The sequence below is a fragment of the Lycium ferocissimum genome, chromosome 2, assembly GCF_029784015.1.
Source record: "Lycium ferocissimum isolate CSIRO_LF1 chromosome 2, AGI_CSIRO_Lferr_CH_V1, whole genome shotgun sequence".
NCBI lineage: Eukaryota > Viridiplantae > Streptophyta > Magnoliopsida > Solanales > Solanaceae > Lycium > Lycium ferocissimum.
Genome location: NC_081343.1, coordinates 47,579,466 through 47,651,554, shown reverse-complemented (window position 1 = coordinate 47,651,554; position 72,089 = coordinate 47,579,466). Strand labels below are relative to the sequence as shown.

The window sequence follows — 72,089 nt, the reverse complement described above, 5'->3', positions numbered from 1 at the left end:
TCCTAACTTATGACATATCAGAATGTACAAATAAAAGAAAGCAACAGAGAATTCTGAAGAACAAAAGTGTCGAAATCTACAATTTTACGCATTTAGTCAACTTCTAGTATGTTTAAACTTATATAATCTATTTACATCAATAATTAGGATTCGCAGAAATTGTTGAAGTGTTTGTGACTGTAATACAAATTCAATCGTGCTATTTGTTGAGGTTTTATGCACGCCACAAGACGGCAAGACGACTTTATAAAATGTTGAATATCAAGTATTGATTCCACAAGCTTAGAGTACCATAGTTGGGTTGACTTTGACTTTATTTAACTAACCATAAATAGGTGGATGAAGATCCTTATGAAGTACAAGCCAATGCTTTTTCACCTCACTTGTTCCGCAACTTGAATTGTTACTTTATTCTTGACTTTACAAATGATTCCAGTTGCTATTATACATAGAGTTCATGATTATTCACATGCCAAACTAGCCAATGGACTTCGCCCCCCGCCCCCCATAAAAAGCCCAACATTCTTCTTAAGGTGAAATAACTCATATATACAGCTCACGCATCTAATTTGCAGCCGATATGGCCCTATCATTGGTGTATAGATAATGGATATGTAGCGTATAACTATATATAAATTGCTCAATTTTTTTGTAACTTTACATATACATCCTTATACACTATTATACATTACATATACATTCTATAAACTATATAGAATGTATAAATGATGTATATGATTTGTATAACAATGTATAGACATAGTATAACTATGTATAAACAATGTATTTCCTTGAAGACTCAAAAATTCAAATCTGACCGCCGGAAAATACACTCTAAAAGTAACAAAATTCACCATGAATATTATCCTTGCCGGCGCTACCTATAGTTACCTTAAAATCCCTCATGAATCTGATCCTCGCCGGCTTCGACATCCTCACCGCCTAATCCACAAATCAAAAATCTAAAGTTTTCAGGTGTTAACTGATACGCCTTGCAATAGCTTCTAATAACCATAGATCCCCATAAAACTTAATTTGCTGATGCCGCTGGTGAAGCGAGATTCTACGGAAGTGATGTACCGGAGGAGCACAAACTTGGTTATAGACACAGCCAAATTCTCTATACCTTATACTCTTGTTGCTTATATCTTAGTCAAACAAGTGCACTTACGTACTCTAGGAACATCCACCTACATATAACAAGCCTTGATTTTACATCCTTCTGGTTAAAATTAAGCACATCTTTGATGGTTGACTAGTAGGGTTGGCAAACGACAGCTTAAGTTAAATTTAGGCGGGTCAAAATGAGTTGAATATAAAGGGATCTTTATACAAATAGCCGATCGGATTTTTGGATTTTTCTGTTTTTTTTTTTTCATCTGGTATACATAGATTATACACTAATTTTATATGGTTATATACATATTATACATGTATCATATATCCGCCAACTATTTTAATTCAAGTGGTTGGATAAGGCTATTTGAGTTTTTGTTCGAATATAAAAGGTCATTGTTCAACCTTGTTTAAAAGTTAGTTGGGTTGAGTCAAGATGGGCTAAACAATGAGTCATAATTCAACTCGCCCAACTCTTACGTACTTTTAGTTTCTTTATTTGTTTTCTTATAATTTGTTAGTGTACACTACCATTTAAACTCAATTATATAAGACTAAATCTATACAATGCGAACATCTCTTTAAAGAAGGATTTTTTTAGAATGTCCAGCAATATATAACCATGAAATTTTCAAGCTTCAAGTTAAGAATTAACCAACTTATCTCTTATTCATAACGAAATTTCGAAATAAAGCTAACCAGTAATAGAATTCAAGCCAAAACAATAAGATCGATGCTCTGCAAATTCTTCAACCAACAGTAGTCTTAGCAGAATTAAGATTGAGTTGTCTTAAACTGTCAGTTTTGGTGGGTTAATTACGCACTAATTTGTCTTCTTTTCGTCAGGTTGTCAAGGTATTGATAGAGATAGTTGCTCGACATCAAGTTCCAGCAAATTACATATTGAAGGGAATTAAGTAATAATCTGTCCATATTTGGCTACATGTATATATGGGGACAAGCATGTGTAGTTCTATATGATGGACATGTTTACTGGTGTATTTTTTAAGAACTACAATATATATCATATGAGCTATGAGAACTTGACTTTCAAGTTTCTACTAACATGACTTTGTAACAGAACACTAAAGTCTTAACATGATTATACTTTTTTAAGTACTGTAATTTCATAAACCCTAAATACTTTCTTATCCTTTCTTTCTTCTTGTAGTTTGTAAAATCCACGTAGGATATTAAACTACCAAGTCAACATCAAAACTAGTTGCAAACACGTGCCTTCCTAATTCAGCACAAGTAACAACTCGCTTAAAACACGCCCTTTGCCGTTTTGGATACACATTTCCGTATTTGTAAGTACAAAATCCGCATGTACTTATTTAAGTTTATCAAATATTTAGGGCCAGTTCATGCCTTTGCTATAATATAGCGTTTACTTCTATTTCTCTATTGTAAAAATATTATTTTCGCTGATTTCAGCTAGGGCATGCCATTTTCATGCTTTGGGTGAAATAGTATTAGGCTTCAATGTGTTTTCCAACTTTTTTTTTTTTTTTTTTTAAGGAAGTAGCCACCAATTATTAATTAGCTCACCCTATGTTTGTCTTCCAATTTCTCTTCCGCCCCTGATTTAATAAAAAATGTTTGGATACTGAATTCAATATTCGTTAAATCCTAGCACACGGAACAGCAAAATTCTAAGTACATATATAGTAGTAGTTCGCAAATACAATAACTCATAACCACAAACAAACAAAAAACATATTCACTCAAAAAACGTCTATAGCACAATGGCTAATTTTCATTTCAAGCACATTGCCATCTTCTTCATTCTCATCTCAATTTCAGTACCTCAAGTTTTATCAGTAGTAGAGGATTGTGGAGCAGAAGAAGACAACTCTTGTGTCAACAAATCCAAAGCATTACCCTTAAAAATCATAGCCATAGTCTCCATCTTAATCACTAGCATGATCGGAGTATGTCTTCCATTGGTTACACGTTCTATCCCGGCCCTAAGCCCCGATCGAAGCCTTTTCGTGATCGTCAAGGCATTTGCAGCAGGAATTATCCTAGCCACGGGCTTCATGCACGTGTTACCAGACTCATTTGACATGTTGTCGTCGAGTTGCTTGAAGGAGAACCCGTGGCATAAGTTTCCCTTCACTGGATTTGTTGCAATGTTGTCTGCTATAATAACGTTGGCTATTGACTCTATAGCGACTAGTTTGTACAGCAAGAAAAACAAAGCTGGTGTAATTCCAGAAAGTCACGATCAAGAAACTGGAAATCATGTTCATTCGCATCATCACCATGGATCTTTTTCGACTAAAGATGGAGTTGATGGTAAAAAACTACTGCGATACAGAGTAATTGCCATGGTTAGTTTTATACTTTATTCTATTACTCCCTCGGTCCCGTTTTATTATTTGACATGTACACTTTTTTTCTTAGTATGTCCTAAAAAGAATTATACTTTTCTATGTTTATAAATCAGTTAACTTTAAACTTTCATTTTTATCATTAATGATATAATTTTTATGGCTAAAATAAATGTTATGGCATATTTAGACTATATATCTAAAAATTTATTTTTTCTCTCTTTAATTTCTTACCTAGTCAAACACATAAAAGGAGAAGAAGGTCGAAGGGAGTACTTATATATGATCAATTTGCTTCTTCTTTTTTCATTTTTTTTTTTTAAATTCAATCTTCAAATGTTAGAAGTTTGGAAGCATGTAGTCACAAATATTTTGGAGATAATTGACGAATATTTTGGAGATAATTGACGAACTTATCATAGTGGAAATTTTATAAAATGAAGGGAAGAAAGATTCGAAAACCTTTTGAATATATTTATGTTGTGATGAAGGAGACTACTAAATTAGTGGTCTCTCTGTTGCTAGGTTGTGTTGACATTGTTAGATTATTAATATGTTATTTATATATAAAAAAATCTGCTTCATCTTCGCCGTGTTTATTGACTTATTTCAACGCTGGATGGCCCTCTTTACATTTTCTAAAGTCCAATTGTCTTTTGAAAATAATATAAGATATTCACAAAATATCCAATAAAGAAAAGAAAATGTTGGATGAAGATAACTGTTTGGCTCTTGGGAAGTGAAACATGCCCACTGCCCACTAGCATGGAAAAAAAAAAAGGAATATATTTTCATTCAGTAGGTCTCTAATGTAGTAATGTGTGAGATGATTTTTGCTCAAGGATACAACGGTATGACCGATTGACCGTTGTTCTAGTACAGATCGATAAACAATTTACAGTTAATGCCTTATTCTTGAAACATTTTATGTCAAACATTTTTTTATGACTGAAGAATATTAGAAGTTTTCATTTATTGAAAAGTTATATTCAGTTCTGCTAAACCATTAGTTTTCAAATACAAAAATGTTTTTGCAGGTGTTAGAGCTCGGAATTATCGTTCACTCAATAGTGATAGGGTTATCTCTAGGTGCGTCAAGCAATACTTGCACAATTAAAGGACTCGTCGCTGCACTTTGCTTTCATCAAATGTTTGAAGGGATGGGTCTTGGTGGTTGCATCCTCCAGGCAAGTAGTGTTCATTTTATGAAAAATTTAGATACAGGGAATAAAGATTTCTTTCAAAGTACCTTATTAACAAAAGTATCGATCGACCATGAGTAAATATATTTTCTTATTACATCCATAATTTGCATTCACTAATTCTATTCTTCTTTTTTCCAGGCTGAATACAAGTTCTTAAAGAAGGCAATAATGGCATTTTTCTTCGCAGTAACAACTCCATTTGGTATAGCACTTGGGATAGCCCTGTCGAGCACTTACGAGGAAAACAGCCCACGAGCACTAATAACCGTTGGATTGCTCAATGCATCCTCTGCTGGCCTTCTGATCTATATGGCTTTAGTAGATCTTCTTGCTGCTGATTTTATGGGTGACAAGTTACAAGGCAGTGTAAAGCTACAAATCAAGTCCTTTATGGCTGTTCTTCTAGGTGCTGGTGGAATGTCTGTCATGGCCATTTGGGCCTAAATTTGTTTTCATAATTTGTTTTGAGCAATAAGTTTGTGCACACCAGCCCCCTCCCCATCCCTCTTTTTCTAGTCCCTGCTTTCCTCTACTTTTAAAATTGTAATTTGCTATCTTTTTTAATTTCGTGACTTAATTACAATGTGTCTATCTAGTGCTTTTCATAGTCAAAGTCAGGCGTTTGTTGATGACAAAATCGACATATCTTATGTAAGTCTTTCCGGTAATTGAATCTTTTCAATTTGATTCTTCCGCGAGTATATTTAGTAAGGAAAAAATATTTGCCTTTACTGCTTTTTTTTTAACTAATTTTGTCACGGTCCAACTAGTGGCAATGACCAGCACTTAGTGGTATTAGTCCCCAATCAACTTAACTCATTACATCTCTAACATTTAACTTAAGAATCCAAACTTAATTCACAACATGTTTATTAATCCATCCATCAGAACTTAGACTAATCTTCAACTTAACATAATTGCAACTGAGCAACTAAAATGTCTAATTACAAAACTGAAGAACTAACGAAGAGTATATCGAGCGACTCTAGAATCAATAAATATGCAACCATTTAGAAATAGCATAGAAAAGTGAAACATAATCAACTGGCTCCCCCAGAAAGACCTATGAGGATGAAGTCACTAAGATGCTAGCTTAACAAGAATGATCAGTCAGATCTTGGGCTCAACTTCAGCTCTGAAATCTGAAACATTAAATAAAGAGTAATCAGTTCATCGACTGAGCAAAAAGTATCACTACCCATAACTATTGCGATACTTCTAAAACATGCATGAAATCATGTAAATGCATTTTATACTCAATACTCAACTTCATATTATCATATATCATAATTCAAAATTAGTGTTGATCTAATATCTCTTAGTAACTCATTAGCTCAAATTGATTCGCTTGCTTCTTTTACGACTAAGGGAGGACATCGATCAGCTAACCCTGCTCGATCTCTATGATATTGTTCCACCTCTATCTATACAGGTTCATGTGTTTCGATCTCTCTCTCTCTCTCTGAGTTACTCTATTCTTGCTTTGTAAAATATACATCGGTGTATTTGTTAAAAGTTGAAAATCTAGTAATTTGTTCGCGACAAATTGTAGGTATGGAGAATAAACAATTGAAATCATGAAACAATGTGAGTAAAATTATTTTATTGTAATTTTGTAGGAGTGCAATTATGTGGGTCCCCTGATTCCTCCCTCCAATTTAAATTACTTGTTTCAAGGGATGAAACAAGTAATTTCTCTTACAAAGGATGATGTAGATCTCTAATCAATGTACTTGATCTTCAAAAAGAGTTAGTTGTACTTCAATCAATCGATCGTGAGGAGCGACCCTTGATGATCTCTCCTTGTTTAATTTGTTCCATCAAGGGCCAAAGTAGTGTATCTCTTAAGTAACGGATGGTGCGGATCTCCTAGGATGTGTTCGATTGTCAAGAAACGTCCAAACACTTCGGATGGATATTGAGGAAAGACTTTTTCGAACTATCTTTCTTGATAGACCTTTGAAAAAATTATGTAAATGTCTTTAAACTCTTCTTCCACCAGTAGTCCAGATCTTTAATTTGGATTGTTCAAGATCTTATGGAATTTGCCTGATGTCTTCAAACAAGATACTCCCTCCGTCTCAAAAAGATTGTCTTAGTTTGACTTGACACGAAATTTAAGAAATAAAGGAAGACTTTTGAAATGTGTGGTCCAAAACAAGCCTTAGATATTTATGTGACTATAAATCATCTCATAAATTTAAATTGTTTTTAATTATAGAAATGTGTCAATCTTTTTGGGAAAAACTAATAAGGAAAGTAAGACAATCTTTTTGGGACAGAAGGAGTAATTGTTTACACGGAAAATCGGTACAATTGAATTTGTGTTCGTGGTTAGAGACACGTGAATCAACGTAACAAAAATTATGAAATAGGAAGTAATAATTACTAAGAGAATTGAAAGCAAAGCATAGCTAGATATGTAGCCTGGGCCTTAGAGAAACTTTGAGCTAGAGTCTCCGAGTGGTGAATCACTATAACCTCAGCGAATTAAGCAAGAAAAAGCGAATGCTAAGAATAATATGAATATTTTGTATTGTTGTATAATGTTTTAGATGCCCCTTACAATAAATGAAAAGCTCTATTTATACTTGAGCTATGGGTATAAGTCTCATGAATCATGCCCCCATTAATTACCAATATTAATCTTTGTAATAAAAGGTAATTAAGAGGTGATAAAGGCTAATTAACGCAGGAAGAATCTTGGGGGTCTTCTGTAACAGTTGTGCATTGAATGACGTTTGACCGGTGAGTTGGCACGCTCCTCCGGACCCTTTGTAGTTTCAGTCTCAGGTAGCGGTTACCAAATTACTTCTCTGCAGCGTCGTACGCTTTCCCTAAACCCCTCGTTTGATGACTCGGATCTGACCCGTCGCCATCGCCCCGTGTCATCTTTTGATACGTCCACTTGGTGTCTACCGATTTTACCCTATACAGATACTCCCCCCATTTTCCGATCACTCGCTGAGATGTGACCAGAAGGTGGAAAATTTTCTCCTTCTTGCTGGAAAGTCATGTAATCATCCTCGCTTCTGCCTCATTAGAAACCTTACGGGAAAAACCCAATTGGGACTAAAATCGGGGGAAGGAAAAAATAGTGCAGGACCCAGGGATTCAAATGACAACTCCACCACTGGTTTTTCTATAATCAACGGCCGGTTGATGCTGAAAAAGTATCACCACCACAGAAAGCTTGATCTCGAGTTTTTAGTGTTCAAGAAACTTTTAATCTTTGAGTTTTGACTCTTAGGTTTTTAGTTGTACCCAAAACTTTTAAACTTCAAATATTGATTCTTGGGTTTTTAGTTATACCCGAAACTTTTATAACTTTAGGCTTATTAGTTATACCGAAATCTTAGAGGCTGGGGATGTTAATGACCAGGAATTTAAATCTTCTAGTTCTGGTAAAGTCCGAAAGTATAACATGTCCGGTTGTCTTTACGATCAGGAAATAAAGCATCCGACTTTTTAGTGGTTTAACTGGACGGCTTTATAAAAGAGGGCCCTTATGTTTTCAGTGCTTATGAAGAGGACGTCTCCTGTTCATTTGGACACAATTGTTCGAATTCATAATCCTTATTTGCTTTTAAGCGTAAGCAAATTGAAGAATGATTTCATTTCTTTTGGACATATATGAGAATGTTCAGAAGGTGCAAGTTTTGCTTCATTCCATTCCTTGAACGTACACAAGCGTTTACAACTTTGTGTATACGACAGTTTACATGAAATGAACAAAAATACATTGCAAGAGAATTATGGTCGGGCTGACATCTACTGGGTCTAGCCAAGTCCTGATTTCGGTTCCTTCTATTTTTTTCAAAGTTAATCTGGCAGCCCCCATTTCTTTTTTTATTTATTTATTCCGGAGCCAGTTCAGGCTATAATGCTTTTTTTTTTGTCATTGTTCTGGAGCCATCTTCAGATGCTTCCGGTACTTATCGTTGTGGTTTTCGTTGCTTTGTTGGAATAATCCCCAGTGTTCATAGATATTATTGTTCTTCATTTAAGTTGTTTTATGGCGATTCGCTCTGGAAAAGCTTCTGCCTTCTGTCAGTCAGTGGTCCCGACGGGTATGGCTCAAATCGGTGTCTGGAATGCCTCCGATCAAAGTTCAGTTGACCTTGATTCCGGGCTGCAGAAGATGTCAGTATATTTACCTGATCATCTTTTACGCGAATCATTGACGTATACCAACTGCGAACATCTTCCACGTTGTTTCCTGAAACTCTAGCAGATTTTCCTTGAGCCTTCGTGAAGCATCCGAACTCAGAGGGTTGAAACCCACAGTGAAAGCCTCAGTTGCCCATTCATTCAGAACTGCGAGGAGCAACATTCTTTCCTTTCATAACTGAGTGATAAAGTCACGGAGCAACTCGATCTCCCCTTGCGTTATGCGAAGATATCTGCCTTTCACTTTTACACCTTTCGGGCTCCAGCATGTGCTATAATAAACATATCTGTGATCATAGCAAATGAATCAAAGGAGTGTTCATATTAAAAAGAAAACCAAGTTAAAGGCCCTTTAGCCAATGTCTAGCCGATTTCTTGATCAAGACTGATTCAATCTTATTCGATTTCAGGTTATTTCCCTTGATAGCCATGGTGTAAGCCGTTATGTGCTCATGCGAATCGTCGTCCCGTCATACTTAGAGATGTCTGGCATTTTAAATTTTTTCGAGATCAACTCTGGGGTAGCTTCTGGTTTATAAGCTAACTGAATATACTTTTTTGCATCCGAACCATCAAGGACCGGCGGAGCCCCCGGGATTTAATCCATACGGGCTTAAAACTCCTTCGCGCTCTTTTCCGTTTCCTTAGCTCTTTTGTTAATCTTATTAGTGATGTCTTTCATAAATTGCAAGACTTGTGCCCGGAAAGGATCATCTGGGATACACTCGCTTTCAAATGCGTCTTAATTCCCGATGGTTCTACCTTCCATTCGATCTTCACTGGCTGTATTGTCTTCGATAGTTGGTGTCGGGGGTGTCCCTCCGGGCCTCTTGACTCTGGTGTTTGGGTTGCCAGAAAGTGCTGAGATAGTTTTCCTCATGAATTCAATCTCCTCCATCATTGAATGTTGTTGCTCCCTCACGATCTGCATTGCTTCTTTGGGGTTTTCGTCAGCAGGCGTTGTTTCCTCTGTATAACCTACCGAATTAGACTGTTTTCGGGGGTAGTTGCTCCATCGTTGTTCCCGGTAGTGAGATAAGTTTGGTCATCAGAAGCGTTTGTCATATCTGCAAAAATTGAATCTAACAATAAGATCTAACGAGAATTATTGTTATTACCAAAGTCACAATGATACCACAATTGTTTTGGCCCCACGGTGGGCACCAAACTGTTTACACGAAAAATCGGTACAGTTGAATTTGTGTTCGTGGTCAAGAAAACGTGGATCAATGTAACCAAAATTATGAAATAGCAAGCAATAATTAACAAGATAATTGAAAGTAAAGCATAGCTAGATATATAGCGTGGGCCTTGGAGAAGCTTTGATCTAGAGTCGCCGAGCGGTGAATCACTATAAGCTCAGCGAATTAAGCAAGAAAAAGCGAATGCTAAGAATAATACTCCCTCTGGATAAAAAAAAAGTGTCCATTTAGCCTTTTTTTCTTGGATCAAAAAGAGCGTCCACTTATCAAATCAAGAAAGAATTAACTTTGTTTTTCCAAATTTGCCCCTATTAAGTGTTATATGATCAAATTCTAAGGCCTATTTAATTAGGGGTAGTTTAGTCAAGTTACCTATTTTTGTTTAGGAGTTAGTATTTTCTTAAGGGGTGTGTATATGGCTAAATGGACACTTTTTTTTATCTAGAGGGAGTATGAATATTTTGTATTCTTTGTATAATGTTTTAGATGCCCCTTACAATGAAATGAAAAGCTCTATTTATACTTGAGTTATGGGATACGTACAAGTTCCATGAATCATGCCCCCTTAATAACCAATATTAATGCTACAATAAAAGGTAATTACGAGATGATAAAGGCTAATTAAGGCCGGAAGAATCTTGGGGGTCTTCTGTAACGGTTGTGCATTGAATGACGTTTAAACCGGTGAGTTGGCGCGCTCCTCCAGACCCTTTGTAGTTTTAGTCTCCGGTAGCGTTACCAAGTTACTTCTCCGAAGCGTCATATGCTTTCCCCGAACCCCTCGGTTGCTAACTCGGATCTGACCTATTGCCATCGACACGTGTCATTTTTTGATACGTCCACTTGGTGTCTATGGATTTTACCTTATAGAATAATGAACACCGTTTGGCGAGAAGTAACCTCTGTATAACCTTAACATGGGGCTTTTGATTTTTGTATCACATGAATGAACGTATTTGGTAGAAGTCTAATTTTGTCCAATAGATGTAGTTGGTTTTAACTTAATAAAGTCAAAATAGTTAATCCAAAGTTGTTGACACACTCGATCCAATTTATCTTGAATTAAGGATTCAATGTAAGTTTTCTACGGACTGATCTAATAGAAGTTTAATGTTTGTCTACGAATACGATAAAAGACACAAAAAGAAGATTAAAAATAAGAGCAAAGTCTTAAAGGTAAAATGTTTTTCTCAAGTTTACAAGATATGATCAGTTTCTTACATCTTGTGCCTTGTACAGTGTACTGAATTAGTATGTCCAACTCTAGCCTTGGATTGGATTACTAGCGCGCTAGTCTGACTGAGCCGATTATTCTTTCAAATATAGATATGTAGATACATATCTTTGATAGTTGAACAGGTATGGATAGATCTAGTTGTATCAACTGTACTGAGTCTGGTGATGTCCATCTATCTATTGAGTCTCTAGCTGAATTGTAAAGTGACGGTCACGGTACTCTAAATTGAGTTTTCCGTTTGTCTAAATGTTTGGCCTTTCCTCCTTAGTCAAGAAGCTTTGCTAGCCTATTGCGTGTGTTGAAGATAACAAGGTTTCTTATTCTATTTTAGTTGAATCAAGTACAAAGATGAAAAAGGTGGGAGGGGAGGGGGGGGGGGGGGGAATCCCTAAGTTTGAATGAGATTGAAAAATTGAGAAACTGTTCAAGTGTGTGTGAAGTGGAACAAAATAATGGGCCAAGTCAAACGTGTGAAGTGGAACAAAGTAATGGGCCAACAACTCAGAATTCTGAACTTGAGGAATTGGGGCCCAAAATGTCACATGCTTATCTAGGCCCAAGCTAAATCAACAAGCATCCAACATAAAATGTGTTGGATGATTTTCAGCCTTTAGATTAAATTTCCATATAGCTATACATAGATAAATTAGAAGATTCTATTGTTGTTAAGGTTAGTTACAATAGGAACCAATAGGAAAATAGCAAGTGTAAAGATTTGTTATTTCTTTCTCTACATAGTTTTGTATAAATAGATGCACAGTAAATACATAAGATCATCCGGGAAATTTTATATTCTTGTGTTTTTATTCTTATCAACATGGTATCAGAGCAAAATTGATTTTCAAATCTGTCTTTCTTTCTTTTTAACTTTTCTGCTTTTTTATCTTGTTATCTCAAAATGGTTGTTTCATCTGAAACATTTCCTGCTATTGTTGTTGCATCTTCTACCATAGACAGCAACAGTCCATACTTTCTTCATCCTTTAGACTCACCAGGCATGTCCTTGGTAAACTGCATGTCCTTGGTGAACTCAATGTTTGAAGGGAAAGGATATGGCGGATGGAAAAGGACAGTTCTGATTGCTCTATCAGATAAGAATAACCTTAGCTTCATTGATGGTAGCAACAAATCTCCTACTGTCACCAGCACTGAGTTTAAACTCTAGCACAGGTCTTGGTTGCTCAATTCCCTGTCCAAAGATATTTCAAACAATGTCATTTACTCAAAATCTGCTGATGAATTCTAGAATGACCTTGAGGCTAGGTTTGGTCAACTCAATGGTGCTAAATTGTACCACCTACAAAAAGAAATGAGTGATTTAGTTCAAGGTTCAAACAATGTTGCAACTTACTACACAAAAATAAAAGTTGTATAGGATGAATTGGAAACTTTGTACGCTAAGACTATGTGCTCATGTGCTTGTGAATGTGGAGGAAAAGACAAGATTGTCAAATCTATGCAAGATGAAAGGTTGATTCATATCCTTATGGGGATCGAATGACACCCTGTCAACGTAAAAGTAAACATCATCATGATGAGTCCTCTCCTTTTATTTGTAAACATATACTTCTAATACAAGATGAAAAACAAAAGGAGGTATCAATTCACTCTAATTTCTCTAATAATTCCTCATCTTTCTTGGCTGCTGGTGGTAACAACCCAAGTGGACAGTACTCAGGACTTAAGTCTCAAAACTCTGACCTTAAGGGAAACAAAAACAATGTGATTTATTCCTTTTGCAAGAAAGTGGGACACACAGTTGATAGGTGCTATAGGGTGATTGGTTTTCCAGCTGATTTCAAATTCACAAAAACCAAAGGATACCAGAGGAATGTTAAGAGCAATTTTGCTCAGCCTACTACAGAGGGTGGTTACACTAGCTATATCACTAGTGAGAATCTGAATCAATTGAGTCCAGAGCAGTTTACTCAACTGGTTCTATTGCTAAATCAGGCTAAAGTGAACCAACCAGGATCTTCAAACTCATATGCTAATGCCAATGCTGCACTTCTTGTGGTAATGTGGTAAAAAAATCCATTTTTGTTTGATTTCTATCAATTCCAAACCTTGGATTTTTAGATTCAGGGGCAACTCAACATATGTGTTTTGACTGCAGAATTCTTACTAATCTTAGAGCTTTACCTTTTCCTTTCAATGTCAATCTTCCTAATGGATTCAAAGTCAAATCTACTCATCCAGTAAGTGTTTGTTTATTTCCTAAACTTAGCATTCATAATGTACTCTATGTGCCTTTCTTCAGACTTAATCTTTTAGCTATTCATAAAATGTGCACTCGGTTACAATGTCTAATCACTTTTTCTTCCACTCAATGTGTTTTGCAGGCCCCTTCAGTGAAGAGGGCTCTGGTCAAGCTGCCATGGTCTTTATCACATGTTCCGTTTCGGTTCCAAGCCTAAGAGTTTCTTCAAGACAAATGAAGTTTCATTTTCGGCTTTCTAGCTTTCCTAGTTGTAATTATTCGTTTCGCTTCAATTAAAGAGAATTCTAATGTAAAATTATGGCATGTAAGGTTTGGGCATATGACTTTTTTATCAATGAAGAATCTCAGTTCCTTTCCTTTTAAATCTATTTCTAATTGCAAATGTGATATCTGCCCTCTAGCAAGACAGTCTAGATTACCCTTTCCTTTAAGCACTCTAAAAACCAAAGCAATCTTTGAACTAATTCACATAGACACTTGGGGTCCCTATAATAAAACAACTTATAATGGATACAATACTTTTTAACCACTGTGGATGATTTTAGCAGAGTTACTTGGACCTACCTTCTTAGTTATAAAAAAAAATGTTATCACTATGTTAAAACGATTTTAAGCATGGTAGAAAGACAATTCAACAGAAAAGTAAAGCAAATAAGATCAAATAAAGCATTAGAGTTGGGAAAGGGAACCATTGTCTCTGAATTTCTTGTCACCCAAGGTATATTGCACCAAACTTCTTGTGTAGCAACCCCACAATAAAATGGGGTTATGGAAAGAAAACACAGACACCTACTAGAAACATCAAGGGCCTTACTTTTTCAGTCAAATTTGCCTATCATATATTGGGGTGAGTATCTTTTAACTGCCACTTTATTAATCAACAGACATCCCTCTAGAGTTCTAAAAGGAAAAACACCTTATGAGACTATTTTTCAACAACCTCCTGATTACCAGTACCTAAAATGTTTTGGTTGCCTTTATTTTGGTTCAACTTTAGCTCAAAACATATCAAAATTTGCACCTAGAGCAATTCCTTGTGTTTTTATAGGTTACCCATATGGTCAAAAGGGTTACAAACTTATGGATGTTAAGACTAAGAGATTTTTTTGTCTCAAGGGATCTAATTTTTCATGAAGATACTTATCCTTTCAAATTCAAGTCTGTTTCTAGTCACGTGCCTATATTTTCTTCTCTTAGTCCTTCTTCCAACACTAACCCTGTTACTGATGTTGTATTAGAACACACTACTCTTCCTACAACTCTTCCTCATACTCCTGCCTCTTCTATTCTACCAGATATCACTCCTCTTGCCTCACCTAAAATGGATGATGGAATCCTGCACTCAACAACCCTCACCCCCTATGGAATCCTGCACTCAACAACTTCACCCCTACTCCTCCTAGAAGAAGCACTAGATAACACAAAGAACCTTTCTACTTTTCTGTTTATATTTGCAACAATGTTTATCTCACTAAGCTTACTTCTTTTTGTTTTACTTCCCCTGTCTCTCCTATTGTCTATCCTTTTGCAGCACTATCCTTTGACAATCATCTAGTTTTCAATTCAATTTCTAACATTGTAGAGCCTACTAGTTTTCTTCAAGCTTCATTACACCGAGGTTGGCAGTAAGCTATAGCAATGAAATTGAAGCACTTGAACTCAACCAAACCTGGGAAGTTGTGGAATTGCCTAAAGGACAAAAAACTTTACCTTGTAAGTGGGTGTACAAGGTAAAACACAAATCAGATAGAAGTGTTAAAAGATTAAAGGCTAGACTAGTGGTAAGGGGTGAGATTCAAAGAAAAGGGATTGATTTCACAGATGCCTTCTCTCCAGTGGTTAAGATGACCACTCAGGAATTTTCTAGCTATTGTAGTCAAGAAAACATAGAATCTTTTTAGTTAGATTTAAATAATGCCTTTTTACATGGAGATCTCAATGAAGTGGTCATATGAAATTTCAAACAGTATGAATGCACCTAGTTCTAATCATGTTTGCAGGTTTAGAAAATCCTTATATAGATTAAGACAAACCTCAAGACAATGGTGCTTTGGTTTTTAAAGGTTTCGTGGCATCTTTGAACGATTATTCTGTATTTATCAACAAATCAGGTCATCTCATTGCCATTGTGGAATTTTATGTGGATGATATTATTCTAACCGGGAATGATGCATCAAGAATCCAACAATTGAAATAGTTTCTTGATGCAGAGTTTAAAGTAAAAGATCTTGGGGATCTACACTATTTTCTTGGTATTGAGATGATTAGGGAAGATCATGATCTTATTTTTACACAGAGGAAATTTACCATGAAATTACTCTCTGAATTTTGTGTTTCTCATCTACTATTGGTTTCTTCTCCCCAGGATCCTTGTCAAAACTCTCAGCTGATCTGGAGAGTTAATTAATGATTCTACTACTTACAGAAGATTAACTGGGAAACTTAACTATCCCACACATGCTAGACCTGATTTGTCCTATGCAGTGCAACATCTAAGTCAATACATGCAACACCCTTGCATGCCTCATTTCACTGCAGCTTTGAGGGTGATTCGATACTTAAGAAACGACCGAAGACAAGGATTGTTTCTATCTGCTGACCCTACTTTCTCTATTACAGCATTTTGTGATGCCGATTGGGGTGCTTGCCTACAAAGCACGTGGAACTGGATTGTCATTTCGTCAGACAACAATATCTTCCTGGTTTGATTTCATTCTCTTTTGTACCGCTTCTTCTCAGCTCACCGATCTTTTTACTAAACCTTTTTCCAGCGTTTCTCATCAATCCTTGCTCGGCAAGTTGGGTCTCAGTTCCATCCCCACTAATATGGGAAAATTGGGGGGGGAGGGGGGGGTGTTGTTGAAGATAGCAAGGTTTCTTCTTCCATTTTAGTTGAATCAATACGGAGATGAAGAAGAGGGGGCAATCCCTAAGTTTGAACGAGATTGAGAAATTGGGAAAGTGTTCAAGTGTGTGTGAAGTGGAACAAAATACTGGGCCAAGTCAGACGTGTGAGCGGAACAAAGTAATGGGCCAACAACTCAGAATTCTGAACTTAAGGATTTAGGGCTCAAAATGTCACATGCTCACCCAGGCCCAAGCTAAATCAACAAGCATCCAACACAAAATGTGTTGGATGATTTTCAGCCTTTAGATTACATTTCCAACAACTGTACATAGATAAATTAGAAGATTCTATAGCTGTTAGAGTTAGTTATAATAGGAACCAATAGAAAAATAGCAAGTGTAATGATTTATTATTCCTTTCTCTACATAATGTTGTATAAATAGATGCACAGTAAATGAATGAGATCATCCGGCAAATTTTACATTCTTGTGTTTTTATTCTTTGCTTTCCAACAGCGTAGTAAAGAAACAAAGTATGAGAGATCAGTAAAGACAAAACTCCTTTTCGTTGGGAAATTCCGGAAGACAAGTCAGTTCACTTTCGCAAAATACTTACTTAAAATAGAGCGATTTTGCTTTCAATGAACGTATGACTGACTATGAAAAACTCCAAATAGACACATACAGTAATTTAGGAACAAGACGACATACTTTACACAATATTTTGCTACTAAAAACCAGTCACGAAACTGAAAAGGATACAAAATTACAATTTTAAAACTGGGGAATTCACAAACTTATTTTTGTAAACAAATTAAGAAAAACAAAACTAGGCCCATTTGGCCATGACAGACATTCCACCAGCACCTAGAAGAACAGCCATATAGGACTTGATTTGTAGCTTTACACTGCCTTGCAACTTCTCACCCATAAAATCAACAGCAAGAAGATCTACCAAAGCCATATAGATCAGAAGGCCAGCAGATGATGCATTGAGCAATCCAACGGTTATTAGTGCACGTGGGCTGTTTTCTTCGTAAGTGCTTGATAGGGCTATCCCAAGCGCTATACCAAATGGGGTTGTTACGGCGAAGAAAAATGCCATTATTGTCTTCTTCAAGAAATTGTACTCAGCCTGAAATAAAAGAAGAGTAGAATTAGTGAATGCAAACTATATATGAATTATATTTCTTTTAACAATATAATGTAATAAGAAAATCTATTTACTAAGGATCGATTTTTTGTTAATATGGTACTTTAAATGAAATTTCTTCATAAAATAAATACTTGCCTGGAGAATGCAACCGCCGAGGCCCATTCCTTCAAACATCTGATGAAAGCAAAGAGCAGCAACCAGTCCTTTAATTGTGCAAGTATTGTTTGAAGCACCTAGTGAAATTCCTATCACAATAGAGTGAACAATGATACCGAGCTCTAACACCTGCCAAAATGTTTCCGTTATTTTTTATTTTATGAGTTTGCATGACTAAGTATAATTTATCAATATCTTATAGTACTTGATTTAGAATAAAAAAGAAATTAAAACAATTATAACTGATAATGCCCTTGTATTTATTTTTAAGGTTTTGAAACGGACGGTGCATCACACTTGCCCATAGACTTTTCCAAGTCCTTCCAACTATGAAGCAAGCAGAAAGAAAAATAAGTACTTTCTTCAATGAAGGTATATTAAAAAACTCCACGCTCATTAGTTAATCTCATACAGTAATAATTTTTAAGTTCAATAATTGAAACCGATTAACGATCAAGAACTAATAAACTCAGTCAAAGGGACAAAATATATAAACAAATAGATAAGTTGCTTGTAAACAATCTTTTTTTTTTTTTTTTGGTTGCTTGTAAACTGAGTAATCAAGAAGACCAGATTCCGATTTGCATCACTATCCAGGCAAGTACACCAAATAATAGTGATTGTTTGACTTTCACCTCATTGTATTGTTTCTTTTCTAAAAAATAATGCATGCATGCAAGATCATTTATTGTACGGATATATATCAATAACTCAAGACAACTCACCCACCCCATTTTATCTGACATACATCTTTAATTTAGTTTCCTATCATTTTCTCCAAAATATTTGTGAGTGCTTAATTACTGGCAAACTTCTACCACGTTAATGTTATTTAAAAAAAATTAACCTATATACACCGACATCATACACAATCTTTAACTTGTTATAATAAGTAGTCTGCATTATTGCCAAGTTACTAGTAATTAATTTCACCTTTAATGGACAATTACATAAAGCTATCATTTAGTGTAAGTTATCAGTGGATTGAAGTAAACATTTCATAAAGGAAATGAATGACCAAAGTCACCACTAATAAAAAGATAAAATTAACTAACCATGGCAATCACTCTGTATCGGAGTAGTTTTGTCGCATCAACTCCATCTTTAGTCATAAAGGATCCATGATGATGAAGCGAATGAACATGGGAATGTCCAGCATTTACCACACCCATTTCGTGATCACCTCCTTGAGCCTGACCATTTTCTGGATTAACTACACCAGCTTTATGTTTCTTGCTATACAAACTAGTAGCTATAGAGTCAATAGCCAACGTTACTATAGCAGACAACATAGCAACAAATCCTGTGAAGGGGAACTTGTGCCACGGGTTCTCTTTTAAGCAACTGGACGACAACATGTCGAATGAGTCCGGCAGAACGTGCATGAAACCTGTGGCTAGAATAATTCCGGCTGCAAATGCCTTGACGATCACGAAAAGGCTTCTTTCCGGGCTTAGGGCTGGGATAGAACGTGTGACCAATGGAAGACACACTCCGATCATGCTTGTGATTAAGATGGAGATTATGGCTATGATTTTTAAGGGTAATGCTTTAGATTTGTTGACACAAGAGTTGTCTTCTTCTGCTCCACAATCCTCTACTACTGATAAAACTTGAGGTGTGAAAATTGACATGAGAATGAAGAAGATGGCTATGTGCTTGAAATTATAATTAGTCATTGTGCTATAGAGGTTTTTGAGTGAATTTTTCTTTTGTTTGTTTGGGGTGATGAGTTATGGTATCTGGGAGCTACTTATATATACTTAGAGATTCTTTGATATAGTGTTTTAACCAGGAATAAAAAAAGCTACTAGTATTAGTTTTAATTAATTATTAGGAAGCAAATCACATTGAATCCAATATTAAATTAGATGGATAACGGGTTGAAAGAGTTGCTATAAGAGTGATCACATTGAGAAGAGAAGAAAAATCACATTGAAGCCTAACGCAAGTGCAGCCAGATCATGTGGTGGCATGAGCGGTTCATGCCTAATTAGTTGGTGGAAATCAGCGGGAAGGACATTTTTTACAATAGAAAATTATAAAGTAAACTCTACTAAATAAGTACAAGTGGTTAAACAGTACGTATAAGTGGCTATTATATTTGTGTATGTACCAGACAAAAGATGTGGTTTTGATCAGTGAATTGAGTTATTAGCTTTGATGCATTAGAAAGTCAGGTGTTGGGAACGAGTTTGAAGTTGACTGTGTAGTTTACTTGTGCTGCGTAGAATTTAGAAAATACACATTTCATGTTTTAAAAGAAAATGGGAATGAAGGAAAGAATGATGAAAAACATACGATCATTTTAAGGCAATTATGATAAATTAAAATACAAAAAGCTGCTTATTTGAACAATCAGTAACAGTTTTCATAATCTAAGCCAGAAAGGCTCTTAAACAGATCTTTTTGTGAGGGATGAAGTAGTAATTCCTAAAATCCTGCATTTTAATTTCTTTCCTTGGTAAGTTGTAATGTTTGAGTCAAACAGTTATAAAATTAGATATGAATTTATAGCAATTGGAAATAAACATATAGTGTACAAATTTATGGTGTATGTGTGAAGTAATAAGGGGTAAAAGAGACTTTTGATCAGGCTAAAAAAATAGAATCGTTGTACAATCCTGCCATTTGGATTGTTAATCAAGTGGCTAAAGCGAATATCAACCTAATAAGCGTTGTGATCCGGCTAATGAGCTGAAAACCAGTAATGAAATTCTAAATAGATCGAACAAGTCCAATATTATTCATTATTAGACCAAATAGCAGATTTTACTACTGGAATGCAGATGTACTGTTCAGAACAGCTAATCATTGATGATATTTAAAAACAGACGGCATAAATTTTATTTATTAATTTAAAATCTTTGGTATGACAGAAAAAACAAAAAAAAACTTAGGAGTAATTTTTATACCTCTTGACAGCAGAGTGGAATAATTCTCTCAATTAAAAAAGAAAGAATGGAATAATGACAAGTCGTCTTTGAGATATAGTCTAATTAATTAGACCATACAGTTTAATTGTTTACGTACCAATACCATTTAGCTTTCTCTTAGTAAAATGGAGAAAGCCTATCACCAAAAATTAAAATTAGCCTCATGTTTGCTGGCCTAGACAGTGGACTCGAATGTATTTCATATTTAATACTTACCATTAAACGTTAAACTTCTCATTTTACACTTAATACACTTAATGAAATGATTTATATACAGATAAAAAAATTTATGACTTCTTTTAGATCACAAGTTCTATAAGTCGTTCTTTTTTTCTTAATCTTTGTGCCCAGTCAAACACATTCACCTAAATTGGAATAGAGAGAGTAGTATTTAAACTAAATAATTATCAATATAAGAATTTTTATATGATAAGATCATCTCTACCTGTTAATTTATTTTATTTTAAAAATTACAAATCTCCTTTGTTTCATTCAAACTTTCGGATAGTGTTTTGTGTCAGTCAATTTAATTAAGGTGGTTTTGCAGATTATTCATCTACATCTTTTCATTATTCATCTACATCTTCTCCTTCTCATATTTACTTACTAATTTCTTTTTCTGTGATAGAAACTTTGCTTCAATTCGTTGGGTCCTTTTCTCCGATCTACTTCCGACAAATAAACATGAATTTGAACCTAGTCTAGTATTCACGATTTTTACCAAGAAAATGACAAATTGCATAAAGGTTTTGTCCTATAGTGTTCAGATTTCTTAAAGTTTAAGTTATTGTGTTTGACTAATGTGTAATTTCATCTTTAAAAATTAAAAAATTAACGTGGGCGTAATGGTGGGACAGATGTTATTTAGCTAACACCAGTGATGAAATGATTCCAAATTAAATAAAAGTTCTAATTCCTATAACAATAAACTATTGGGGAAGCTGGTAATCAGTCACTCTCATGTGGGAGTTGGTAACACCTCTGATCTGAAACAAAAGGAAAAAAAAAACCATATGGTTGCAATTAAAAAATATTATGTGGTTGAATTAATGAAATTGTCAACTAAAAGGCTTTTGACCATTTCTCCCACAAGTTATAAACGACCCAACTATATCCAAAGCTGTACGAAATTCCTACATAGTGGCGTGGAATTTTTTTGTTTTTGGAAAATATGGCATGGAAAAATATTCTTTTTTCACTTTTTAACAATATCCAATCTTGCAAGACTCTCCGTACGTTCACGAGATGATTAGTTTTATTTAGTCTTAATGGTTCCATAGGTCCCGCTCCATGGAGTAGCTAGGTAGAGTTTTTTTTTTTTTTTTTTTGTTTCGTCATTCAGTACTCGGAACTCATTACTTTACTACATTATATAAGTGTGAATGTTGGGTTTCCTCACAAGTTTGCTTCCCCCATTGAAAGTGTGACATGTGTTCTTCAACTTTTAGGTTTGTTGTCTCAATTTTATTTTGCCCTTGATTTAATTTCATATTGCTTCATTTGCCAACTTTTGGGATGTTTTGTAAGGCCCAGTCAACAACTCCTCTTGAGCTACACAACAATAATGTGATAACTTTATTTTATCGTCTCAATTTGTGTAATACTTTTTATTTTTTGAGAGTCAATTTGATTAATTTTTTAAGTTAAATTGAGCTGAATTAACTTCATTTTTTAAAAATTAATATTTGAAAACCATATAAAAATACAATAAGTTGCAAGTGTTGTCATATCAATATGATCAACAAATACGTTTTAAAATATTGGTCAAAGTTCAAATAGTTTGAATCTTGAAAAGCGAAAAGTACCATATAAAATGAGACAACAAGAAATACGTTGCATCATATATGAGATTCTTTGGGTAGTTTAATCAAACTGAAATTGTATATTAATCTAAAATCTTATTTAATATCTTTTGAAAAAATATTAAATGTGCCATCACAGGATCATATGATAACTTTCAGTCCGAGTAATAAAAGCTAATTTTTTTTAATACATAAAATTATATCAATGTTAAAAACTAATAGATATTAGTACTAAGTTCGACTTCTTGAATACATAATTTCACGTGGTATTATGAAAAACGTGCTATTGTATTTTTATGAACAAAATGCTTATCATTGTTGCATTTAGAAAAAGTTTCAATATATTAACAAAAATAATTGAGAATAACTATTTGTATATTTATTTACAATAAACATTATGGAATTGCATTCAATACAGGTTTACTTTTTCAAGTTAAAGAAAAGAGTGTGAGGCTTATTAGCCGTTTATTTTTGTTGGACTTCCACATATTACACTATGACATAATAAATGTATATATTAAGAGTTTAAGACACATTTGACATTGCATATATTCACCGCTTGATGATTCTGTCTTATGGAATGGGTTAATTAGAAAAGAAATTTGCAAGGTTATTTGCTGACTCAAAAACTATAGACTCTAGTATTGTCATTGCTTATAACATTGTTCGAGAGGTTTTGGACTTTAGGCATTCTCATGACTAATATGTCAATTTTTTGTATGATGAGCTTGTTATCAATGATGATTTTAGGATAGCTAATTAGATTGGTGAATGTAGTTTTGCGTTATTTATTAATTATTACTTTCAGCCTAAATAGGCGTTTACATTTATTTTTTCTTCTAGGAATGTTTGAAAAAGAGAATGAACCCACATACTTTGCTTTGAGCTTCAAAGTTAGTTGAAATATAATTTCAACAAAGGTCAAAATACCCACAAAGAAAAATAAAGAAGAGAATTTATAAATAAATGATAAATTTCATTTGTAGACTCATGCTAAGTAATGCATCGTTTTATTGCACGTTTTGCACATATATATATAGAGAGACACACACACACACTCTTCTCCATTATTAACAAAGCATAATATCTTTACTTATGTGATTTTAAAAATTATGTTAGCATTTCTTGAATATCAAAATATGTTTCTATGGTTAGGCAATATATTTTGATTTAATTCAAACAAATTGAGCGAAGTTAATTCTACATATAGTAGAGCTCAATTTAAATTATTAAAGGCTATACTCTAAAGAACGTTCAGTAAAATAAAAGAAGAAAAGTTTTTGTATCATGCATTTGCATTTGTTTGAAAATAAAAAGAAACTCTAGAATAGGAAAATTGTTCTATTTTTTGTATCATTTAGTTTTAAGGATTTGCATAAACGTTGAATTATTTTTCAATAATTTAATGCAGAAAGAAATTTAATTACAAAATTTAACTCTTAATATTGGTTTGGAGACCGGGCCAAATTCCACTGGTTGACATAATAAATTTGTATTCGAGTCAGGTATGTCTACTATGAATAAATGTGCTCTATATAAAGAAATTCTTCAATTTTAGGATTTGAACTCTGAGACTTCTGATTAAAGGTGGAGAAGATAAAGGTATAGAATAACCTTTGAAATATACTTCACAAACAGTAAAATGAGAATTTCAAATATTACTTAATAATGATTAGGGGTGTTCACGGTTTGGTTAACAATCGATCCAAATAGAAAATCAAAACCAAACCGATTAAATAAATCGCTATTTACTTGGGTTAGGTTTGGTTTTGAGTTTTTAAAAACCGATAATATTTTGTTTGGTTTTGGTTTTACTAAAAGAAAATCGAAAAATAAACCGAACCGAACCGATAGATTTTATACATAGTTTTTATAATTATATGTATACACTATATTAATTTTTATAAATACTTTTAAATAATTTATATACTTTTTAAGCAAAATTTTACTTATGTCTAATAGGTTAATGTTCTTTATACTTTAAGCGTATTTTAAAAAAGAAATACATTAATTCAATCTCATTTATTTGAAGAAACAACTATATGAGATTTACCTAGATTTAATTTTTGTATTTCTTATAAACTTTATTCACATAATTAAAATCATAAATCCTAAGACATTTTCTCCATAATGCAAGAAACTATAGCTACCACAATAAAAAGGTAATAACGGATTATAAGTTGAAAAATAATAGAAAATTCTCTCATAATTGTAGGAAAAAAACATGATAGAGAGAAATACCGTTAATTGTTTCAAAAATCAAAAAACAGACCCAAACCAAACCGATGGATATTTCTTATATTTGGTTTGGTTTGGTTTTAAGAATTTTAAAAATCGAATAGATTGATTTGGTTTTAGTTTTAACCCAAAACCGACCCATAAACACCCATGATGTTTTACGACGACAGATTTGTTGACTTAGAATAGTATCACCTTTTAGAATATTATCACCTTTGTATTATAAAGCCCAGATACATATAGTAAAATCAATAGCTTTAGAATTTCTTGTTTCTTATTTATATGTCTTGGTTGTGAACTCAATTATCGTAGAAACTTACTATATGATATACTCCATACTGAATCTTAAGGTTACAAAATAGTTCTACATATTTTTTTCTTTTTGATTTTTTTCCTTTTTAATTATCGGCTTACGGAACACATATAAACAACTTATAGCCCGTTTGGATTGACTTATAAGTTGCTTATAAGTTGCTTATAAGCTGTTTTCAGCTTTTTTGAGTGTGTGGCTGGCCAGCTTAAAGTCATTTTGTGCTTAAAATAAGCTCAAAAAAATAATTGGGTCTGTTTGACTTATTTTATCTAAAAGCAAATTATAATTAAAACGACTTATAAGCCAAAAAAAATAAGTTAGACTACCCCAACTTATTTTTTTTAGCTTATAAGCTGCAAACAGCTTATAGGCATAAGCCCATCCAAACAGGCTCTTAATGTCCTACTTTCTTATTTATTTTTTATATATTTTTATAAATAAGGTCCTCCAGAAAGTGATGGCTAAAACTTGTAGTTTGTTCCTGTTCTTGGTCAATTTTGGATCTGAAGCTTCCTTGTGCATATCCCAGGCTTTTAACTAGTCTGGTTGTGATTATTTTTGGGACAACTATATATATATATATATATATATATATATATATATATATATATTAAGTAGAAATTTTTACAAAACATAACGATAGTTTTATATATACAAAACATAACATTACAAACTCTATACAAAACTTTTTTTAAAAAACTATTTTTTTTATTTTTTAAAAAAATTATTATCTTTTTTAAAAAAATTACATTTTATTTTTATCTTTTTAATTTTTTTAAAATATTGTTTATTAATTATTTTTAAAAAAAAATAACTTTTTCTTAAAACATTTTTTTCGCTCAAAAATTTATGTATCAAAGTTGTATGAAATGTGTATATCTCGCTCAAGGCTTAAAAAGTCCACTCAAAATTTAGTGTACGAAAACGGTATGAAAAATGAATGAAATGTGTATATCTCGTTCAAAGCTTAAAAAATTCACTCAAAATTGTGTGTATGAAAACAGTATGAAATTTGTATCTCGCTCAAGTCTTAAAATTTCGCTCACACATACACATTTTATACATTTTTCAAGGCTTAAAGTTTTCGCTCACAATTTTGTGTATGAAAATTATATTAAAAATTTCGCTCACACATACACATTTCATATATTTTTTATATAGCTTTCATATACAAAAATTTGAGGTAATTTTTTAAGCCGTTGAGCAAAATATATACATATATATATATAAATTAATTTTTAAAAATTATTTTTAAAAAAAATATAAAAAAAATTAGAAAAATAAAATATTATGAAAAAATATTTTAAAAAAATAATTAAAAAAACAAAAAATATTTGAGAATCCGTCATGTTTCGTAATATATCGTTATGTTTTGTAAATAAGGAAAACTATCTATATATTTTGTAATAAAAAGTCTTAAATAGGTACCTTATGTAATTTTCCCATTATTTTTCCCTAGGTCGTCACTCGTAATGTCCTAACTCCTAACTTCATTGTCTCATATGAAATTTGGGTTGTGCTACGTAACTATAATCTCGATCATGAGAAAGTTTCTCATATGTCCACGATGCATTTGGGCCAGAGAATTATGGGCCTCATAAAGTCCTCTTCGACTACTGCGATCACAAACCTCAATGAATGGCCTGCCAAAACGGGCCAAGTGCAGACATTTTTTTGCGCGGAATGTGCTTCAAAGGCACTGGTCTTTAATTTTTGTCCCTCAAATTGTTGGTCTTTAAATTTTTTCCTTCGCAAAAATTCATGAGTTCCGGGTTCGAAACTCCGTTCAGTCAAAAAAAAATTAAAAAATTAAAAAAAATCTCGATCGCGAGAAAGTTTCTCATATGTCCACGAGAATTATGGGCCTCATAAAGTCCTTTGTATGAATCGCAGAAAAGAGTTCGGACATTTTTTTGCGCGGAATGTGCTTCAAAGCCTTTGGTCTTTAATTTTTGTCCCTCAAATTGTTGGTCTTTAAATTTTTTCCTTTGCAAAAATCCATGAGTTCCGGGTTCGAAACTCCGTTCAGTCAAAAAAAAATTAAAAAATTAAAAAAAATCGCAAGCCAGAGTTTTGTATTCGCCAGGAAGAATTTTGGATCCAAACTCTGCCTTAAGGCCTAATTTTTTCCTAAATATGCCTAATTTTGCTACAAACCTCTGCCTTGCGAAATCGAACCCATAACTTCAGGTATTAGGCGAAGGGCTAAAGACCAACAATTTGAGGGGCAAAAATTAATGACCAGTGCCTTTGAAGGACAATCGTGCAAATAACCCAAGTTCAGTAGAGGCGCTGATTCATAAGGGCCAATTTGTAAGATTGCCCTTATTCAGGGTTAGTCTTTAATTTTTGCCCCTCAAATTGGAGGTCTTTAGTTTTTTCCCTACGCTAAAAATCCCTTGGTTCCAGGTTCGAACCCCCGCTTAGTCAAAAATTAAACAAGAAAAATTCGCAAGGCAAAGTTTTGCCTGCAAACTCTACCTTCAGGCAAAGTTTCAAGTTTTACCTTAAGGTAGAGGTTGTCTCAAACTCTCCTTGATCAGGCAGAGTTGTGCCTTCAAGTATAAGGCAAAACTCTACCTTAAAGGTAAAACTCTGCCTCAAGATAAAGGTTTGCATTAAGGCAATTGTTTTTTTTTTTTACTCAGTTGAAATTTTACAAAACTCTCCCTTAAGGCCTAACATGTGCCCGACTAGACCTAATTTTGCTACGAAACTTTGCCTTGCGTTTTTTTTTTTTTTTTTTTTACTAAGCCGGGGTTCGAACCCCAACTACCATGGTATTAGGCGAAGGGAAAAAAATAAAGACCAGCAATGTGAGGGCCAGAAATTAAGACCAGTGCCTTTGAAGGACAATCCGCACAAAAAAATGATTCATTGGCGCTGTAAGTATTTTGGGCCCAATTTACGTTCATTGGCCCTTATGCACCTATTTCATCTTTGGTCTTTAATTTTTGTCCATCATAATAAATAACTTTTTCGCGGGGCATAAGTTTATATTTTGGCATCATAATGTCCCACAAAACTTGTCCAGCATGATTTTTGTCCTTAAAGAACTTATGCGCCGCTAGGCATAAGTTCGATTGCTAAAGGACAAAAATTAAGACCAGCCCATTTGAAGGCCAAAAATTAAAGACTAGCTCATTTGAATGGTAAAACTTGCAATTATGGTCTAATTTTGTGTTTGTCTTTAATTTTTAGCCCTCGTAACAAACAACGTTTTTTGCGAAGCATATGTTTATATTTTCACATCAGAGTATCCCACAAGTTACGCATATGCCCTTAAAGAACATATGTCCACTTGGTATAAGTTCAATTGCTAAATGGAATAAATTAAAGACTAGCCCATTTGAAGGGCATACTAAATTAAAGGTCCTTAATCAATTGAGAATATTCAATTTTTCACATCGCTCGTATATGGGCAAGTGATACCAGCTCAAGTAAGAATTTGAGGCCCAAGTCCATAAAGAAGCCCAAGAAGTAGATGGCCCATGACAAAATATTGATATATAAGAAGAAGACAAACTGCAGATGACCATGTGTAGGAATGTTGCCTAATTTAGGCGGCTTAGGTTGTTCATAAATCTTTGGGAAAAGGACATAAAGGGCCATCCGGCCCAAACTATTCCCACCGGATGGCTCATGTTTCTCCAAACTCAAAGTGTAGCCAGCGTGATCTTTTGTGGCGACTAAAGTCGCCACTAAAGATCATTTTTTTTTCCCGTAAAAGCCACTAAAGATCAACTATGTACAGAAAACGTTTCAAAAATGTATCATATATATATAAAAAAGTATCATTGTTGTATAGAATATGTATCCCTATCGTGTATCTATAGAAAATGTATCATTATTGTGTAATTTGTGTATAATAAATGTATCACCAACGTATACTCACTAATCATATGTATTTTATCTATTAGTTATACATTGATTATACACTAACGATTCACATATTATACATATTCCATACATAAGTATAGAAATTGTATCATTGTTGTATAATTATATATAACTATATCATTCTTGTATAAAAAGTATATTATACGTCTAGACAATGTATCATACATATATACAATAAATAAACTGTATCATTCTTGTATAGAAAGTGTATATAAACTGTATCATTCTTGTATAGAAAGTGTATATAAACTGTATCATTCTTGTATAGAAAGTGTATATATAATTCATTCGTATAGAAAGTGCATATATAATATGTATATAAACTATATCATTCTTGTATAGAAAGTGTATCATACGTATAAAAAATATATCATACATATACGTATAGAAGCCATATCATTGTTGTATAGAATATGTATCACTACTTATATGTATAGAAAATGTATCATACGTATAGAAATTGTATCATTATTGTATAATATGTGTATAATTAATGTATACTTACTAATTTTATTAGTTTGTAGTTGATATATTTTAGTTTGGTAAGTTTTCGATGATGGTTACTTTAGTATATAAAATGTATCATTATTGTATAGAATATGTATCCCTACTGTATATGTATAGAAAATGTATCATAAGTATTATTATACATGTTTTGAGATATTTCTTGAAGGCTCAATCAACGTATAAATATACATGTTTTGAATTATTTTTTGAAAGTTCAATTACTGTATAAGTATACACATATTATACATGTTTTGAAGGCTCAATATGAATTTTAGCCTTTAGGGAAGACTTTTTTAATTCCCACTTAAAAAAAAAAAAAAAGGAAGAAGAAGAAGAAGTTGATCTTTAGTGGAAATAGCTCTTTTTTGGCAGACTTTTAGTGGCGACTTTTTTTTTATTTTTTTTTATTTTTTAAAAGGCGTTTGGGCTGCTGGGCCGGCCAGCGCTTGGGAATAGTTTGGGCCGGCGGGCCAGTTCACGGTATTAGGCCCAAATGTGGGATTACTTTGGCCTGTTGGCGATTGTATGTCTTTTTCCTTAAAATTTTCTCGCATCTGATATTTGCGCTAAGCTAATGATAATATTAAATCAATACGTATTTTTACTCTATATATTAATTAATCGAAGTAAAATACATTATTTTGATATAAAGGAGCTTCGATATGCTTTTAACTAGATTATCCTTTTCTTGATTAACTATATGGTTAATTGGTATATTAATCAAGTCCCCTGTGAGGAACAGCCAGCACCATGTTCATGACCATCTCTATTTGCTGCCGTGTTGTCCGGTCCATGTGTGGCATCCAATGAGATGGCCATTTCCCTTGGACTAAATAATTAACGTTAATTATTCGCTTTTGCTAATGTTAAGAAAATCCTTTTACTATTTAATATCATCAACTAGTACTATTTGTCTATTTGATGATAATTACTAGCTGTACAATACTAGCATGATGCATATCTTAAGTGCTTTGTTGTGCAGTGCACAATCTGACAAATAATAATGCTTTCTATTCAAACCAAAATACCCCTTCCACGTTTCGTGTCAAAAAATAAAATTTATGTACTTATTCCATGTCTCATGTCACTCTTATTTATGGTTTCGAGTTCTAATATATATTTATATAAATTACTTACAATATTCAGGAATTGAAGAAATCGGATGATATTATGTTAGTCATAACATTATGGTTTTTATTACCGACCTTTTCCCGTCAAACATAATAAATTTGAAGCTCCAAAATTTAATTTGAAGAAGTTGACGAAAATCAGTACATATAACCTTTACCTCTTTTATTACTTATACTTTCACTTTTATCTTCTTTCTTTCTAACATGAATAAAGAGTGAGTTGGGATTTCTAGAAAAAGATAAGGGTGCGAGCATACAAGCCTAAACTTGCCTTTGCTTTAATTAAGCTGTCACCCTTTTGGAGGGAAAAAATCCAAAACAAATAAAACTAGAAAGAAGAAATTAAAATACAAATAAAACGGACTATTGTCAGTTTGTCATAAGATGACATACTCCATGTTCATAAATAGAGTGGAGGGGTCCAATATCTCTAATCTCCACAAAACTTTGTGTGTGTTTCTTCAACATCAATAAAAGTATACAACAGTCGGATATGTAAATAATCTCAACCACTCTTCCACCACTTGCCTTTGCCTTTTGGTTTAAAACTTTAAATGCAATGTGAGGTTGAAGGGTGGAGAGTGACTTTTTCCTATCAATGCCTTTGATTTGTGTGTCTCTCTCTATATTAAATTAGTTTGGTTGATAGTCAAAACAAATACTCCCTCCATTTTAATTTATATGAACCCATTTGACTGGGCAGGATATTTAAGAAAGAAGAAAGACTTTTGAAACTTGTGGTTCAAAATAAGCCTTGAAAATTTGTGTGGCTGTAAATCATTCATAAAGTGAATTTGTTTCCAAATTAGGAAAGAGGTCATTCATTTTGACACGAATTAAAAAAAAATTAGGTTCAAACAAATTGAAACAGAGGGAGTACATTACAATGCCTACGAGTAAAGTTACGGTTCTTCTCCTTTGGACATAAAGTAAAACAGAAAACCTTAACATTTAGATTCCCCTCCCTCTCTCCACGATAGTCTTTTCTCTCTCTTATTTTTCCTTGCTTTTTTACATTTAAAGACCCTTTAAAAATCAATTACATTGAGCGACGTAATTGAACCCGGAAATTACGACCTTTTCTAGGGGTATAAATGATGATTTTAGTTGGGATGTGGTATTAGTAAACTAAGGATATATATATATATATATATATATATAATGCCTATTTAAATGGTTGGTCTTTTTATTTTTCTTGAGATTTGCAATAATTCGTGGTTAATTGATGTTGAATTTCAAAATATCCGTTATGATAAGTAATTGTCAATACTAATATCATGTTCACCCATGAAAATATGGACATGTCATGAGGAGGGAAAGAACCTAATAAAAGATGTGCAGTAGCAACAACCAATACATATATGTTGATTTCTTAAAAGGAATATTATTTCTTCAGTGGAGCCCACATAAGCAAAAAGGTAACGGTCCAAGTATCTTGGCCCATGTTTGTGCCCAAAATCTTAGATGAAAAAGAAGGGGGTGTGGCCCCAAAAATTTATAAAGAAATGGAAAGGTGTGTCACACAAAAGTTGTCCACTTTGGTGATTTATCCATATTCCCCTCATTGACTTAAGATAGAGTTTTTTTAAAAAAAAATTAAAAAAAGAATAGGATAGATGGAGGGGACAAAACCTAGCACAAAGTATGGGATACAATAAAAGAATCATTAGGGCCCAAGATGTGAAACTTAACTTTCCTTATTGCATCAGTAATGGTTAGGGCACATATCTACTCTTCCATCAACTTTTAATTTGAAGTTGCTTCCTTTGTGCTGTTGCAGCACATATGATATACGCCCTTTATAAAGCGGGGCCTATATTCTATATGTGGGGCTCACAAATACAGCCATTTGATAGGGAAATTTAAAGATCATTTTGAAGGGTACCAGGATGAATGCAATATTTCCATTCTTAATTAAAAGTCTCAACTATAACCGTTGAGAAGAAGAAATTTGTGGTAGGAAGTTGTCTTGGGCTCAATAAGCTCTATGCTATTCGCATTTGAATTAATTGATTAAGTTAATTTCAAATATTATATGATTCTTTTAATAAAAAGGAGAATTTGGGGGTGTGGGGTGGAAAAGGAGGATGCCATGCCATGCGCGCACACGTCTAAAATAATGACACTTCCGCATTGTGTTTCCTTTAAATGGGAATTTTGATGACTTTCTCATAGGCATCCTTTTTGGTGGATTCGGACGAATGGGTAAAATTATGGAGTGGAACAAAAGCTAGGTAAAGGGGATTTGTTTATTTCCCTTAGTTGAACCATCAAAACCAATAAAGATGATGACTTGTTGGAAAGCAAAGACTTGGAAAGAGAAAAAGAGGAACAATCCAAACTATTCTTTCTATGGCTTTTGTGACAGATGGTTGGTGCATACATCAATTTCTCCCACTATTCCATGTGCTAAGCTCACAAGATTTCTTGAAACACATTATGTGTGGGGTTTCCAAAGTGCACTGCATACATCACTTTCGCTAGTACTTACTAATAAAGTTGTGATAGTCTTTTTATTTTTTGAGATGTCTTATATGATAGTAAGCTTTGTACACCATCATAGTTAGGTCATCTCATTGTTTCACTTTAAATACTTATGCTTAGATAGGATTGACACGATTATGCTTAGATATTCACCATTAAGGTAGTGACATTGATAGGATTCATCCAACCTTAATAAGATCTTTCGGGTTCTAGCCCTAACAATAGAAAAAATCTTATTAGGGAGCACTTTCCTATTAATGGGCCTCATATAATGCAAATCCGGATTAATGGAAATAAAAAGATGAATATCAAACGCTAAATGGGAAACAAAAAATATGCTTAGCTTTTCCATAATGTAAAACCTTAAATTCATATCCAATCTAAAAATAATTCAACTAACCAACCTGTAAGTGCGGGTACACTTTTTCCTCGTTGGATTGAGAAGGATGGGATAGCATTTAATATAGTGTCTTGCATTGTAAGTCTAGTGGGCATCTGATACTCTCATTAAGCACTTAATACTTTTACTATGTGGAAATATTGATGGTACATAAAGAAAGGCCAACATGATCTGCTTATATTATTAAAACACTTGAGAATTCACGGCTGCAAGGGAACTATAATAATGTACTTTTTCCCTAGAAATAGCGCACGATTTAGAAATAGATAATTGCTTGAAAGTGACAAACATAAAGTTACTCACCACCTTACTTTATTATTACTTTCTAAATAATTTTATCCGCAATTTCTAGGTTTAGTTATTATCTCACTTTGTATGCTTTTAACCTAGCTAGCCAGCACTTTTACTTGATGAGTAAATGTTGCAGCCATTATTGACTACACCAGATCGAAGGAAATCTTCGAGAGCAACAAGCACTAGGACCCTCATTTTGGTTATTGGACACAATCATTGAAACGTCTGGAAAAAAATATCCTCATGTTTCACTTCTGTTACAGTGTAAATGTTTATACCATGAGCCACTCTTCTTATATAAATGAAATTAATACGCTTTTCTTTCGTAGTAGTTAGAACTGTGTGATAATATCATATAAAATTTTATATAAATAGCATAATATTGTTTAATTTAACTAATTAGTATATTCTTAATACAGCTCTCTCACGTGCGGTACCTTTTTTTTTTTTTTTTTTCATAGATGAACCACGTGATTTATATGGCCTAATTTTGGATCGTGAAATGGATGATATTCATCCAGGGGCGGATGATGTAATGGACGTGGGTTCCCGGGAACCCACACCCGATAGCCCGAACCCTGTATTTATATTGGGAATACATTAATTATATAACAAATTGCTAGTTGGGAACCCATTACTAAAAGAAGTTGTTGGCTCCATACAACAACGAAGGAACCTTGATTCAGCGCTCATGTTCTTGACGTAGGATTAATTCCCCTTGGAGTCTTTTTGTCCGAATTTGCATATTAGTTCATTTATTAGGAACCCACAAGCTTAAAATCCTGGATCCGCCTCTGTATTCATCCATGTAAAAAATATCTATTTATAACTATAGGATGACAAATATGAGTCCCAATGACTTTCTTATCATGCTTTTGGATTATTTTTCTGCTAGTTTGAAAGTTCCCTAAATATATCGGCTAAATATGTTCGCTGGTGGCCGAGATTTAATTGAATTTCCTTCGTTGAAAGATTATACTGTGCAGATAGGACAAAAAGGAATTGTATTAATTATATAAAAATTATTAGGTACTAAATTTATTTGATAGAACGTTATTTAAATTCCTGATTCCGGCACTATCACTTGCTTGCTCCTATGAGCGGACGAATAATTACTTGATTCATCGAATGTGCGAATTTAACAGTCATAAAGTAATTTTATGTGCGACTACATTTTTGCTACTTGTAAAAATGGAAAAAGTAGAATAAAAAAGGAAAGAAAATGATTCCAATAATGGATTATTTTTGTGAGTTGTTTGTCATGACTCATGACCGTAGTTCAGAAAAATTGGAGTAAAAAACCGTGAAAATGATGTAGGTCGGGGCCATCTGTTGAAACCATGAACATGATCAATAAACCAACCTTTTCTTAAATGTCGTTGTCATGAGGTGTACATGTATGAAATAAAACCAAAACCAATTCCCTCTCAAAACTTCCAACTTATCATCCTAATACAGCCAGCCTCCACGTCACTTTCGCAACAAATTTTGGGCATATTATGGATAATCTTGACAATTTTATTAATCACGGGATAAGCATGGTTCTACTCGCTTATTCCTTCAAATTTTAATATTTTTTTGGTAAAGAATTAGAATAGTCGGTAGAAGGTATATTTCACATCGTAATGCTTACCAAAGAATATCTTTTCCATAAACAAAAAAAGAAAGTTAACAAATTTGATTTTTAAATTACTTCACATTATTTGTTGGTAATGTACAAAATAGAATCTTTCAGAAAAGATCAAACAAATGGTAAGTTTCTTTTAGATACCTAATTAGAAATATAACTCAAACACGCTAATAAAGATCGAATTATTGAAAACTTATCCGTATCTGTTATTTATATAAAAAATAAATTACTTTACCATGGTTAAGTAATATTGAACGTACCGGTGTGGGTAATCATTTACTCTCATAAATATGAGTGTGTTTGGGTGTATAGATATATATTACACTAATGAAAATTATATACCTTTCTAGATGGACAAAATCTTCTAAACTTTGACGGATTAGAGTTGTCTTATTTGGCTTGATATTGACTAATGAGATGATTATGTCTGCTCATATAATAGTGCTTAATTAGTCAAAGAAATTAGGCTATCAACACTATACACCCCACAAATCATCAACCCTCCCATAAAGAAGAGAACAAGTTGATCTACCTGACAGGGCATTTTAATAATTGATAATTATTTTGAGGGAAGATTTCATTGAACCATATATATACCAAACAATTATTAGTCATTCATCTTTTACCTAAAAGGGTCTCTATTGATTATATTTTTGACTCATTGATTAGGTGTGGAGAGCAACATTCATAAGTACTATTGGTTACGTTTTGTAATGTTTAATTATACATTAAAAAATATTTACAAATTTAGTTTTATAATGAAACCAAGTTGGGTAAAATTTTTGGTTAGTAGTAATTAATTATGGTTTTCCATTCTTCAAGCAAAGATATCATATTGCTTAAGCTATGATTGTCAGTGACGGCAAAAGTTTTATTTAATTATTTAGCATCGAAGGTTGAAAAGGACATTCAACCATCAAGTAAAATTTAATCACTTCCGTTCTTATCTTAAAAACAATCTCAAAAGATGCATTGTTTTCCTATAGTAAAGAATTAGTCAATTTAGACACTGAGTAAACTGAACCTATTTTCTTGTCAACACTCAGATGTTAGATTATAGATGAATAATGTACGTTAAATTCAAGTAAGAATCTAAAAGTGGACGTTGAGTTTCGAATTAATCTATTACATTAATGATATTTCAAATATTGTTTTTGCTTGTCATTCAATTAAAAACGTACCCTTTTTAAAACATAGTAGGAATACCATATATTTTGGCTTTCCTTGCAAGAGAATACTTTAAGTGCTGGTAAACGAGTAAATATTAACGTGTAAACTACCCCTTTGCTGGTACATGTACTTCTATTATGGAGTAGTTAATATGTCTACATTCATATAATATCAACACCATTTGACTTGTAGTTTTGTTAGTAGAAGCTAAAGAAAAATAAAATAAATAACAAAAGAATTAGGTAAATACGAAAATATCAAATTCAGCTTGAATCAAACTAATCATATCATCCAAAAAAAAAAAAATTAAATGCAATTAACTAAGATCTACTGATACCATTAAAACTTAAAAGCCTCTCCCTCTCGCACATGTATATTCGATTCTCATTTCTCACTTGTGTATAGAATTAAAAATGGTAAGAATGTCATAACCTTATTATAAACAATAAATAAATTCATTTAAATAATTGAATTTTTTAAGCCATTATGTTGGTGATATAACAGACAAAACTGTCGTGAATCAGGGGACCCACTCCCAAGATCCCCTCCTCACTAAAGTTAATTTAGCAATACCAGATATTGCTTTCATGTGCCACGCCCCACACTCCTTTTCCGCAGCATCATAATTTCGCAATCTATATCTACCTGTATTATCTTATCTGGCATATTTTTATTCTCCAATATTACCGCTTGAGGAAAATCAGCTTTTGATACATAAACAAAAGAAGAAAAAGTCAAATTAGGAAAAAGGACAAAGGGTGGGACCCTTAATTGATGATGATATGTTGACAGAGAACTAACAACGAGGTAAGTGCAGATACTGCATTGCTGCTTTTGAAAAAGACACATCAAACAAGACAACCATGATTTCAACTTATTCATAAATAGTATTCAATTCATTGAAAGTATCTTTAATTTCTGGTAAGTACTAGACTTAGACTAAGAATATATTCTTTCTTTTATTACCATTTCTTTATACTTTCACAAAAATAGAAAAACTTCAATTTAATTAAAATATCTTTGATAATGTATTTGTCAATAAAATTTATCCGGTTCTGAGTTGAATTAGTAATTTTAAAATTGAATAATGTCAAAAGATAAATTAGAGAAATAATATGTGTAGAAACTACACAATCTTGACTTGTGCCATTCATTCACCAAGAGAGAATATATATAGGATACAATAATCTTGAACCCTAGGATCTCTCCAGATCCTAGTGAAACAAGGAAACTAACTAATATATGGTAAGTATCTCCCTACAAATATGCTACCAAATAATATCAAATAATACAAAGATATTATACCGCAATAATATGTCTCAAACTTATCTAATTTCCTACAAAGAAGTTTGAGATAATATATGGGACCATAGGTACAAGGCATCGTGCGATATAAGCTTCAAAATATTAACAATAAAAGGTCCGAGTATTTGAGAAGTCTTGTGAGCGAATATTTGAGAAGTCTTGTGAGTCAATACTTTGTCGACATTACAAGTTCTCATAAAGTAAAAACAAAAAATTGTTGGAAAATACAAATCCTTTTAGATTACACGTGGAAATCATAATAAAAGGACAAGGCACCATTAATTATTAGGTAAGAAAAGCTTTTTAATTATCGATAACGTTATTAGTATATTCCAACCAAGCCATCATTAAAGTATTTGATTTAAGTACTATACTAGAAAAAGGAATCATAACGGTTAGAAGTAAAGGATCATTATTTTGTTATATATATACTAGTTTTACGAGGTCCGTGCTAAGCCCGAGCCCAACTCCAGATATAAAAAGTAATATTTTAATTTAAAAAATATAATTACGTTGTTAATAATTAAACTTCAAATAAGTATATTTTCAATATATAAAAACAAAAATTTCATTTCACTCCTTTAATATCTTAACTTTTATTTTAATGAAATTATTTACTTCAAATTTAATGCGGAGCCATAATTTCAAATATATGAGTTTCGAATCCTAATTTTTTAAGTTATTTAGTTCTAAATTAATAATTTATACATATTAAATGAACTTTTAAGATAAATACAGAATTTGAACTAAAGTGCTACCGAATCCTATCAAATCGGTAGCTGACACTCTATTTCCATCCCACTTCAAACTCATTTTGTGTTTAAAAGATTAATTTTAGTTAACCAAACCAAAGATTTTAAAAATAACCCGATCTTACTGATAATATTGTCTTCATTTTCAACATTGTATGGCATCATTTAATAATTTTTAAAACTATCCGAAAATCATTTTTGTACTATTCTTGGTAAACACATATGAGCTCATTAAAGTATTATAAATATAAAGTAAAAGAAATGCCTACATATGAGTAAAAGAATTTTCAGAAATTCTCAAATAAGAATTTTCAGAAATTCTCAAATTTCATAATACAAATATAAAGTAAAAGAAATGCTTACATGTAAAAATCTATAATAAGCAACAAATGAAAAAGAAGAAAACAAAGAGCAACAAGAATATCCAGAGAAGAAATGACTATTTTTTAGGTTAATAGATAAGATCAATAGAAGAGAGCAATAAGGAAAATAAAGTGCAGCGCATGGGGTTGTTCCTCCCTTAACTAGGGGTCTTGAATTCGAGCTTGGGTATGAAAAAAATCCTTGGTAGAGAGCGCTTCCCCCGATTGGGCCCTACGCGAATCTGGATTAGGCGAGCTCTAATGCGGGTACCGGATACCGGGTAGAAAATAGGTAAATAAGGCAGACTGTTCGACAACTTTTAAAAAGTAGACCATAAGAATAAAAAAATAAATATGACTTTAAAAAATAAGATCAAGACCTAGAAGTAATTAATTGAAAATTTTAATAATGTTTGGGAAAGTTTTGTGAGGAATACAAAAGCCCTTTTATTATCCCTTATATATAATAGTAATATATTGAATTTACGGAATTCCTTTTGCAACTTCGTCATAACTGCACTTGAAAACTTATTAAACCAAGTAGATATTTTCAAATATCTATGAACACATATCGAATATAGTTTGTTTGTATTTAGGAGTAAGGTTGTTGTCCTATTGTTTTTGCGCAATTCACGCACGGATTACCAAATCCATGACAATAATTATATCACAATCTTCTTTTAAAAGGATATCAAATCTTGGATTCTAGTTCTAGTTAACAACTCAACTCGAGGGTTGTTTAGTAGTGCTACTAACCAATTGCATAGATTGTATCGAAAACAAAGTAAAAAGAAAAGGAACTTGTCGAACACTTTCACAATCTTTCCACTTTGTCTCCTTGAAAAAATGTAGAAAAGAAGTTGCAACGAAATTACTTGATGTTCACTTCTCAATTGAAGACTTATTGCACTAGGGGCGGAGCTAGGAGTGTAGTACATCACTTTATCACAAAATTATATTATATTATACATAAGTTAGAATATACTTATATTTATATAAACATACAAAATATTAATTCTCTTTTAACATCTTCATATATTTATTTCGTATTCGCCTCTGAGTGCGTGATAGTATTTAATACTTCCTCTGTTCATTTTCAATTGTCCGTATATTAAAGATAGATGTCAATTTTTACTTGTCCACTTTTAAAAATTAAGAGATAATTTACACGGTATACCTGTTTTACTTTTGTTATTAATTATTAAGTTGAAAACTTGCACATCTTTTAAAGATGTTTGCTTGATTTCAATCATTAGATGACATAGTAAAAATTAGAGGTGATATAGTAAAATTGTAATTCTATTTATGACTCCTTAAGAGGTATGCCAAATTATAAGACAGTTAAATTGGATGGACGGAGTATAGTAGTAATCTGATATTTTCCTTTTATTACTATTTAAGTTAGTTGAATTTTTATTATTTGAACGGATTTAAATTAATTCATTACTATTGCGGATTTTGTTTTACAATATCATCGTAATTGAATCCTTTATAACAGATTAGTTATAATATTTACATTTTCATGATTAATTTAATATTTGCTTGATAAAAAATGTTAATTTATAAATTATTTTTAGTATATAAATATAGTTTAATCAGTTATAAACTTTTGTGATGCAATCTAATTTTTAATCCAATAAAAAAAAAAGTGATGTTTCTATATTTAGAAGTTAGAACTAGTTTAACTTTAAATTTTCCTTTTTATCGTTAATGAAATAATTTACTATCACAAAAAATATCTATAGCTTATTTTAGATATCAAATTTAAAAAAATTTCATGTCTTTTTTCAATTTCGTGCCAACTCAAACTATACGTATCAAATAAACTGCGACAGAATCACCAAAGGATGTGGTGCAGCGGGTGGGTTTGCTCTTCTCTTAACTAGAGATCTCTAGTTCGAATTCTACATATAAAAAAAAATTGATAGGGAGCATTTCCCTCAAATAGAGCCCTACGCGATGTAAATTCGGATATAATCAGTCTCTGATAATACAAATATCGAACCTCAAATAAAAAAAAAGAAAAAAAAAGAGGTGGGGACAGGGGTAGTAATAAATAAAAGGAGTCTAAGAGGCAACATTGACTGCAAAAATTGAGAGTACCAAAACCGATCTTCACGGCTCTGACAATGAACTGATAAGTATCCCCCACTAACGTACGCCATCATCATCATCTGTCTCTTTCCACTCCCACCGGCGATTTTCAAGGAGTCCCCCCTACTTTCTCTGTGCTAACCAGGCGTGTTGATACACTGTACTATTCCCACTTATCCTACACAACACCACCCCCCCGGCCACGCCACTCTTGCTGCTTCTGTTCTGTACCCTTTGGCGTAAAGTGCCTGCCCTTTTTCGGATAAATATTTATTCACATCGAATATTTATATTAAATCAATCAATATATGTCATATGTATATATCCATAATTATAATTAATTAATATATACTCCCTCTGTTCACTTTTATTTATCTACTAACTCTAAAATAAATTTTTATTTTTCACATATCGAGATAAAATAAAATAAAAATTCCTGTTTTACCTTTAACATTAATTACTCATTTCAAATCATTTTTTAAAACTAATATCATTATATAGCAATTAATATGAACAACATGATAAAATACACACTTTATTTATTATTTTTTAAATAGTATAAAAAATTAAAAGTGAATGAGAAAGTATATTCACTTTATTGAATTACTTAATTATGATAAAGTACATTAGTTTGATATAAATATCAGGTGTGATAAATATTTACCCTTTCTTCTACGCTCCACGATAACTCCTTGCTCTTATGCGCCTTTCCTCTGCTATTCACACGTGGTAGGTCTCTCCTCCCCATCATTTTCTTTTCTTTATTTCCTCAACACCCAACAAAATTAGTACTCCCTCCATTTCGAAATAAGCATCATCTTAACCCAAAAAAAAAAAAGTGTTATACCAATAATTCAAAACAAAAGTTCGCAAGCGTTTTTAATTATATCCTTTGTATTGGAAAGTACTATTCTTTAATATTGCTCAGATGTCAAAAACATTTAATAAATATGAATAGATTAGTAAATTCTTTATTATAATTATTGATTTTTTAATGAGCGTAATTTTTGCTAACGTGACACTTATTTAGAAATGAAGGAAGTATAATCAAACCTCTATTATGGGCGTTCGTCTGAATATTTTTGTTTACTGTTATAACGAAATTCTATTATATAAGTTAGTATTTCATTTCACCCATCATTTTCTTTAGGCTTAATACATATGCAGCCCCCTAAACTTGTTACTTTTTTTTCATTTTGGCACTTCAAGTAAGTGTTGTTTCTATTGAACCTCTGAACTTGGCTTCAAGTGTAACTAGTAAACACAATCCAACTTACATAGTAACATATATGGTGAGTTTCATTTTCTTTAGTCTTGCGCGTGAATGTCAATTGCATCCTACATGAAAAATTCAACCAATTAAAACACCACAATCATTTTAATTTTACACATCAGATAGGAAGAAGTGTGCTACTGTGTTATACAAGAGAAGAAGCACCACTTAAACCAATCAAATAACAAAACTGGAAAATAAGAAATCAAAATTGGAAACTAAAACTGAAAACTAGAAAATAAGAAGCCAAAAATATCAAGCAACACCATATCCTGTTATGTTATTTCAGAATCCCAAAAAAGCTTCAAATCAATCTCAAAAGGCTGGTCTTAAATTCCTGGTTGGCCGAATTGCTTTGTTCTTGAAAAAAGATCGTTATACACATATTTTAATGATGAGTATAATTAAAATGTGTGGGGAATTTTAATTGGTTGAATTTTTCACGTAGGATGCGATTGGCATTCACGCGCAAGGCTAAAGAAAATGAAACTCGCCATATATGTTATGTAAGTTGGATTGTGTTTGATTGACACACTTGAGGTCAAGTTAAGGAGTTCAATAGGACAACACTTAGTTGAGGTGTCAAAATGACAAAAAAAAAAAAAAAAAGTTTACGGGGCTGCATATGCATTAAGCCCTTTCTTTATTAGATTTGAAATCAATTTAATAATAAGTAGTATATATTTTCATTTTAAATTTAGTACTCTAGAAATAGATAATTATCATGACATATTTTTAATTATAAAATTAGATATTTGTATTTCTTTTACAAACTTCACGCAATCAAATGTATTAACATAAATTAAATTAAGTGAGAGGGCACTTCTAAGAAATATATACAAAAAAAAAATAAAAAAATTGCTGTTCTCACTGAGTTTTAAAGCGAGGGTGTAGGCTTCATTTTCAATCAAATAAATTATCATAAATTAAAACAGAGAGAGTACACTTTATCAAGTCCGGTACTTCTAAGAAATACTAGATGGCGTATGCCCGTGCGCAACACCTTGGATTATATAGTGTATTTATGTATCTGTAGTTATGTATAATTATAATAATTTATGTATTGGGTAGTGATAGTATATATATATTTTATATTGCGAATAAATATACCTAAATTTGCACTGTTGATACATATATATAGATGAACATTAATACATATGCACAAATGTTATTTGTCGATTAAGTGAAATTATGTGAGCATGATAAAATACTGAAAAGTAAAAGGAGTATAAAAGTGACACGTGGCCAAATATGTTTCTTGACCGTTTATATTACGTCTTCTCGATGTTATTCCTTATTATTTGTGTGAGACGTATGTGTCTAAACTTATACCCAAAGGTATAAGTTTTAAATCTTTTGGTTTTATGACTTCTTTAGCGGTTTTTGTGTTAAATTTAAATCGTTATTTCTTTTTTCCTAAATTTCTCTTCTTTAAATTTTCTCTAAGCGTACGTTACTATTTTCTGAACTTATTATCATTATTTACATGTTCTATTTTTTTCTGCACGTGGATCCCACCTTAATTTTTTTTTCTTTTTGTAATTGTCTCTTAATTCTTCACGTGGATCCCTCCTTAATTTTTTTTCTTATCTCTACTATTATGGAAGAGTGGCCCTACATTAAATTTGTTTTTTTTTATTTGTACTATTACAGAAAAGTGGGCCCCAGCTTAATTTTTTTTTTTAATTTACTATTATAGAAGACCGTTTATATTTCGTCTTCTTGATGTTATTCTTCATTATTGGTGTGAGACATATGTGTCTAAACTTATACTCAAAAGGTATAAGTTTTAAATCTTTTGATTTTATGACTTCTTTAGCAATTTTTGTGTTCAATTTAAATCGTTATTGTTTTTTTCCTGAACTTCTCTTCTTTACATTTTCTCTAAGCGTACCTTTACCATTTTTTGAACTTATTATCATTATTTAAATATCCTATTTTTTTTTGTTGCAATTGTCTCCTATTTCTTCACGTGGATCTCACCTTTATTTTTTTCCTAGCAATTGTCTCCTACTTCTTCACGTGGATCTCACCTTAATTTTTTGCAATTGTCTCCTAATTCTCCACGTAGACCCCACCTTATTTTTTTCATCTCTACTATTATAGAAGAGTGGGTCCCACATTAATTTTTTTTTCATTTTTACTTTTATAGAAGATTGGGGCCCACCTTAATTTTTTTTTTTTTTTTAACAATTTGCAATTGTCTCCTACTTCTTCACGTGGATCCCATCTTAATTTTTTTCTTAGCAATTGCCTCCTACTTCTTCACGTGAACCCCACCTTTTTTTTTGCAATTGTCTCCTAATTCTCTATGCGGACCCCATCTTAATTTTTTTAATCTCTTCTATTATAGAAGAGTGGGCCCTACCTTAATTTTTTTTTATTTCTACTATTATAGAAGATTGTGCCCCAATTTTTTTTTTCCGTGATGACTGATGACGAAGCATGGGTATAGTAAAAATAATAATAAAAAAAAAAATCTTTCTAAAGCGGTTCTTATTGAGTGTTATTTATTAAAAAAAAGAGGTTGAATGAGATCTATCGTTATCAGTAGTAACCTCCTAACTTATTTTTAGTTTCTTTAATTTTGGCTCATGTTTTGGGCATTTCTGGATGTGACGTGTCAGAGTCTTGGCCGGCACTTTGGGACATGGTTCTGATTACAACATGCATGTATTTATAGGACTGACACAGAGAAAAGAAAAGTAAAGATGCAACAATATCTCAGAATTTTGCAAACCAATATAAAGACCGGGGAGTAATCTAAAATTGTAACTTTAGCAAACTTTTCATCTTATTATGCTTTTTAACAATATGCACGCATCTAGTCTTAAGCCTGGGAACTGATTCGAGCCAATAGGCTCAGTTTACTTGATTTTAAGCTTTGATTTAGCTAGATTTCGATTTGGTTTGGGTCAAATTATAGTTTAATTTGGTTCGATTTTGTTCAATCTTCAATTTTCACTTGATTATAGTGTAAAATTTGACAAAGGATTCAAATAATACTGTCATAATCTAATAATTATGAAACTAAGTGATCTTAATGTATATTGTGATTTTAATTTAGATAAATGAAGCAAATCTGTCACAGAAATTAATAAATCTATTTTTTTAAAAATAAATAAATAAAGAAACTAGCGACACAGTCTAACTCCATAGCTAGCACATATTGTTTGCTTTGGTTCATCATGAATTTACTCTTTGGGCGACCCCATTATCGATCTCAAAGAAGTGCACATCATGTGAACTTGTAATAACTTTATAAAATTCTACCCTACCTTCTCTATTTCAATTTGAACTCATAAGGAATCATGTGCACCATTCTTCAGAAATTATCAATTTAAATATCTGTTATAGCATGTATTTCTTTAATCTATCCTCAGCGGTCTGCCCTTTCGGGACGGAGTCGCAGCTAATTCCAAGACGATGGACCAAGATCATTTTGGATTTGAATACTATGGACAATCAAGAAAATATGAGGGCCATGGTTTTCAAAAGTTTAAAAGAGGGGAAATTCTTGGAAGGTGGCCCTGGTACCATCAGGAGGAGTGGGACGTTAGTAAGAGCCATCATTGTTGAAGACCCTTGGAGTAATCCTTTCGTTCCTTACCCAAACTCCTCCACATCAAGAATCCAGAAACAATAAATAAATAGGGACAAGTAATGTGAAATGTGTCACATTTCCCACTGACATTTTTGTCTTTATGACACCTATAAAATTGTGCCTCATAAATGGAAGATTCCAAGAAGAGAACCACCCCAAAAAGAAAATCAATACACAAGGTTGTCCTGACGGCTCATTGAATCTGACCACGAGACCATGACCAGAGTGACCACTACTGCTGCTGTCCCAAATCAATGCATAAGACTACTCAACCATCTTACTTTATATATTTCAATAATAAATTTATATAAGAATTTGCATGTTAATCAACTAGTTAGAATCAATGTTTTCAAAGGTGGAGACGCGAGGTAAAGCATTTTACGCAGCATGATGCGGGGCGTAAGTCCCGAGATGCGGGGCGTAAGTCCCGAGATACGTAAAGTTCCGCTTGAACTCAGAAAGATGCCTACGTATCCTCAATTTTATAATTTTATTACTAAAAAATAAGTAAATGTGAAGTTTTCATTAAAATTCTGCAAATGTATTCAAATAAATCACCAATAATATAAAAAGAATTATTATTTGACAAATGTCACAACACAAAAAATGATAATAGCCTAGATAATCTTAAAAATGAAATCTTCATTCACTTCATCATAAATCTCCAAGTATATTAGTCATTCCCACCCTCAACTAATATTTGCACTAACTTTTATTTATATTCAAAGAAGGAGAAGGACAAAATGCGTAAGAGCAATGACAAAAAAAATGGATGAAGTTGCTTGTGAACATAGTGCTATTAAATCTCTATCATATCAATTTCAAACATAATTATCTAAAAAAACTATTTATGGCGGTGTTATTTTCTATGAGAGTTGCTTTTTTTATTTATATTTTTTAAAGGAAATTACTACAACATGATAACATAAAGTATAAATAACATTACAACAATAATAAAAATCATAATCTATAGCAAAAAATACTTTTAAAGCAATAAAAATTAAATTAACACCAGGGGCGTACGCCTTTACGCCTGGGACTTACGTTTTTACGCCTGGGACTTATGTCCCAAATTCTAGGGGCATACGCCCTATGGATCTATGCCTTTCATTTGATCCCCTGAGCGTTTTTGGTACGCCCCGCCCAGGGGCTCGCCCTGAAAGCGCCTCTGAAAACACTAGTTAGAATTATACTTCTACTGCAGACAAAATCATTTCGTACAGTTAAGGTGTTTGTTCGTTGGTTAAAATTACGCAAGTATTAGTAATACAAGATTTAATTTTTCGTATGTATTACTAATTCATATATTTGTGATTTCGTCTTCTACCCTATATAAAATAATATATAAATTAACTTATAACTTAAATGTGTTTTAGTTATGCGGGATGTAAACTAATAACCAAAATAATATATAAATGATTCATAACTTATATACTATATATTTTAGTTATGTCAGATCGTAAACAAGTAACCGAGCAATGTACTTGGTGTGTTGAATTTTTATATAAAAAAATGAGATGTCACGCCTCACAGTACTAGTTATGCTAGTTTTAGTATATCAATAATTCACTCCCCTAATTAACAACCAAACAAACCCTTATTGGTTACCTGATGCCAACCCTAGAGAGGTTAATAATATATTCAGGCTTTGGAAGTAGCCTACAAAAATGATCAATAATGATTTAGATACTCTATTGTCCATACATATCCATCACCGATCTAACTCTTTGATTTTACAAGCAATCAATTTAATACTTTGAAAGGAAAAACATTGCCTAAAAGGTGACAATAACTTAAAGTGTGGCTAAGGTGGAGGGGAAACCTAATTTAATTAATTAGCAAAAAGCTAGGACCTGATTTTCAAAAAGAAATGAAAAGAAAATAACTCCTCCGAACCAGTTGTTATCACAATCACTATACATATGCCTGCAAAGTTAGGGGGATTTGCTTGTTTTTGGGTCCACTTTGTTTTATTTTCTTTCTTGAATAGCTTTTGCTATATTATAGAAGAAACTACCCTACCAATAGCAATCACCAATACAATCCTACTTCTTTCAGCATCTTGACATCTCACCTAAGCAAACAAACAGTACCACTATTACTCTAGCATTTATGCAGCAAAATCCCAAATCAACCCCACCCCCCAAGAGAAAAAGGTCTCTTTATGTCACCACAAATTAAATGTCGAAACGGTCATGATGGCCATTATGCCCATAGGGGCTGTGCAGAGTACCTAATTCAATAGAGAGGACCACTTTTTTTTTTTTTTTTTTCTCTGCCAAAGACAATCACTAAAGTAGGATTCTTTGCAAAAGTTGGCATGCACCCCATGCTTTTTCTGGACATTTCATAAAAACTGCCCAATACCTCTATCAAAGTGAAAACATTATGTTGAATCCACATTCACCCTCCAACCCCCCTACAAGTTTTACCTCCTTACTTAACCTATATGGTAAAAAAACCAATTAAAAGTAAATTACTTCTTCCAAAAAATCCCGTTCTCCCCTTTCAAGCAGTTTCAGTGTAAGTTGTACCATATGCTATTTCAATTGAACTGTGACAATCCCCTAAGATGAAATAAGAACCATGTGGAGATAAAAAAGAATGAACAATTTGCATTTTTTTTTAGAATTACTTGAGGGAATTTACAAACTAAAAATCTAACATTTCTCTCTACATCAACAAAACAAAATTCTATGATTGCTATTTTTTCTTTTTTCCTCCTCTTCCTAGTGTCTCTCATTGGAAATTGTTTCCTTTTTCCTTCAATTGATCAAGATGACATGTTAACATGCACAGTGGCATTCATGTTAGAATTACACAGAGGACATGTTTGGACTAAACTCGACCCACACACAGCACATAAACACAAGTGCCTGCATGGCAATAACAACACACACGATTCCCTCTCACCACACCTTTTACACATCCTGTTATCCTGCGCCTCACCTGCTAAAATACGCCTCCCTTCAATTTCCTCTTCATCTGCCACGTGGTCACTGCTGCCACAACAAGACTCAACATCTTCCTCCACCGCCGCTGCTCCGGCTGAGATGATGCGCTCGTCGCTAACGTGCGCCAACACTTGTTCTAAGTTGTTGCGTAGTGAATTTGCTGTTGCTTCATTTGTTTGTGCTAAATCACGCCATAATTGATTCTCAACGTATAGACTTTTCACTTTTTCTTGAAGTACCATGTTGATTTTACCCATTCTTTGAATTTGTTCATCTTTTTCTTTCAATTTTTTTGTTACACCTTCTCCTATAGCTGCAACCAACACCCTTGCTTGTTGTTTCTGTCTTTCTTCCAATTCCATCCTTACTTTCTTAGTCTGTAATAAACAAAACAAAAACAAAAATCAGCCAAAAGCACCAAAAAAAAAAAAAACTAAATAACGTAATTTTGAATGATTTATTAACTTACATGGTGTGAAATGATACGGTCGATATCACACTGATACTGTTGTAACAGTGGCAAAACATCATCACCAACAAACGACGTGGTATCATTACTGTTATTACAAGTATTGAAATGATTAAACGTATCCCTTGAGCGTTTCCTTGTTGCTGCAACGTTAACAGCTGTGGGGTTGAAAGTAAGGCCACTGTCGGTGTTAACAGACGTTTTGGGCTGAACAGAATCACATATTAGACTGTTATGAAACGGGAAAAAACTATTTACTTGCGTTGGTAAAGGCAACAAAGGAGAACCACCCATCTGGGTATTGTATGAAAACCCATTTCCATTTCCTTGATTTGAGATGATTTGTTGTTGTTGTTGAGTGAAGAGATTGAGATGTCTAGCTTCAACTGCCATGGAAAGAGGTTGATGATTTTTGTGATTTCTTGTTTGATGAGAGAAAGAGAGAGTATGGTGTATATGTAGAGAGATTTGGAGGTAGCGACTAGAGAGAAAAGAATGAGGTTTGGCCTTTATTTAAGCGTTTGGTTTTCTGGATAGAAAGAGAAGTAGGGTGGTGGGTGAAAGTCAAATAAAGAAATGTAGAGAGAGAAAAAGTCACTGGGACCCGTAGTAAATGCTTTTAAATTAGTAAAACTAGGGGATGGATCAGATTTAATTTACATCATTAGCATCTCCTACTAATTAAATACTACTACTCAGTTCTTTTTTTTTTTTTTTTTTAACATTGCCGCGTTTAATTGAAGAGCATATAAAGCGAGTTAATGAAATTTGCAAATTTATACCCAAGTAAATATGGGAAATTTGAGAAATATTTTCAAGTTTTAGGAATGTTCATTGTGTCCAGCAATATTTGCCTTATACTCTCTCCATCGAAAATTATATGTCGTAGATATTAAAAATAGTTGACTCAAATTATTTATCGTTTTCGAAATTTAAAGTATAATTAATTATTTTTCTTCATTTAACTCTTAATAAAATTTTCGAAATTCAAAGTATAATTAATTATTTTTCTTCATTTAACTCTTAATAAAATTTTGTCATTAATGAACACATAAATAGAATAAATATTTGAGGAAGAAAGATTATAATTTAGACATAAATAAGTATCAACAAATATTGCCTTTATATATGTATTACTGAAACCTTTGTACATAGCTGAAATTTTAAATCTGGTGCAAATACTTTTCTAATAGCCTGTTTGGCCAAGCTTATTTTTCCCCAAAAAGTACTTATTTTTTCAATAAGTGCTTATTTTAAAGAAAGTGAGGTGTTTGGCTAAGCTTTTAGGAGAAAATAAGTTGCTTTGTTAGACAGGTTAGCTTTTTAGGAAGTTAAAAAAAATAGCTTTTTGGCCAAAATTTTTTTTTGAAAGTACTTTGAGAAAAATACACATAGAAGCATTTTGTAAAAGCTTGGCCAAACACTAATTATTGTTCAAAAATCTTTTTTTTTTTTAAATTAATTGGCCAAACACAACCGATTTTACCTAAAAGTATTTTTTTGAAAAGATCATTGAAAAGATTTTTTAAAATAAGTTTTTTTTTAGACGTTTGGCCAAACAGACTATAAGTTTACACAAGTGATTTACGTTATTGCTTTTTAGCCTTATTCTATAGTCATAATTGCAGATCATCTTTTACTCATATTCAGGGCCGTCTCAACAAAATTAGGGGCCTAAAGCCAAACTTCGGCGAGAGGTCCTAAAAGAATTTCTTTTAAAAAAAGGAAAGATTGAAATAGTTATAGAGTAAGAATATCAACGACGATAAATTTTTAATGAACATATAAATAAAGTTAGAATAATAGAATATGACTTAAAAAATTGATAAGTTGATATAACGATATCGAAATGGTGTTGCACTGCTTCAATATAATAATTGCTTGTTGCAATGCTTTAAATTGTGAAGAAGACATCAACAAGCATATTTTGATCTCTTGTAACGTAAGCAGTAGTAATTTGCAGCCATTTGAGAATAAGAATAGTAAAACGGAGAATAAAAAGGTAAATGTAGGAATAATAATGTGGGTCCATTTTAGTTGTTAAGATATAAATGAGGCAATAAAGTAAGTGTCCAATTACCTACATAAGGAAATAATTTCCTAAAAATTATTTCACTCCCTAATTATTACAATGATCCCCACATTAAAAATAAAAATTATTGTATTTTCTCCTCAAAAATTTCTCTTCAAATTTAACAAAACAAATTTTATTTTTAATAATACATATAATACATCTTTAAGAAAAAAATGAGGCCCAAAAAATTAGAGCCCCAAGCCATTGCTTGAGTGGCTTCATAGTCTAGCCGGCACTGCTCATATTTTCATACATTACTATAATTATTTTACCACCGTACCACCACAGGAGTGGTATTGTCGAGAATCATTCTTATTCATGTGAGTTATACATCTTATTTTTCTACTGTATATAAAAATACAATATGTAGTGAATATTACCTTAACATTATAAATTTTCCGCTTTCAATGCCTTCTATAGTGGGATTTATATTTCCCGTGCAACCCGTAAATAAGAAATAGCTTACTTAGTACTAGTGATTTCCATGCATTAAATTTTTGTCCATCATTTCTCCTTTCTTGCCCTTGAATTTCTCAAAACTCCACTATCTCTCCATAAACAAAAGAATCTCTCAAACCCATACCCAGTCCCCACAATATTTGGATCTCTTTTTCGAAGTAAATTAATGATAAGTTACTCGAGTCTGCTAATTTATAGGAAAGCCTACCGTACCCCCTACGTTTTAGTTTAATACGTAACAATCACTATGTTAAGGTAGATGTTTGGAAAAGTTCTCAAAGATTTTTAGTGGGGAGGAATTGTGCCAGTGAACATGAATCAATAAGTGCAGTTTCAATTAACTTTATTTTTTAATCTATCTTAAAAAGAATTAATATCATTTTTATATGTTACAAATCTTTACTTTCAACGTCCCACGTAATATGTTTCAAATCACAATAATTAGAAATACTTTAATACTTTATATACTCTTAATTTATCATTAAAAAATTCAAATTTTTATTTTTCTAAAATTCTATACTCCATAAACTAGAATGCATAAAATAACATAAAAGGAGTAGTAACTTTTTTTTTTTTTTCTTCCTGAACGTAGTGAAAACAGCATGGATGACCGTAATTACGTGGCTTTATTTATTAGTGGCAGTAACTGACATGTTGGGGTCTATGCCACGTTGATCTTCACTGCATCAGATGCCCACGCCACCGTTAGACCACATTATTGTTCATATCCTTTGGCCCTTTTTTCCTTTTTGTTTTTGTTTTTGTTTTTGTTTTTTTTCCTCTTATTTTATTCTGAAGAAAAATAATGATGATTTCGAGAGGACTCGTTGGGAACGTGAGGGGTGGTTTTCTTTAATTAATTTTTTGTTTGTTTTTTCCTCTTTTCTGTACTGTAAGGTGCAACCCACACTGTCGCACGTGTGAGTCCGTTCAACTCTGCACATCTTCATTTTACTATATACTTTTTCCTTTCTTTTTTATATACTCTCTCATCTCACATTATTTATCGTTTTTATTTGACACACCCCTGAAGAAATATTCACTGCTTTCTAATTTATATGATATATTAAGATTTTCGAAACTTATGGTATAAAAAGTTATATATATTTGTGTAATTATAAATCATTTTAGGAAAAATTTAAGTTAATTATTATTAAATATAGAAACGTATCACTCTTTTTGAGACAAATAAAAAAGAAAAGTATAGCACATAAATTGGAACATAAATACATTAATTAAGAGGGGTATATGACTAACTTTACTCTTATTTTGTCTAAGTTATAGTCTCCATCCATTAAATGTCTACTATATTTATGTGTTATTGCATTAATGACAAAATTCTATTAAAAGTATAATAAAAAAATAATTAATTATATTTTAAACTTATAAAACCGAAAAATAATTTAGGATAAATATTTATAGCAAGCCCCATAAATAATTTAAAAGGGAGGAGTATTTAAGTAAGTACTGAGAGGCGGGAACTGTGTTGCCACGTTCGATGGGACCCACAAAATCAGGGTCCATTAAACGTAGTACTATAAAGTGGGACCCATTTGGATTTCTGTTTCATGTGCGGGTTTCCCTGTTTTGCTACCTTGTCCCTAGTCCTAAGTGGGTGGTGTCTCTGTACGGACCACCACCTATTCTACAAAAGAATAATCTTTTTTTTTTTAAAAAGGGAAAAACTCAGCTGCTCTCATAGTGCACCGTTCTGTTGGTGTTCTCCTTTTGCTTTCTTTGAAAATGTACAGGCACCAACAAAAAAAAAGTGACAACAAAATATTTTTGTGTTAGCGTGTTATTACTTGGAAAGTTAATGTTTGGGCCAGTTATGGTAATTTGGAGGGTTAATTTGTCCGCATATCAAGTCAGCCAGCGAAATTTGAGAAGCCAAATACATTGAATCATAAGATTATTTGATAAAAACGTTTTTACTATGTAATTACCCATCTGCGTTGAAAAGGATTATTTGTGCTTTTAGATATGTCAAATGGGACAGCATATTGAAAGAGACATATGAGAGAGGCGGATTGATTTCTATTAATGAGAAAAGTCTTATGGTAATTGAGTTTTTTGTGACATTCATGTCTATGAGAAACGTCTTTGTTGTAATTGATTTTGTATGTTACATTCCAATGACACTCTCAATTAAGAAACCTACAGCCAACTACTTCTTCATTACAAAAGAATGATCAAATTCAAATTATGAGAGCCTAAATATATCATTTATTGTGAAATTCAGATCTCAATTTTCTAATCTTTTTAACATTCCGGTTATGTTAGGGTAAGGTTGATAACAAACAACCTAAGGAAACTCTATGAATTAACCAAAAATAAAGCAAAAACAAAAGATAGATGAAGAACTGAGCATTAAGGAGAATAGAGGATATATACTTGACTCAATTAGTAATGAACCCTATAGGCAAATCTAAGTATATGAAACTTAGATCTCCTATCGTTAATTCAACCAAAAAGTTAAGCAAAGAACCAATCAACAAATGACTAGGATAAATGAATCCACAAATGAGCAACATTGAATTCGATGAAAATAAGCAATTAACTTCACAACTAGGAAGCAACACTTGGTTAACCAACCAAACAATCTATATTAATCTAAAGCTATCAACTACAATCTCTCATTAGAGTTTCTTCATTCAACATAATTTGGGGATGAAAATAACTAAGTCTAGTATTTATACTAAGACACTTAAGAGCTAGGCTAGTTATTACAAGAATGCCATTAATGAGGCAAGGGCCTTGTTTGGCTAGTTAGATGTTGGCTTGAAATCCGAAAAGGCTCCTCTTGCACATGTAGTCATCATCCAATTCTCAAACTTGCAATTGTGACCATTTGCATCTATAGCCCTTCTTTTCCACTTCTATCCACATTTGCGTTTCTATCCCTTTTGCGACTCTAGCCACTTTGAGTGTTGGCTTTCTTTTTTATAGCTTCTTCTTCCATTCCTCTCCAAGCTACTTTCCATACTTCATAGGCCTTCTTATGGGGCTTGCATGCCTCTCAATGGTCTCCAAGTGCTTCCTTTGGTCATCCTCCTACCAATGGATCGGAGTCCCATGCCTTGGTCTTCAATGTAAGCCTTCAAGTGAAGTGTGCTTAGTAGGGTCATATCATCTTCCCCTTCTTGAAAAGGATTCGTCCTCGAATCCGAACCTTGCAAAAGCCAAAGGAAGATGGAAAACAACATACTCCTCAAGGAATGAGGGTTAGCACACACAATGATAACCACATAATCATGCCAAGGATGAACAAATTTGTGGTACAACCACACATCAATAGTAATCATGCATAGAGAGTGCATAAATGGGATTTCAACAAGGTGATTTCCCCAAAATTCAAGAAATAAGGGTAAAATGAAGGAACTAATGCTATTAGAATAGGGAACAAAGGATGCCACATTAGCCCCCAAAGAGATAAAGCACATTAATTCCTCCCTTCCTAAGAAGGTTCCACCTTCAGTTTGACTAAGTGTAAGATGTAAAGTAAGGTCATTCCAACCTAGAGCCCAACTCTCTACACTAGTCTCCTCAAACAATGGTTTCACTACTAATACATAATAAGAGAACACTACACCGGGATCATAAACAAAGATATTCCTCAAGTCATGGTCTACACATCCCTCTTGCAAACCCATCATAAACTTAAGCAACAATATTCAAAGGGTTTCATGAGCAAAGAGGTCATAAGGAAAGGTATCACACAAGATATTGTTAGCAATTTGTAGCTAAGTTTTACCCTCCTTTTCAAGATAATCCATTTTAGCAATCAAGTCAAAATCCCTCAAGAGGAGGTTTTTCTCACCAAGAAATGGATCATCATACCATAGTGGAACTTTGGTGACTTTGTGATTCCTAAGAGTGGATTCATTTTCAACATCACAAAATACAAGGTCATGCATTTCACAATCATCCACTATATCACTATCAAGCAAATTACCATCCTTGAAGAGAGTAGGTCCAATCACAAGATCACATCCAAAACAAGCAAGTTCACTCTCAAAAGGATCAATATTAACATAAGTGCTACCACTAGATGGACACAATTTACACTTGCAAGAAGAGTTAATACAGTCATCAAAAGGATCAACTAGTGTGTAAGCACTTTTCACCAAGATATCATCAATTAACAAAGGGTTTCTAATTCCCACAAATGGCAAAACTTTACCTCTACTCAATTGTTCATCAAGCACAAAGTGATCCACATTTGCTAAAGTAGAAGAGTTAGCTTTGTTACCTCTTTGTTGAAGCACATCACCTTTGTCAATTTGGTCAAGTTCCTTGTATTGGCCTTCCTCTTTGGAAGAGGGTAGCACTACTTCACCCTCCAAAGGAACTTGGAAACTCGGGTCCATGTCCTCTTTGGGGTGATCATCCACATAAGTACCTACAAAAGGAACAAGACAACTAGAAGAAATAGAAAGGTTAGAGGGGTTAGCTTGACTTGGCACCAAGTCCTTCTCTTCACCACACCTTTCCTCTCCTCCTAGCATTCCTCTAGCAACCATACACTTCTTACTCTTCTCGTGGGTCAAACCTTGTCCTCCTCGAGCAACCAAGGTCTCCTTTTCACTCACAACCATTTCCTCCCTTTTCATCTTTTCACGTAGCTCTTTCATGACTCTATAGTCTTCACGCACTTCATGGGGAGTCAATGGAGCAAGGATATACTTTTTACCTTTGACCACAAAAGAATACTTGTTGGTCCACCCACTATGTTGAGCATCTACATCAAATTGCCAAGGTCTTCCAAGCAAAATATGACACGCTTGCATTGGCACCACATCACATAAGATTTCATCCTTCTATCTTCCAATGCTCAATTGGATAATCGCTTGCTTGGTCACCCGAATTTCTTCACTTTCATTGAACCATTGAAGCTTGTAGGGGCTAGGGTGTTTTCTTGTGGGTAATTTCATACTTTCAACCAAGAATTGTCTAACCACATTAGTGCAACTCCCACCATCAATGTTCAAGGAACAAACCTTGTCCAAAATCTTACACCTAGAATGAAACAAGTTCTCCCGTTGGTCATTCTCTCCCCTAGCTAGAGCTCCCATAGCCCTTCTAGCAACAATAGCATGATTCAAAGCCTCCTCATATCTCAATTCAACTTCATCCTTGGAATTACCCTCACACTCACTACTTTCTCCTTCGTTATCATGACCAACCCCGCCCTCATTTTCATCATCGGTTCGATACCCATCCCTCACTATAGTGATAGTCCTCCGGTTGGGACACTCACTTGCAATATGTCCTCTACCTTGGCATTTGAAACATTGAATGGTAGATGGACGGGGGAAGTTAGGTTTAGCATTGTTATCTCCTTTGGCTTGGTCGTCTTTTCAAGCCTTGTAATCAAACTTAGCTTGAGGAGTGGGAGTAGTGATCTTGGGCTTCTCCAAAGTGGACGGCTTCCACTTCTCTTTCCCTTGGTTCCAAGTTGAAGATGATTTATTTTTGTCTTTGTAAGACCTCTCTTCTTTTATATCCGCTTCAACCTTGGATGCATAATGGAATGCCTCTTCTAGACTATTATAAGTCTTGAGCTGTATGGGTTTAGCAATGTCTCGGTTCAAGTAGGCTACGAATCTTATAATGGTGCACTCTTCTTGTTCTTCTAACTTAGCTTTCATCCGCAAGTCCTCAAACTCATCAAAGTACTCTTGCACGCTTTTCGACCCTTATTTCAACAAATACACCCTTTTGAGTGTATCTTGACGATATGTGGGTGGAAGCCACCTTGTTTCCATGAGCTCGATCAAGTCGTTCCAAGTTGGAAGATCATAGATGTTTTGTTGAGCCCTTTGTAACTTCTTAGATTCCCACCAAGTAGAAGCGTACCCCTCAAATTGAGTGAGGGCATACTTTGCCTTCAAGGCCTCGGACACATTGTTCGTGAGGAAGATGCGCTTACTTTGCAATTTCCATTCAAGGAACTCTTTCGGATTGTTACCTCCTTGGAATGTAGGAAGGTTCACCTTGATGGTGTTCAAATTCCGCTCATTATCTTGCCATCTTCCCCAGTCCTCATAACCTTAGGCCCTCCCTAAGTCTACATGACCTTGGAATTTAGGGTCATGGCCCGAAAATCTCTCGAAGCCTTCTCTTCCTCCTCTCCCTCAGTTATTCATTCCTCCACGCCTCTCTCCTTGCCAGTTATCATCCCACCACCTACTTTGTGGATAGTCATCATACTCCTCTTCATTCATAGAGTATTGGTAGTGGCATTGGTATTAGTTTTGGTTAGGGAAGGGATCTTGTGTTTGGACTTGGGGTGGAGCTTGGGGTGTTTGTTGTAAGATTACTTGAGGGATTGCCTCATTCGGGTTGTTTTGGTAAACTTGGGGATAGGTTTGTAGATTGGTGCCTTGGAATGTGGAGTTTTGGGGCGGAAGGTTAGTTGTTTAGGGTGGTGGAGCTCTTTGGGTGGAGGTGGTTGTAGTGTTGGGATTGCACAAGACATGGGCTTGTCCTTGGGTAATGGTTGGTGTAGTATCTTGTGTTTTATCCCTATCACCTTCATTCCGAGAACGGAGAGTGCCCATTTTACTAGAACCCTCAATTTGAACTTTCTCAATACTCACCATCCGTTCATCTATACCATTCAACTTCCCATTCACACAATTTATCTCTCTTCTCATACTATTCATGTCTCCTCTCATATCTTCCATACCCGCTTGCATACCCGAGATTTGATTCATGATCATAGCCAATGAACTTGCTATGGATGATATATCTACTACCTCTTGCGTCCTATCACCTTGGTTAGACATGATGACCTGCAAAACTAGCAAACAAGATTAGCAATAAAAGCCTCACTTCACTCGTATTGAACTCTCAACCCTTACCACACTCGTGCTCTTTCGAAGTTGTTGATGAATCACTCGTCCAATCAAATTCACACGTTGCTTATCCTTTGTGGTAGAATGGATTTTTGTTTAGATGAATGACGGACGACTCAAAAGCAAAACGAACAAAAGCCAAAGAAGTTTCAACGAAATAAATGAAAAAACTTAAGAAGAATTGGCACGAAATGAATTCGGACTCAAGAACTAATTAGCAACTAATAAGGTCAATTACTAGTAGTTAATTAGTTGTAAGAATCAAAGAAGTTAGATGAAGATGAAAGGAATCGAACGTGAATCACGATACAAGTTTACCTTGAATGTACGTCCAAGGTCTTGCAATGTACGTCCAATTCTTCGAAGAACGATCTGGATATACGTCCAACGAGGTAAGATACGACCTTCAACACGGGAAATGTACGTCCCGTTCTTGTATGTACGCCCTTCCCTTTGCTGCCCGTACTTAAACGCAACTTTTGGCAAACTCACTGGAAAATTATATCAAAGTACGTCTAAAGGAACGGAAAGAGTACGTCCCGTACTCTTAAGTGCGTGAGGGACTTGCATTGTATGCCCTCCTTCAATCAAAATACGGCGAAGCACAATGTACTCCCAAGGGGGGCGGAATAAGTACGTCCCGTACTTGTATGTACGGGCTACCACCTATCCCGTACTTCTCCTGTATTTCCCTTTAATGCTCACTGAAATTTTTGGGAAAGAACGGCCACAACGGACATGACATTCTTTAATGTACGTCCAAGGAGGCTTGGACATCTTTTGCTTCAGTGGCTTCTTTTTGTACGGCTTTTTCTTGAAATTTAGGCAAAATCTCTTGGATCTGATGACGTTTTGGGCCCCACACAACCTAGGACTTGCCCCTTTTGACCCAACAAACAAATTTCTTTTTGACTTAGAATTTTTTTTGGATCAAACCTTCGTTTTGGGTCTTCTTCTCAAGATGAAGATATGAATGTCTTCAAGAACATGAAGAACATTCAAATTTCCAAGTACCTTAATTCCAACCCCTTTTTGCTGCAATTTTCAGATCTAAGCTCCTTATCACTTGGAGAACAAAGCCGAATATTCAATTTGCCTCAATTGCTTCTCAATCACTAAACGCACTTTTGAGTTCTTCAAGCTTTGATGAAGCTTCAATGGTGAAAACTTCAAAACCTACCCAAGCAGCTTTAAACTTCGGATTTAGATGTTTTCCACCTCAATGGACTCAAATCTAACTTCAAAAACAACAAAATCAAACCACAAAACAATTTTCGATTTTTTTTTGAATTTTCAGATTTTGAGCCTAGGATTAGGAATTATAGGAACAATCTCTTAGCCTATGCTCTGATACCAAATGATAACAAACAACCTAAGGAAACTCTAAGAATTAACCAACAATAAAGGAAAAACAAAAGATAGACGAAGAATTGGGGATTAAGGAGAATAGAGGATAGATACTTGACCCAATTAGTAATGAACCCTATAGGCAAATCTAAGTATATGAAACTTAGACCCTCCTATTGTGAATTCAACCAAAAGAACCAAAGCAATTCGAATTAACAAACGACTCAAATGAATCCACAAATGAGCAACATTGAATTCGACCCTTCTTTTGCACGTCTAGCCACATTTGCATTTCTATCCCTTTGCGACTCTAGCCACTTTGAGTGTTGGCCTTCTTTCTTGTAGCTTCTTCTTCCATTCCTCTCCAAGCTACTTTCCATACTTCATAGGCCTTCTTATGGGACTTGCATGTCTCTCTATGGGTCCCCAATGCTCCTTTGGTCATTCTCCTAGCTTGAATGGATTGGAGTCCCATGTCTAGGTCTTCAATGTAAAGCCTTCAAGTGAAGTGTGCCTAGTAGGGTCATATCAAAGGTAGGGGTAACGTCCCATCCTCCCTAGACCCTAGTTGTGATACGTCATTGGTATGTTATTGTATGCGGTTATATAACTTCTTGTAAGAAAAATTGACGTTACGTTGGTGATGATGAATTTATGTTCAGAGCAAATAAATAACCGTAAAAAAGGAAAAAAACAAATAAACTTAGGGTGTGCTCGGTATGTTTTTCTGAAAAATTTGTTCTTGGAAAATAAGTGAATTTATATTTATTTTGTCATGTTCGGTTAGAGAGTGAAAAATAAGTGAATTTCTTACTTATTTTCTCATGTTCGGTTGGTTGGTAGAAAACATATTTCAGAATAATATCCACCCAAGCCCCGCCAATCCTACCACCCCATACCACACTAACCCCACCACCCCGTACCACACCAACCCCACTCTACCACCCACCTCCCCACCCAGCCATCACCCTCAAACACACTTCATCTTCACCCACCCTAACGCTCCATCCATCCCTCTCACCCACGCACCTCCTCCCAAAATTTCTATTTCATATATTTTATTTCACTTTTATAAAAAATGGGACATTTTCTTACCCACATGATAGCGTTAATCCTGATGATAAATAACAACATCGCCACAGGATCCACATAAAAAGCCACCTATCTTCCTTGTCTCTCTTAAACCTAAAAAAAAAACTGTAAAATACGTATCTTCATCCTTGTCTCTCCTTTATCTTCAATTCTCTTTCATCTTCTCCAAATCACATCAGCATAAGCAACAGGCGGCTGCACATATTATATTTGAATTTCATATCCCAAAAAAAAAAAAAAAAACAGAAAAAAATTACCATTTCACCTTTGTTCATTCTCTGATGATTTTCCAAAAGGTTTTTCTTCTTCTTGTTACTGCATGTATCATCAAGGATCCTAACTCCACCTTTACCGAGGTCAACGCGGTGGGCATGCCTATTGAGGTGTGCTGCCAATTATTTTTCACTACCATAACATTCAGAGGCGGATCCAGTATTTTAAGGTTCGGGGTGTCATACTATTTTGGTGAACAGCTTGATCTATTTTGAATTTCGGTTCGGGTTATTCATCTTTTCGGTTTATATAGACAAACCGACTGCCTCTTAATTTTGGGATTCAACTTAGATTTTGTTTTAAAGCTTTGGTTCGGGCTATTCGTCTTTTCGATTTAGATAACAAATCGACTATACAAAATAATTTAATAATTTAAATAATTTTGAACAAAGCATATAACTTCAATAGTATTACGCTATGAACAAAAATATATTATTCATTATAAATGTCCTTGACGACTTTTCATATTCTGGATTTATCGTCTGACTCAAGGATAGACAACTAATACTAGAACTAGAACTCAGTGTAGATAATGATCAAACGAGTTGTTCTTTGATCGTAATTTTTTCATATGCCTTGTAAGCATTTTAAAAGTTATTAATTGTGACTTATAGTACGTTTCACGTAGTTTTCAAAAATGTAAATTTTATTTCGCAAAAAATAAAAAATTCTATAATCAAACACACGCTAAAATTAAAATTTGAATATTGGAAACAAAAAATGACACATAAATTGAACCGAATAAATATAAATAGAAACAAGAATTAACAAAATATGACAAGTTAATAGTAAATCCTAAGGGAGAGCTCATAAGGAAAAAAGAATTAAGAGCAAATAAAGAAAAAGAAGAAATAAATTACAAAATGAAAGGAAGAAATTAAGAAAAGTAAGAAAAGAAGAAGCAAAATATAGGAAAAGAAAAGAAGAAAATAGGAGATAGAATATCTCGTAATTCTTTAAATGTAGAAAGCAGATCAGTTCTAAAAAAGTTATGGGCCAACATGATTCGATCCCAAGCCCAGGGGGCGGAACGCTTAGGCCTGCGCTAGTGGCATCAAACACCCATTTGCTAAAATGAGTGTCACTCTATATATTTATATCAGTTTCCATCTATACGCACATTCATATACGGGATTTCGATCATGGTGTGGGGGTGGCGTGGCACTCCCTTCCTCCTTAATAGATCCGCCCCTGCATAGCGTTAATCCTGATAATAAACAACAACTTCGCCTCAGGATCCACATAAAAAACCATCTATCTTACTTGTCTCTACTAAACTTTAAAAAAATAAAAAAACTGTAAAACAACCTATCTTCATCCTTGTCTCTTCTTCATCTTCAATTCTCTTTCAACTTCTCCAAATCATCAGCAGCATAAGCAACAGTCGGCTGCACTTATTATATTTGAATTTCATATCCAAAAAAGAACAGAACAAAAAAAAAACACTTACTATTTCACCTTTGTTCATTCTCTGATGATTTTTCAAGAGGTTTTTCTTCTTCTTATTACTAGATGTAACATCAAGGATCCTAACTCCGGAATTTTGATGAAGGTTAAGGACAAAAATCGAAACGGAGGTTGGAAATTACAAATTTAGCCAAAGTGTGGGCACACCAATTGAGGTGTGCCGCCAATTGTTTTTCACTACCATAACATTCAAAGGTGCATCCAGGATTTTAAAATTCGGGGTGCCATACTATTTTGGAGAACAACTTGATCTATTTTGAATTTCGGTTCGGGTTATTCATCTTTTAGGTTTATATAGACAAACCGACTACCTCATTATTTTGGATTCAACTTAGATTTTGTTTTATGGCTTCGGTTCGGGTTATTCGTCTTTTTGATTTAGACAATAAATCGACTAGACAAAATAATTTAATAATTTAAATAATTTTGAACAAAGCATATAAGTTCAATAGTATTACTATATGAACTAAAATATATTCATTATAAATGTCCTTGACGACTTGTCATATTCTGGATTTATCGTCTGACTCAAGGATAGACAACTAATACTAGAACTAGAACTCGAGTCTCGATTTTTTAGTTACTATTGTAGATGATGATCAAACTTTTGTTGGAAAAAGTTGTTCTTTGATCGTAATTTTTTCATATGTCTTTTAAGCATCTTTAAATGATCTATTTGGGATTATTTGATCTTGTATTAATATAGACTATTGCTTTAAAAGTTATTAATTATTGTGACTTATAGTACGTTTCACGTAGTTTTCAAATATGTAAATTTTATTTTGCAAAAAATAAAAAATTCGATAATCAAACACACGCTCAAATTAAAATTTAAATATTGAAAACAAAAAATGTCACATAAATTGAGACCGAATAAATATAAATAGAAGCAAGAATTAATAAAATATGATAAGTTAAACAAAATGAAGAGAGAGAACGTCCAACTTCTTTCTAGAATATAACCCATTAATCACATAACTTATGGCCAGTTGTTCCAACCCCCCATCGGAGGAGATTTCATCGGAAACTCGTGACAAGTGGAGCACCTGTACGCCAATTGTTTTTCACTACCATAACATTCAAAGGTGCATCCGATTTCACCAATAATGATATGGATGAGGACATCCAACCTATGCTGTCGTTCAAGGAGATTTTGAATAACGTCTCGCATAAATTCAAATCCTCATATGAGGAAGAACCAATTCCCTTTCCAACTGAGATGGAGGAGAACTTTGATCTTGAACAAACAATTAAATTTTATAAAACCTAGAACAAGAATTAATAAAATATGATAAGTTAAACGGAATATAACCCATTAATCACATAAAGGAGAAACTCACCGAGCCTCCCGATTTCACCAATAATGATGGATGAGGACATCCAAAGATTTTGAATAACGTCTCGCATAAATTCAAATCTAAGCTCCATGGAAATTCTCTGTCATTATCAAAGTCTTCGGAAAAAAGTTTCCACATCCAATACTGAAGGCAAAGCTTTCAGAAATCTGGATTTTGGATGAACCCTTAGTACATATCGATCTGGGGGTTGACTTCTTCACAGTCAAGTTCACCCTGGAATCCAGTCTTAAAATTGCTTTGCACGATGGGCCGGGGTTCATAGCGGGCCACTTCCTATCAGTTAATATGTGGGAGCCAAATTTGGTGCCAGCCGAGGCGGCCTTATCCTACACCGCACTATGGGTTCGTCTATCACAATTACCAACCGAGTTCTATGATAAGTGTATTCTTGAAAACATTGGGAGGCAAATTTGTAAACTTCGCAAAGTGGATGTTCGCACATTAGAGGCAATCAGGGGCAGATATGCCCGCATCTGTGTGGAAATTCCATTGGAGACCCCCGTCAAGACTTTTGTCACCATTTGCACTCTTCTTCAACTGGTGGTGTACGAAGGAGATGGAATCTTATATAAGGGGTGCAGGAGGATCGGTCATACTCTAAAGGATTGCACCTTTGTTACAATCCCCACCACATCCAATACCCAAAATCCAATTACCACTCAAAAAAGCAAGGACCAAGTGGATGGTGGTTGGCAAACTGTAGAGTTTGCTCGGAAAAAGTGGGTTCCCACCCACTATCACCACCAACTCAGGCAGACGGAAAGGTAAAGAAGCTGCATCAACTGTTCAGGTAAAATCTTTCGATGTTACAACAGGTAAGTTCTTTCATTCTCAGAATTTTCAGTACCAAGGGAAGCATTCGGCTCCGATGAGTCAACCACCACAAAACCAGTCTCAACCAATGACTCTGATAATAGAGTTGCTCCCACCAAGTCATGTGCCGAAATCGTGGCTAGAGATAGCAATGATGGGTTACACCATTCCTCTCCGTCTGCCTGTGGAGGGATAGATAGTGGAGATTTACATTCAGAACCCATCTTACCTAGCAAAACTCATCACTCAGGGTCTGAATCTCGGTCTGATGAATTTCGAACCACAACTATGGCTGTTGACTCTCATGCAAGCGCAACAAAGTCCATCGGAACGGAGTGTCGACACTCAAGAGATGAACCATATCATGAGCCAAGTTTGCAACTCCATCCCTTTCTTCCCCTATGTGAGTCCAGACACTCCAATCCCTTCTCCCCCATTCAGGAACTGGACTCCACCATGGGAGACTTCATAGACTTCCGTGTTCCATCCACCTCGAATGGCCAACCCCATTCCCCAATGACTCTCCCCCCAGACCATTCTCTCACAATTCTAGAAAATGAGCTAGGGGAAAATCTAGAAAAAATTCAGAGCCAAAACATAGAGTGGGAAAGGATTCTGGTGAATACAGGGGCCCCAGTAACAAAGGGAATATTGATGTAGAGCATGCAAAGGGAAGAATTCAGAGAGCCCTACATCGAAGTGTTTATTGCTTTATGCCCCAGAAACCTAGTCAGGTTAAGTCTAAGTCTAGAATCAGCATCACTACCAAAATCAAACTTCTTAGCTGTCAATATCAATCTAGTGTTGGGGACTCTAGTAGACTTGGAGAACTAGGAAAAAACTTCCCAGACCCACAGGAAGAAAGGGAAGAAGGGGAAAATGGGGAGTCACTCACAAAGCCTACTCATAAATGTGATGATTTGGAATCCTAAGGGGCCAAACAACCCTGAATTTAAAAGGCACTGTGTAAACATGGTAGGCCTCTATAGACCTGTTATGTTAGTCCTTTTGGAAACTAAGATGGCTGATCACCAGTTCCTTGTCAAGGAACTTAAGTTCAATGTGCATGTTCAGTCCCCCGCTAGAGGTCTCTCAGGGGAAATAGTGGTTATGTGGAAAGATGACTTGTTACAGCTTCAGGAAGTCTCAATCACTGACCAGAGTGTGCATGTTACTGTAAAGGTAATTTTCAATCAAGTAACCTGGCTTTTTTCTGCTATATATGTTAGCAGTTTATTTTCTGATAGAATTAGACTTTGGAATAGCTTAATAGATATAGCTTCTCACTATAATGGCCCTTGGTTAGTTGGGGAGGGGGGGGGGGGTTCAATGAGGTGCTAAAATCTAGTGAAAAATTTGGTGGAAATCCCATTAGTTTCAGTAGAGCTAATAAGTTTGGAAGTGTATAAATCAGTGTAAGCTTATTGATCTGGGGTATAAGGGTAGTAAGTACACCTGCACTAATAAGAGATACACTAATAGACAAGATCTTACTCGAGAGAGAATTGATAGGTGCCTAGCTTCTAATGAGTGGATCAAACTTTACCCTGACACCATTGTCACCCACCTTCCTAGAACTCATTCTGACCATTGTGCCCTTCTCCTGTCTACTAGTATGGATGTAGGTTGTCTATCTGATAGACCTTTCAGGTTTGAGACCATGTGGTGCTCCCACCCATCCTTCCGGCCCTTAGTCTCTAATTGTTTCATGGTCCTGAGATCACGACTGAAGCTATCACCAAGTTTCAAAATCATTGCAAGCAATGGAACAAAGATATTTTTGGGAACATTTTTCATAAAAAACAGAAGCTGCTTGCTAGGCTAGCTGGTATCCAAAGATCTCCTCAGTTTCCTTATAGCACTTTCCTTCAAAACATAGAATTAGCTGGCTCAGTGATGGTGATTGCAATACTATATTCTTCCACACCTCTGCCCATACTAGGAGGAGGAAAAATAGAATTCTGAGCCTTCAGAATGATGATGGGAACTGGATAACTGAGCCTCTTTGCTATCAAGAGCACCATTACCTCTTTCTACAGAAGGCTCTTTTCCACCGAGCATGACTATTCCCAAATCAAGTTGATTGTGCCCTTATCTGATGAGAATACTCTCACCTTAGAGGACCAAGCCTTGCTTGACACTCCTCTCCAGCAAAAAGAGATCAACAAAGCTATCCAGTCCTTCAAAGCTTTTGGTCCTGATAGCCTTCAGCCTTTTTTCTTCCAGAAATTCTGGTGCCTTATAAGGCCAAAGGTTTCATCCGTCATTTTCTCCATCTTTTCAAATCACAAGATGGACCCAAAGGTCAACAAGACCTTTTTATGTCTCATTCCAAAGTGTGCCAATGCTGTTATCTTGAAGAACCATAGGCCCATTGGGTTGTGTAACACCTTTTACAAGATAGTAACAAAAATCCTTGTCAATAGGATCAAGCCTCTTCTGCCCTCCATCATTAGTCCTACTTAAGATAGCTTCTTGTCCGATAGGAGAACCTCTGATAATGCCATCATTGTTCAAGAATTCATATCCTACTTTAAGAAGATGAAAGGAAAGAAAGGGAATGCAATCCTGAAAATTGATTTAGAGAAAGCTTTTGACAGGCTGGAATGGTCTTTCATCAGACTGACTCTTACCTATGTCAAGTTTCCTTCTGATCTGATCCACCTGATCCTATCTTGTGTTTCTACCTCTAGTATCTCAGTTTTAGTGAATGGTAGTAAGACTGATTTTTTCAATCCCACCAGACGAATCAAACAAGGTGACCCTATGTCCCCCTATCTCTTCATCCTCTGCACGGAAATGCTCTCTAGGAGAATAGATCAGCCAGTGAATCTCAAGCTTTGGACTCCCATCAACATTAGCCATAATGAACCCCAAGCTTTCCCACCTTTTCTTTGCTGATGATCTCACTCTCTTCACTAGAGCAGATACTCAGAGCTGTCTCACTATCAGGAACACCTTGAATGAGTTCAGTATCTTCTCAGGGCAGAAAATTAACCACACCAAAAGTAAAGCCATTTTCAGCTCTAACTGCACTGATCTGACCATTCAGGACTGCACTACCATCCTTTCCATCAACATCAGCACTACTTTTGGCAAATACCTGGATTTCCCCATTTTCCACTCTAGTCCCACTTATAGTGACTTTCAGTTCGTTATAGACAACATGAACAATAGATTGGCAGGCTGGAAAATAAAGTTTCTCACTATGGCAGGCAGAACCACCTTAGCTAAGGCTAGTCTGAGCACAGTTCCTAGTCATGTCATGCAATACATTCAGCTTCCCAAGCACACCACCAATGTGGTCAGAGGAACTTCATTTGGGGTCCACCATCGAAAGAAAGAAACTTCACCTCCTTAGCTGGGACACCATTACCACTTAAAAAAAAAAAGGGGGAGGGTTGGGACTGCAGAAAGCTGAGCATAAGAACTCCTCCATCCTAGCCAGTCTAGCTTGGAGGATGTACTGTAACCCTTGTACTCTTTGGGCTAGAACTCTGATTGCTAAACACTGCATCCCAACACCATTAGGAAATTCCCTTCGACCAGAATTTGGAAATGCATTCTAAATGGGTGGAAATTCTGCTCTGAGAACAATAGATGGGTGGTGTACAAAGGGGATAGGATAAACTTCCTCTATGATAATTGGATTGAGGGACATCAACCCCTTTCAAAAGTTCTTCATGATCCTTGGCCTGAGCATTTCCTCAATGCAAAAATCAACCAATTCCACATTAATGGCATCGGGTTGCTGGATAGAGTTCCCTATGTCATCCCTGATAGCATACAAAGAGCTATAAAGGGAACCTTCTTTACTCCTAACACTAATAAAGAGGACCAAATGGTCTGGGGGCTGACTAGTAATGGCATTTTTAGTTCCAAATCTGCCTACTATAAGATTGCCCATCCTTCCAACAGCCCAGCTTCTACTACTTCCCAATGGATCTGGGACCTTACAGTCCCAAACAAGATAAAGTTTTTCTTGTGGCTCCTCCATCATAAAAGATTGCCTACTAGTCATTACCTGCATTCTACAGGCATCCATCTTACTTCACAGTGTCACTTTTGCTGTCACCCCAATGAGGATATTGAGCACGTCTTCTTCAAGTGCCTTAATGCTCACATTTTTTGGACCACCATGCAATAACTTTCTGCTACCCCCATTCCCAATTTCCACCAGAACCCGGACATTTCTATAGATTGGGACAAAGTATGGCAAACCCATAAGCAGAAATGCTTTAACAATGCCATCACCTGGCATTAGCTCTTCCCTTTCTGCTATTGGCACATCTGGCTAACTAGGAATAACAATCTGTTTAATAATAAAAAGGATTATGTCAGCATAGATAACACTATTGCTAAAGCAACAAAATCTTTTTTCATTATTAGCAATGGCAAGACTGATACCACCCCCAACAATATCACCATGAATCTGAAATGGGAGCCTCCTGATAGAGGATTCTACAAGCTAAACACTGATGGCTCAGTGGTAAAATGCACAGGTCGGATTGGCATTGGGGGGGGGGGGGGGGGGGTTATTAGAAACAGTTTGGGAGATTGGGACATTGGTTTTGTAGAAAGTACAAACCATTCCTCCCCCCTCAAGACTGAGCTTTACGCCTTGAAGGGCTGAAAATAGCATATGATCATAATTATGTGCCTTGTCGGTCAATGTAGACTCAGCGGAGGTCATAACACTGTTATTGAATGGATATACAAATGCTTAACCCATTGATTTTCGAATGCAGGTGGCTAATCCGGAGATTGGGGAGCCCAGTTGTTAGGTACTGTTACAGAGAGCAGAACAGGATGGCAGATGTGCTAGCAAAGGAGGGTGCAAAAGGACTTTTTTTTTTATCAACAACAAACCTTTTGGTAGCTCCTCGGTGTATGCCAATAATCCATTTTGGGCAGACGTCGAAGGAACTTCTTCTGTTAGGCAGTACAGGCCTAGGAATGATACCTCTTTTGTTGCAAATTATGATCAGCTTAGGACTGAACATGGGCATAGTTCCCTCTATGCTATGTAATAGTTGTGTCTATATATATATATATGATAAGTTAATAGTAACTCCTAAGGGAGAGCTCATAAGGAAAAAAGAATTAGGAGCAAATAAAGAAAAAGAAGAAATATATTAGAAATTGAAAGGAAGAAATATGTAGAAAGCAGAGCAGTTCTAAAAAAATTTGGGTCAACAGGATTCGATTTCAGGCACTGGTGGCAGAACGCTTAGGCTTGCGCCAGTGGCACCAAACAGCCATTTACTAGAATGAGTGTCACTCTATATATTTATACCAGTTTCCATATATACGCACATATATATGGGGGATTTCGATCATGGTGTGCGGGTGGCGTGGCACTCCCTCCCTCCTTAATAGATCCGCCCCTGCCCACACCCCACCCCACCACCACGCACCGTCACCCTCCAACTACAACCCACTTCCACCCCACACCAAATTTAACCCCGCAAACTTTCCATTTTTATAAATTTTTATAAAGGTAAAATTAAATATGATGTAGAAAATTCGGGAAAGGGGTGTAGAACAGCATAAAAGAAAACTTTTCAAAGCTTTTTAAAAAAAAAGGGTGTCATAGAAAACAAACCAAAAAAAAAACTTTTCAATTTTTTTTTTAAAAATAATTAATCTTTTTGGACGGGGTTGTGGGGGGTGTGTGTGGGGGGGGGGGGATTTGTGGTGGGGGTGGGTGGTGTAAAGACCACAAGTGACATTTCACCAACCACACTACCGCCACCCAATCACCAAACCCCAACCACGCACACAACCCCACCCACCACCCCTACCAACCACGCCACCCCGTCCGAAAAAAAATAAAAAAACTTAATTTTTTTCTACACCACCCCTTCCCCCTCCAAAAAAAAAAAAAAAAAAATCCGTAAAAAAAGTTTTAAAAAGGGGTGGTGTGGAAAAAAATTATTTTTTTATTTTGGAGGGGGTGGGGTGGTTGGTAGGAGTGGTGGGTGGGGTTGTGGGTGTGGTTGGGGTTAGGTGGTTGGGTGGTTGGTGAAATGTCACTTGTGGACTTATTTTCCCTACTTTGATTAGGGAAGTCATTTTCTCCATTTTTAAAGAACTTATTTCCCTAAAGAAAATGTTTTCCAAAAATTTTGACCAAACGAACATGAGAAAATTGGAAAACATGCCTCCATACCAACACACCCTTAATGATTCTGAAGTCTCATTTACTTAATGACCTTATAATCATAACTTGGATGAGACCAAGAATTACCGACAAACATGCATGGTTGTTGGCCAAGTTCAATTCTGACTTAGAGCCCGTTTGGATTGGCTTATAAGTTGGTCAAACCAGCTTATAAGTCATTTTTAACTTATTTGAATGTTTGATAAAAATAGAAAACAACTTAAATTAAACTAAAGAGTGCTTAAAATTGCTTAACCCCAACTTTTTTTTTTTTTTTTTGGCTTAAAAGCCATTTTGGTTTGACCAACAACTTTACCCTTTTATCACTTATTTTTCTGTTAATTCCAATACTATCCTTCTTTAAAAACCTTTAAGCATTTTTATCAGAAACAGCATGCTTGCTTATTTATAAAATAACTTTCAGCACTTATGCTTAAAAGTCACTTTTTTGATTAATCCAAACGGGCTCTTAGATGATAACGAAAATAAATAACGTCAAATTCATATTTTGATGTACTTTGTGCTTAGCATAATGATACGAATTGTCTACACTGTAAAGCTATTATTGTTAGAATGTTGGAATCTTTTCTTAAAATCAAATAACACGCCTGATAAGGTTAGATACTACTAGAGTACTAGTATAACTTTTCCTCCTTTGACAAAATGCCAACAACTGGTGTAGAAGTTCTTGTTAATTTCCATTTTTTAATCCCTTTTCTTCTCTTATTTTTTCATGGGTCAAGTCAACCAGCAAATTTTTTAAAAAATCAGCATTTTTTTGACTTTTCAAATACTTGTCATGTTGTTTCTTGAATGCCATTATTGGTCGGCACAACTATTGTGGCACCTTTGCTTAATTTCCTTGAATCTTCTAAGGTACACGTTGTGGAAATTAAAGCTTTACATAGGCATCTTTGCCT

At 34.3% G+C, this 72,089-nt stretch overlaps 4 protein-coding genes across 4 annotated transcripts in view; 2 read left to right on the top strand and 2 right to left on the bottom strand.

The window, feature by feature from the left end:
• Nucleotides 1–239, top strand: part of LOC132048135 (fe(2+) transport protein 1-like) — a 4,104-nt gene extending 3,865 nt beyond the window's left edge. The window contains exon 3 of the mRNA XM_059439057.1: nucleotides 1–239. This exon is cut by the window's left edge and continues 465 nt beyond it. The gene's annotated coding sequence lies outside the window, so the exon portion shown is untranslated.
• A 2,568-nt stretch (nucleotides 240–2,807) lies between these two features.
• On the top strand, nucleotides 2,808–5,236 carry LOC132048134 (fe(2+) transport protein 1-like). The gene is made up of 3 exons (XM_059439056.1): nucleotides 2,808–3,452; nucleotides 4,490–4,639; nucleotides 4,796–5,236. Exons 1-3 carry the CDS (start codon nucleotides 2,865–2,867, stop codon nucleotides 5,099–5,101), a joined length of 1,044 nt encoding a protein of 347 aa, XP_059295039.1. The 5' UTR covers nucleotides 2,808–2,864; the 3' UTR covers nucleotides 5,102–5,236.
• Nucleotides 5,237–17,045: 11,809 nt separating this feature from the next.
• On the bottom strand, nucleotides 17,046–19,380 carry LOC132048133 (fe(2+) transport protein 1-like). Its single transcript, XM_059439055.1, has 3 exons — nucleotides 18,702–19,380; nucleotides 17,626–17,775; nucleotides 17,046–17,469 (listed from the first exon to the last, which is right to left on the bottom strand). The coding sequence occupies exons 1-3, from the start codon at nucleotides 19,323–19,325 to the stop codon at nucleotides 17,164–17,166; spliced, it is 1,080 nt and encodes a 359-aa protein (XP_059295038.1). The 5' UTR covers nucleotides 19,326–19,380; the 3' UTR covers nucleotides 17,046–17,163.
• Nucleotides 19,381–48,589: 29,209 nt separating this feature from the next.
• On the bottom strand, nucleotides 48,590–49,762 carry LOC132041201 (probable BOI-related E3 ubiquitin-protein ligase 3). Its single transcript, XM_059432037.1, has 2 exons — nucleotides 49,264–49,762; nucleotides 48,590–49,171 (listed from the first exon to the last, which is right to left on the bottom strand). Exons 1-2 carry the CDS (start codon nucleotides 49,654–49,656, stop codon nucleotides 48,614–48,616), a joined length of 951 nt encoding a protein of 316 aa, XP_059288020.1. The 5' UTR covers nucleotides 49,657–49,762; the 3' UTR covers nucleotides 48,590–48,613.
• Between the last annotated feature and the right edge of the window lie 22,327 nt (nucleotides 49,763–72,089).

Excerpts from the sequence above, each read along its gene's own strand:
- LOC132041201 (XM_059432037.1), bottom strand. The coding sequence starts at position 49,656 with ATGGCAGTTGAAGCTAGACATCTCAATCTCTTCACTCAACAACAACAA. Across the intron at positions 49,172-49,263 it reads ACCGTATCATTTCACACCAT|ACTAAGAAAGTAAGGATGGA; the intron begins GTAAGTTAATAA and ends TGTTTATTACAG.
- LOC132048134 (XM_059439056.1), top strand. The coding sequence starts at position 2,865 with ATGGCTAATTTTCATTTCAAGCACATTGCCATCTTCTTCATTCTCATC. Across the intron at positions 3,453-4,489 it reads GATACAGAGTAATTGCCATG|GTGTTAGAGCTCGGAATTAT; the intron begins GTTAGTTTTATA and ends ATGTTTTTGCAG. Across the intron at positions 4,640-4,795 it reads TTGGTGGTTGCATCCTCCAG|GCTGAATACAAGTTCTTAAA; the intron begins GCAAGTAGTGTT and ends TCTTTTTTCCAG.
- LOC132048133 (XM_059439055.1), bottom strand. The coding sequence starts at position 19,325 with ATGACTAATTATAATTTCAAGCACATAGCCATCTTCTTCATTCTCATG. Across the intron at positions 17,776-18,701 it reads GATACAGAGTGATTGCCATG|GTGTTAGAGCTCGGTATCAT; the intron begins GTTAGTTAATTT and ends ACATTTTGGCAG. Across the intron at positions 17,470-17,625 it reads TCGGCGGTTGCATTCTCCAG|GCTGAGTACAATTTCTTGAA; the intron begins GCAAGTATTTAT and ends CTTTTATTTCAG.